The 67,121-nt window shown below is 35.1% G+C and overlaps 1 pseudogene; it reads right to left on the bottom strand.

Annotated features, from left to right (window-relative positions):
• Positions 1-11,037: 11,037 nt before the first annotated feature.
• LOC132524346 (platelet glycoprotein 4-like) lies at positions 11,038-58,459 on the bottom strand (annotated as a pseudogene).
• Positions 58,460-67,121: the final 8,662 nt, after the last annotated feature.

Raw genomic sequence — 67,121 nt, forward strand, 5'->3', positions numbered from 1 at the left:
TAATTATTGATAGATATGTACTTACTGTCACTTTGTAAATTGTTTTCTGACTATTTTGTAGTTTCTCTCTCTTTCTTCTCTTGTTCCCTTCCTTTTTGTTTTAATGACATTTTTAGTGGTAAGCTTAGCTTTTTTTCTCTTTCTCTTGTCCATCTATTATAGGTTTTTGCTTTGTGGTTCCCATGAGGCTTACATATAACAACTTATGTTTATACTGGTCTATTTTATCTTGATAACTACTTAAGTTTGAACACATCCTACAGGTCTACATTTTCACTCTCCCCCTAATATTTTGTTTTTGATGTCACATTTTACATGTTTTTATCTTATATATCCGTTAAGTAATTATTATAGTTATGGTTATTTTTACTACTTTAGACTTTTAAACTTCATACTAGCTTTACCATATATAATGTTTACCTTTGCCAGTGAGATTTATACTTTCATATGTTTACCTGTTACTAATTAGCACCCTTCTTTCATCTTAAAAGTTCCCTTTAACATTTCTTGTAAGGCTGGTTCAAAGGTAATTTCTTCCTTTAGCTTTTGCTTGCCTGGAAATTTTAAATCTCTCTTTCAATTCTGAATAATAACTTTGCCAGGTAGAGTATTCTTGTTTGGAAGATTTTTTGTTTTCTTTCTGCACTTTGAATATATTATGCCTCTCCCATCAGTACTACAAAGTTTCTGCTGAAAGTTCTGCTGATGGTCTTATGGGGATTCTGTTGTATGGAACAAGATGTTTCTCTCTTAATGCTTTTAAGATTCTCTCTTTGTCTTTTACTTTTGATGTTTTATAATGTGTGTTCGTGTGGGTCTGTTTGGGTTCATCTTATTTGGAACTCTGTGTGCTCCTGGATCTGGATGTCTCTTTCCTTCCCCTAGTTAAGAAAGTTTTCATCCACTATTTCTTCAAATAAAGTCTCTGCGCTTTTCTCTCTTCTCCTTCTGGGACCACTATAATGCAACTGTTAGTCCACTTGATATTGCTCCATAAGTCCCTTAAACTATCTTCAGTTTTTTCATTGTGTTTTCTTTTTGGTGTTCTGACTGGATGAGTTCCACTGCCCTGTCTTTGAGTTCATTGATTCTTTCTTCTGCTTCATTTACTATAATATTTAACACATCTAGTGTATTTTTCAGTTCAGTTATTGTATCCTGCAGCTCTGTGACTGCTATTTCATACTTTCTTACATTTTCTCTCTCTGTGTTGAAGTTCTCATTGTGTTCTCCTGAGTTCGGTGAGCATCTTTACAACCATTACCTTGAACTCTTTATCAGGTAAATTACTTATCTCCATTTCATTAAGGTTTTGTTTCCTGAGGTTTTATCTTGTTCTTCTTGTGAAACATATTCCTTTAATTCTTTATTTTGCTTGACTCTCTGTGCTGGTTTATGTGCATTAGATGAAATAGCCACCTCTTCCAGTCTTGGAGGAGTGATCTTGTGCAGGAAATGAACCATATCACTCATTCGTGCCCTAGCTCTTGTTTGTCTCTTACATATCTGTGATTGTCCAAGCAGCCTGTTTTATTTTTAATGGCTGCAAGTATTTGAGGGTGTACAAGACCTATAGTGTCCCAAAGAAGAGGAGTTCAGTGAGCACCTAGATTCAAGCTGACTGGAAGCCAGGCCTCAGGCTGCAGCTTTTAAAATATGCAAATTCATACTATCCTGTGGGACCACAATTGTAAGCACCATTGGCTACCAAAGACAGATATTCCAGAGGTGTTCCCCTGGGTGGCGGTTGCAAAAATCAGGGCTTCAGCCAAGTGAATAAGCTCCTTTCTGGGAGATACCAGTGAGCTGTGGTGAGACAAAGAGAGAGAACTGAGCTGGCATTCACCAGCCTATGTTCCATGAGAGTATTTCTGTAGGCCTCTAAATGTATGCCAGTCCTGAGGTCTGCCCCTCAGCAAAGCTCCAGGATAAACAAATAGGCCTCTGTCACAGAAAGAATGGGGGTGTTTCAGTCTGTTTTCTGTGCAGTGGCCTGGGGGTGGTAGTCAACCAAGAACTGTCTCTCCAATTTGTCACAGTCCCATGAGACTTGGGAACACAAAGCCATCTGGCCTCTAGAGTCAGGCAGTTAAGGGGTATCCCCTGGGAAGTAGCCTCCAAAATCACGGTACCACATATAAAAGCAGAATCACCAAATTCATGTAAATTTGCTCCCATCTCTGAGATACAGGTTCTCCTTAGCACTGCAGAGGGAGAATGTGAAATTGGCATCTGCTGGCTGGAGTGAGGCAGAGGGAGAGCATAAGCATGGTGTCCACGGTGGGGGTAGGGAACAAGGAAGAGGAAGAGTGTGAAGATGGTGTCACCAGCCCCTGTCCCCAGAAAGTATCCTAGAAGGCCCCTGTATGTGTGTTAAGTGAGATGCCTGCCCCTCAGTCTGACATTTTAAGGTTAGCAAATGATCTTCTTTCATATACAATCTGGGTGCCTCTTGTTCTGCTACTTTTGTACCTGCTCCTGGGGCAGGTGAACCTGAGCATGTGAGCCCTTTAAGAGTCATTTCTCAGTTCGTTATACCCTTGTGGGTCCCGTGGATGCAAGACGTGTTGGCTTAGAAAGCTGGATGTTCTGGGGGCTCATCTTTCAGGTGCAGATATTAAAAGCTAAGGTGCTCAATGTAGGGTTCAAACTCTTTGCTCCTCTGGGAAGAGATATGGGTTTTAAGTCTCCTGAATGTTGATTGCCATGCTGGGGGTGGGATTTTTGACAAGATTGTGTCTCAGCCTCTCCTGCCTGCTTTGATGTGGATTTTTATCACTTGCTCTATGTGCAGGAATTGCTCAGCTAGCGTTTAGTTTATTCAGAGAAAATTGTTTCTTACATAGTTGTAGATTTGAAGTGTCTGTGAGTTAAGGTGAGTTCAGGATCTTCCTATGTTGCCATCTTCAACTGGAACCAGAGCTAAATATTCAGTAATAACACAACAAATATAAATAATACAGAAAAATAACACATTTCAGCAAGAAATTATTTGTAGAATAAATTTCTGAATCCTAGTGACTCAACTGCCCATTCAGTTGGTTACTCCTCTGATATCCCTCCTTATACTTCTAGAAACATGCTACATGTGTGCTGGTGGCAGGCTTGGGTGGGAAGGGAATGGGGTGGGCAAAAGGAAGTGGCTGACTATCAATACAGATAATTCTCACAATCTTATAGGACCTTTAATTTTAAATGATTATTCAGATATCTATGGAAAAATGTGCAACATTAACATATGTTAATATTTCCAAAAAGTTTCAGAAATAAGAAAAGTTTTAGAATCCTGCTCCCTGGTCTCTATCAAAATCTGAAGGTATTTAATACTTTCTCACAATCCAGATTTCTATTTTAAGATGGTTCCTCAAAGTCTCCAATAACTAAATTCTCCTGTTTAATATTTAGGAGGTGGAGTTTATAAAACGACCCACCACTTATTTCCTATCCTTTCATGTAGACCCATCTTTTCATAATGACCGTGGTCCTCAACTATGTAGGCTGAGGGTAGGATTAGAGAAGAACAGTAGCTGTCAACTTGGCTCTTTGAGCCTAGATAGTTCTCTCCTCCACACTGGCCTTATTTATTCTTCTATAACTGTATAGATACTCATTCTTCTCTAGAAATAAGCCCTCATCTTTGTATGCTTCTCCTTTTCTCCCGCTCCTTATCCCACTCTAGACATCCTCCAAACTAGCAATCCCGCCCATTATCTTGCCCAGAGTAAAGCCCCATAGCTGTTAATATATTCCTTATAACTTATATAATATGTAAAACTCCTGGATGCTGAAGAGTCCCTTTATTCCAGTGGATAATTTCCATCTCAGATAAATTCTGGGGACTATCTCCAGTGTTAGGTCAGAGGCAGGTAAGAGATACTATCTCCTACTTTACATGCGGTCAGTATGAATGTTTGTCATAAATATTGTCAAGCAGATCAAATAACATATTCCAGAAAATTGAGACAATAAAGTTAGTAGCACTTCATCTTCTACCCTGCCATATAGATTAGCTCTAATACTATCTGAAAATACCATTTACAGGCTCAACAAGGCAAACGACAAAACAGTGGAATACGTATAGCAGATTTTCAAGTCTGATGGGTTTCCTTTTATCTCAGTAGGCTTATATAGCTTTGCTCTCTTAAGTCCTTGATAAATCAAAGTAATAGCAGCAACAAGTCAAATAAAACGGTTACATAGGTGGTCCAATTTCTGTATGACTTAAAATCAGGACTTTTCCAATTTTTTTTGTATATGTGAATCACTTGAGGATCCTATTAAACTACAGATTCTGATTCAGTAGGTCTGGGTTAGCATCTGAGATTCTGTTTTTAAAAAAGTTCTCAGGTGTTCTGAGGCTACTGACTCAGATTTCACAGAATTAAAGAAACAAAACTTTAAAACATTTATGTTTTCCTAGCTATGTCACAATTCCTCTTCATGAGTGTGTAGAACAGCGCATTTCTGAAATATGCACACATAAGCTTACTAGCATCTGAGAACAGTTGGGAAAAGGAAGTAGGAGTTAATATGTCAATAATTCATGCATAGACAAAAGCAGCTAATATAGAATTATAGTAGCAATATCAAACAACTTTGAAGTCAAACACATTCAAAAATTATAAAGGAAAAGTAAATCATTATTCTAATCATGGAAGTCTTTATGTTCACAAATATTTAAAAATGCAGCTACCTTTGAGTCAGGAAAGGAGAAAGCAGAGTATGCCTGTATGTATTTCATAACAGTATTCAACGCTAATTCATTTTTAGTTCATTAGCTCAGCTCACTGCAAATAACTCAGAAAAACAATCATAGGTAGTTCTGTTAGTGTACGCAGAAAAGGGTAAGGGACCGTGATCGTTTAAGTGGAGTGAGTGGAGTGGTTATTTAGAGTTGTAGACGGGCCAGAAGAGGCAGATGAAGAGAGAGCAGCCACAGTGTCTCTCATACATTGAACTTCAACCGGAAACACTGAACTGAGAGTTGTAACACACCTGCAACAAACTGAAGCTCCAAAGATAATTAATGTGTAGATCAGACATTGATAATGGGACAGATTATATCTAAACACAAATATCCAGCACCTTCACAAGTGTAAAATTTCAGTGATCGCTAGTTTGCCTATAGCTACATTTTTTACTGAAATGAAATCCTCTTTTTTTCTGAGAACTGAAAGCTGTGTACATTATTCTCTTTCTTCATGTACTTGTCAGCAAGAGTAAACATTAACCCATTTTAATATGCTATAGATTCTCTAATTTGTGTTAACGCCTTTGCAGATGCTATATTACACTTTCTGTAGGGCAAACTACAAGTCATACATTGAATGCATTCCCAAAAGTGCCTCATCCCATCTCAGTGCGTGCACACACACACACACACACACACACACACTCACTCACATGCACACACGTCCAAATATATTTTTCATTAAAAAATCTATCATTTTTTAAAGAAAGTATCATATTTTCTACTGGGTGTTTTTAATGTATTTCACTAATGTTTGTGTATGGATTTTCTTTCATCTTGTTCATAATTTATAGAGTTTAAAGAAAATATGGTGAGGAATGATGAAGATTAGAATATACATATATTTAGTTAAATAATACTAAAGACACATAAGTCAAAATCTTTTTCCCGATGTATAAATACTATGAGATTCATTTCTGTATGAAGATTTAAAAATCTGAGTCATTGATTGGTTATATGGTTCTACCATGAGGTGGATATGCAATTTCTCACTCCTTTTGAAGAGTTTCTACTTTACATCATTCAGCCCTACTTATTTTAAGAATTTAAAAAGTATCCTTTATATTCCTGCTAGATCAACATGTCCACAAATATCCTAATGCAAAGGGAGTAGACTTTCAAGTGTCAGAAGAGGATGTCTAGGATTTCACATGTCCATATCTTAGGAGGATACTTTTATTCCCCTCCCAATTAAATGAAAGGACATTATATCAGTATATTTTGAGTATCTTCAGATTTTCCAAAGATCCTTCGGAAATGGTGGTATCTTGGTTTGGGGTTTTCAGTATTTACTGTGGCACCTAATATGAGGAGACTGAATTATTCTTGATTTTAGTAGCCAAACAAATCAGTTACAAATACTTTGTCCTATAAATTTCTGTTTGTAAAACATAAGACAGAATGTGGTCCATCTTCCCTTTCTATGGGGAGCTTTTTAGGAGAACTCGTGCTCTCTGCCAAAAGTGAACCCCTGCTGAAGAAAGTAGGGTTATCCTTCACAGTCTAGAGCTTAAGTCCTGCTGCTGAAAAGGATGAAACCAAGGGATAAAAGATACTTGGTTGGTAAGCTGTAACCCAGTATCTTTTATTCCTTTTCCCCCAACTTGCTTTAAAAATTAGCTTAGTGGTCAAGATTGAATTAGTGGTCAAGAGTGAATTTAGAAAGAATGTTTCAGAAGAAAATGTTTCAGAAAAGAATATAGATGCATAAAGAAATAAAAGTTCAAATAGACTACTTCAGACATAAAATTAGACTGTTTTGTGACATAACAGGAATTAGGCAAAGCACAGGCATTTAAGAAAGGACATCTTTTAATGATTGAAACCAGTCTTTCTGCAGTTACTATGAAATATTACAACAAATAACTATGAATGCACATTCTACACTTTGTACTCTTCCACACAATAATTTCTTTATTATCATTTATATCTCTTAATACTAGCACAGCATTCTGAAGTTGCCAAGCATAAGTTGTATGCAACTGAATGAAAAGATCAAAATCTACTCAGTTTTCCAGAAGAGCTGCAGAACATGGAAAATGACAAAGTCCTTATACATGTCCATTTGCAGAATCATTGACAAAAATATAAGCCATATTCTTGTAAAGAGCATGGTTATAGTGCCTACTGATGCTGTACAAAGGATTCCATAGAGAAGGAAACTTAAGTAATGTATAATAAATGGTTCATAGGCCAAACATTTGGTTACCATTCTTAAATGTCTTTCAAAATAGTTGATGCTTGTGAAATGCAATGTCCTGACAGTCCTGGGTTCTGTGTGTTGCAGGGGCACTGATGAAGGTAATGGTATTTCCTCTTTGATGAGGAAGACAAGAGTTCAGGGTCCAGGATTTGTTTATATTGCCTACTCCTCTGCCAAATTTGCCAGCAGGGAATTAATTAGTGAATCAATACCAAGTAAGAATAATGGGATCATGAATAAGTGAAGTCTGTAGCAACTTAAATCAATTCGATTGTGTGTACCTGTTGAATTTTAAAAGGTACCTATTTTTGTTCAAAGTATGGACTTCACTGGCATCCTAATAATCCTTTAGAAATGTGCTGATGCTCAGTGCAAAAAAAAGTGCCCCCAGTTCTTCAACTATAAGATAAGGTGTGTTTTGCAAAAATAAAGCATACAAATCTTCATTTTGTAGGTCGATATTAAGAATGGTCCTGACGTATTTGGTGCGTGAAGGTAAAGACTCATTTGCTTCCTGGAAAGTAGAAGAGAGGTAAGTACTTAGTACTTATCAGAAAGTTGTGAAAAAATAAAACAGGTAATACTCAAATTCTATACATATATAAGATATCATATTTTCTATAAGTTAGCCCAGTTTCTCAAGCTACAGAGAAAAATTCTGATGAACTTCATGGATAAGGCAGTTATTTTCCCATTCCAGGATACATGGAAGGCTGCTTCCCAGATCTCAAGAGCTGCGCGTGGCCAGATAAGGAGGGGTAGCTCGTTAAATCTGCTCTGGATGAGCATTTCCACTCTTTGCTGTCCCTTCAGACCATCCTCCATTTAGCGGTGTATATACTGCTACTTTCGAAAGGACTATTGGCTTACTCTCTTTGTGATTCATTGAGTAAAAGCACACCTTAGCTCCACCATCTTTGCTTTATTCCCTCTTGTACACCCATTTCCTTATTTTTTCAATTGTGTGTAAGTCTGCCCAAAGGCACAATTATAACAATACTAAAACTGAGGCTTGTTTAAGGAAATCTATACCTGTGATTCTTCTAAATCTAGTAAATCATGTAATCTACAGAGAACAGTGTTCTTCTCTATCTGTAAAGAAAAAAAGAGACAAATCATTGTGTAAAGAGCAGTAACTTTTCCTTGTAACTGTCAAATGTTTAAGCCAAGTCAATATACTTGTTGACAAAGACACTCTAGAAAGTTTTCAATCTTTCACCTTAATTTAGCCACATAGAGACCCAAGATATTGGACATTCAGGGCTCATTAAGCACTGATGAAATAGATCATATAATTTTAGTAGAGAATAGTATCAGAAAAGTTTTACAACTACTATACTTCATTTTGAAAAACATATTTTCCCACTAGAACAAGGTTTTGTTGTAATTTGGCTTTTAAGTGGATAATCTTTTCTATCTATTATATAAACAGTCATATGAATTACTTTGTTTAATCATAACTTATCTGTTAATTGACTAATGACAGGTTTTAAAGGTGATGCAGTATTTCCTTCATTATAATGTGAATATATTAGATTAGCATTTTGAATATATTCTGTTCAAAGGATTGTAGGCAGAATTGTTCAGTCCTTTTTTTAGTGAATAAATATAGGCAGAAAGCATCAGAACAAAAGATTGAGTTGCCTTCCTAGGCCCGAGCTCTCAGTCTCACATACTCACAAATATTGTTCCAAATGTTCCACTTTATTTTTTTAATATTAGATTAGATTCACATTTTGAAAATGGACAGTTTTTCACTGTTAAAATTTTAAATTTTCTGGAATGTCTCAAATAGAATGGTTGCTGATGAATCCCTGGCTATTGGAAACATAAAATTTTATTAGAGATTAGTTGTGATAATTCATGTAAAACAGCATAATTTTGGTGCATAAAAGAAGGTCAGTAATTATCAGTGGCAGCTCCAGAATTTCTGTATAAGACAGCTTACAGTCAGTAATCTGATTGGAAGTAGGGTAAGACTTGTTTTTTTTTTTTTTTTTAACATCTTTATTGGGGTATAATTGCTTTACAATGGTGTGTTAGTTTCTGCTTTATAACAAAGTGAATCAGTTATACATATACATATGTTCCCATATCTCTTCCCTCTTGCGTCTCCCTCCCTCCCACCCTCCCTATCCCACCCCTCCAGGCTGTCACAAAGCACCGAGCCAATATCCCTGTGCCATGCGGCTGCTTCCCACTAGCTATCTACCTTACTACGTTTGTTAGTGTGTATATGTCCATGACTCTCTCTCGCCCCGTCACAGCTCACCCCTCCCCCTCCCCATAACCTCAAGTCCGTTCTCTAGGAGGTCTGCGTCTTTATTCCTGCGTTACCCCTAGGTTCTTCATGACATTTTTTTCCCTTAAATTCCATATATATGTGTTAGCATATGGTATTTGTCTTTTTCTTTCTGACTTACTTCACTGTGTATGACAGACTCTAGGTCTATCCACCTCATTACAAATAGCTCAATTTCGTTTCTTTTTATGGCTGAGTAATATTCCATTGTATATATGTGCCACATCTTCTTTATCTATTCATCCGATGATGGGCACTTAGGTTGTTTCTATCTCCGGGCTATTGAAAATAGAGCTGCAATGAACATTTTGGTACATGACTCTTTTTGAATTTTGGTTTTCTCAGGGTATATGCCCAGTAGTGGGATTGCTGGGTCATATGGTAGTTCTATTTGTAGTTTTTTAAGGAACCTCCATACTGTTCTCCATAGTGGCTGAACCAATTCACATTCCCACCAGCAGTGCAAGAGTGTTCCCTTTTCTCCACACCCTCTCCAGCATTTATTGTTTCTAGATTTTTTGATGATGGCCATTCTGACTGGTGTGAGATGATATCTCATTGTAGTTTTGATTTGCATTTCTCTAATGATTAATGATGTTGAGCATTCTTTCATGTGTTTGTTGGCAGTCTGTATATCTTCTTTGGAGAAATGTCTATTTAGGTCTTCTGCCCATTTTTGGATTGGGTGTAAGACTTGTTTTGAAGTTGTGATTTTCATACTAAGTATATTGCTTTTATTTTGATTGTATATATATATATATATTTTTTTTGTATATATTTTTTGAGGTTCCTAGGAAGGGAGGGAGGATGGAAACTATGGTTAAGTGGAAAATTACCCCCCGCAGGCCATACTTATTCCACGTATGTTTATTAAAGAAAGGCTTCCATTTAGGGGAGATAAGGTCAGACAGTCATTCCTCTATGTACAAGGGGCCACAGGCAGTAATGTCTAAAACACAGAGGCCTGAACCACCTCTACAGTTTTGCTAAAACTCCTACTGTCCACATTTACCTGATTTTTTCCTGTAAACTCTGAGTAATTCAGTTTTCCTGCGTTGAACATTGTTTTTCTTCAATTTTCTTGTACTGTTGTATTCAGTTTTAGTTCATGAATTGTAATCATTCATCAGGGCATCCACATTTAAACATATAGGTTGCACACCGTGATTTTGGACGGCATGTCTATATGCTACAATCCTGTTTCTGTATTAATATGTTATCTTCATTTTAAAATAGCATATTTATCCTATTTTATCTCTATCATTTACTGAGTTTTTATTTCTCATTAATTTCTAGGTTATTGAATTTTGCTTTTTATTTTCTTTTCTCTTGTAAATTTCAGTCTCCCGAAATATCTACCATTTTCATTTTTACATAACCTTTCCTAGTCAGTGACATAATAAATTGTTTGTGATTTCTAAAATAATTAGCTAGAAATAATCAAGAAATGAAAAGTTAGTACATATATAGCTTTTGTGCAACAGTCTAACTTTTCAAGGGAGACAATTTCATATTTTAGCCCATTCCTCCCAGAATAAACATGTAATATAGTGATATGCTTGATATTAATACGCCTTATTACTCATTCAGCCTTCATTTATATTTTAACTTACATTAAGCATCTCAAAACTTCAAGGATGTATTAAAAACATTAGTTGACCAGATATGTTCAGAAATATTTGCAGCCTCATTTATAACCTCTTTTTGATAAAATGAAAACAGCTAATATATAAACTACTGTTATTGAAGCTCTATATAATTTTTGTTATATACTTACTTATTTTACTTTGATCTTCATGCACAGTATGAAATCGTAAAAGCAGTAAACATCACCACACCAACACTCATTAAGATCATTTCTACCAGACCAAGGAGGTTTATTTTTCCAGTCACTTGATTTATGAACATTGCTCTCTTCTCATCACCAAATGGTGCCAGTCTGTAATCAAGTTAATAATTTTTAGCATTATTTGGGTAGTTTAGTGGAGCAAAATAGTCAAAACCCTCCACTTACGTATCAGTCTTTTTTCAAAACACTGCATACATTTTAGTCGTCTTTATCTGTAAGACAAACCAATGGAAGTCCTTTTGCATGTCAAACAAGGTAATAAATGCCAAGGTGGAATATTTAGAGAGAGAAATATAATCCTCTTCCCTTTAAACATGTTATATAGCAGTTTTCAATACACTGGCTTCACTGATCAATACAATGGTCTTACAGAAATATTTTCCAGTTTTCCAAATGATGTTTCCTAGTGACAGAGGGAAATGGCAAATATCAACAGTTTCCTTCCTCTAAAGGCTTATGAAATGCGTGTCCTAATTCTGTGCCTAATCAGTTCCATGATTCACACTAAAAATATCTTGTCAGGTAATAGATAAACTGCCTATACCTACTCAGACCTGCTCTTTATAAACTTGGTTGGCTTTTATTAGCAGTTCAGAATTCACATTGAGTTATTTGGAGTTTCACGTTTGCCTCTTTCCCATCACAGGCAGTATGACAAGAAATAGTGTTTAATAGATGCATTATGAAAATAATCTTAAGTGATGGGAAGTACTTTGTCGTTCTAAAATAAAAACACTGAAATCTAACATAATCCTGACATTTCTGTGTGTCTTGGTTCTCTCAAAATAATTAATTATATAATTAATAATGTATGAACTTGTCCATATGGGTAATGGAAACTCATACTTCAAATACTATACATACTTATTCAATTTTCAAACATCAAAAGCTTTTTCTATATACAAAGAAGTTTACTGCTTTTAGTGACTAATAGATTAAAAAATACTAACCTCGTTAAGCCAAAGAACAAGCATCCTATAGTCTGGGTCAGACCCTTTAATGCTCTGTTATACACACTGGAAATAATTATGAAAATTTATACTAATACATTACACATGTATAACAGAAATGTTAGTAATTACTAGTGTAAATGAATGTTCAGAAATTAGTTGCTTTTGCAACTAATTTTTGTTCCCTCTAATAAATCATTTACATTTTAATATGGATGTTTCTCAGACATCTTTCACTCTTATAAATCTTTCTAATACAGATTTCTAATTAAATTAACTTTTTCTAAGCATATATTTTCCCTTTCACAAATTATGCCAGGAAACTAAAATATGAATTCTAGAAACTATTGTCATGGAAATATTTGGACAGCTAGCAAAATGAGCAATGCCACCATATACTCATTCCAAAATGTGTTAAATACCATTTCAATAGAAAATATATATAATTCTAAATTACAAATTAAAGTTACAAGCATTTAATAATTATTTAATGACATTAAGCCAAAGAGAAGTTGACATTTTATGTTCTTTCCCCTTCCTTTCATAGATATACTCATATTCTTACCAGAAAATACTAAAAATCATAATGAAGCTCGTTCAAGAGACTCACTCAATTTTTCTTGCTGGCTTAACCAGTATATTGATCTGCAGCTGTTTTTCAAGTCATAAAGTAAATCCAGATACCTAAAAAGAGAACAGACTAAAATAATTACCCACTTCCTTTAAAAAAAAAGAAGTCTTTTATAAATCCAAAATTTATTTTTACTGTTATGTAGAACCTAAGGTGAAACTGTACTACTTGAAACTTATGAAATTTATTAAATAATTAATTGAACATATTAAATATCACATACATAACTCTCCATAATTAAATTTTATTTGTATATGCCTGTGCATATACAGATGTATATGCATATGCGTATACATGCACACACACAATTCCTTTTCCCAGCCTCGTGTCTAAACTTTAGTTAGATTTGTGATATTTTTCTGATCTGGTTTTGGAGGATCAATAACAACAACAACAATACTGATACCTAGAACTCATACAGTCAATTTAAATCCTGAGCTATGCATGTTCAACTATATATCAGCTAGAACCTGTGTATCATCAGTATAATTATAATACTACTTCTATCATTATTTAAACTGAAACATGCCTGCTAAAATTCTGGCATGTCATTTAAATTTTGAAAAGGAGAATATTAAAATAAATTAAAAGGTGAAACTGTTACACTATAGGAAATTTAATAGATTTTTTTCCTGACACTAAGTATAATAGATCTTGCCTCAAATGCACATATACCCATAAAATCTCTTTTAATCCTTTGTAATCTACAGTGTCAATTCATAAAAGCAATGCTTGTAGTTAAGTATAAAATGAGCATAAAATTGTAATTTATACCAAATTGTTTTAAGCCAGTTAGAATCATTCCATCATTGCTTTCCCTGACCTGTGAACAATTAAAAAGTCTATAAAATTCCACATGCTAAAAAACTAGGCTAGAATTACTGTGACATTTCATAAGCAACAATAGGAAGAGATCAATGTAATTTTCATTGAGGTAAAAGTAAGTAATTTATCAAGATTTTGATGTTATAAATATGATCAATAAATATGATTGAGAGAATGGAGATAATATAATTTTTCCCGCATTTTTAGAAAACAATATTAAACCAATCAGATCAATAATGTAGTTGCTTACAGGTTCAGCATCTAAGTACGTACTATGTTCTTCTTCATTTGGACTTAAGCCTTCAAAAGATTCTGTAATTTCAGGACTTGCATGTAAAAAATGAGGAAGTGAAATGTACACAGGTTTTCTTGAAAACAAGTTTTAACAGACAATCGGGATAAATCATTTTCCTCATTACACATACCTCTCAGAAAAGATTTCCTTGAAAATAAAGCTTTTTAAGTTAAAAAAGAAATGCAAATTTGGCTTTGAATACTAATTGGAGGGTCAGGGTAAGGGAAGATTATAACATCTAATCACTTTTGAACAAAAATAAAGTTTAAACTTCTCCTAGTAACCAGTCAATTGATGTCTGTTGTTCATCGCTTTGGTGTTTATTTTAAATATGCAAAGCTTAGCTGTTGAACACAAAGTTACAACCATATACCTCATGTTTCAGGCAGTAATATGTCTATGGAGTGAGAATTTATTGAAGAGGTTTTTCTCTCTTTACTCACACTAACTCCAACATGAAGTAGGTGAGCAAAATAAGATAGACTCCAAATTTCGTGTTTGAGTCAATTCTTCTTTCAGAGACATCCTAAAATATACTTATTTTTATTGACCATTTTCTAGGGTAGAAAAAGTTAGAAAAATGTCAGCTGGATAAATTGGGATGCAAAAAGTATTCTGGGAACTATTTTCATTTTACCCTAAATCTAAAAGGAGCACAGGGTTTCTGCACAGCAACGGAAACCATCAAAAATGAAAAGGCTACCTATGGGATGGGACAAAATATTTGCAAACCACATATCCCATTAGTGATTAACATCCAAAATATACAAGGCATTCACACAACTCAAAAAAATAAATAATCCAATTTAAAAATGCATGAAGGACCTAAAGTTATATTATCCAAAGTAGCACAGGGAAATATCAGTATGGTTTTACCTAACAGTAACTAAGTTTCGCAACACTGAAACAACTGGGAGCTTGAAAGCGGTACAAAAATCAGAACAAAAATATCCTACCATCACCCTAACTTTCTGCCCTTATTGCTTTCTCACTTTAAATTTCTAGTGGGAAGGAATCCCGGGTGAAGTTTACATTTTAAAGAATAATGCAAATTATGCCATGGATAGTGACCCTGAGAACTTGCACTCACCTTCTTTGCATTTGCTAACATCTAGCACACCATATAAGGTATAGTCTTTGGAGGTAATTGTTTCTGTGCAGAAACAATGGTTGCCTGGATTTTGAAGTGGAGATGCAAAAGCCCTGGATGGAAAAATGAATCTACACACAGGGATTCCTATCAGATTAATTTTGCCTTCAAACACAGCATAGAATGATCTAAACACAGACAAGAAAGAGCTTCATTCTGGGAAACTGAACTTCATTCTGGAGATCCATCTTTTCCTATTTTTAAATTTATATCATTGCTTTAACTTACAAAAATTAGATATAATCTTGTTAGAATTCATGCTTAAATCTTAGGGAAAAAAAATCTTGGGAAATTTTAAGGCTTAGCAGAACTGTACTTGAGTATGAGCTATTCTTATCTTTGTTTTCAAAAGCTTCTCAGATTATTTTTTGCTTATGAACTACCAGAGAGTATTTATATTGAAGACATTTCTCATAGTTAGTTTCCTCTATGGACTAAATATTTATATGACTCCCTCAAATCCTTTATTTTTGCCCAATTTAAATGAAATAAACATAAAGTTTCAATCTTCCAAAGCTTAATCCTGGAGAGAAAGGCTGCTCATTTGCTGGGGTCCATGCATGTGGGTGTTTATTGTATGTCTCCTACGCTCCATTGTTTACTACGTGTCCACCATAACCCCTAAGTTTGTTGTCTAAGCTGTGAGTCTGTTTCTGTTTTGTAAATAAATTCATTTGTATCATTTTTTTTTAGATTCTACATATAAGCAATATCACATGGTATTTGTCTTTATCTGTCTGGCTTATTTCACTTAGTATGATATCTCCAAGTCCATCCATGTTGCTGCAAATGTCATTATTTCATACTTTCTAATGGCCGAGTAATATTCCACTGTATATATGTACCACATCTTCTTTATCCATTCATCTGTCCATGGAAATTTAGGTTGCTTCCATGTCTTGGCTATTGTCAACAGCGCTGCAATGAATATTGAGGTTCATGTATCCTTTTGAACCACGTTTTTCTCCGGATATATGCCCAGGAGGGGGATTGCTGGATCATACGGTGGCTTTATTTTTAGTTTCTTAAGGAACCTCCATACTGTTCTCCATTGTGGCTGTACCAGTTTACATTCCAACCAAGAGTGTAGGAAGATTTCCTTTTCTCCACAACCTCCCCAGGCTTTATTTGTGGATTTTTTGATGATGGCCATTCCTATCAGTGTGAAGTGATATCTCATTGTAGTTTTGATTTGCATTTCTCTCATAGTTGATGATGTTGAGCATCTTTTGATGTGCCTCTTGGCCATCTGTTTGTCTTCTTTGGAGAAATGTCTATTTATATCTTCTGCCCAATTTTTGATTGGGTTGTTTGTTTTTTTGATATTTAATGATTTTTTTTTTTTCCGGTACGCGGGCCTCTCACTGTTGTGGCCTCTCCCGTTGCGGAGCACAGGCTCCGGACTCACAGGCTCAGCAGCCATGGCTCACGGGCCCAGCTGCTCCGTGGCATGTGGGATTTTCCCGGACCGGGGCACAAACCCATGTCCCCCGCATCGGCAGGTGGACTCTCAACCACTGCGCCACCAGGGAAGCGCAGCTGTTTTTTTGATACTGAGCTGCATGAGCTGTGGAAGATTTTGGACATTAATCCCTTGTTGGTTGCATTGTTTGCAAATATCTTCTCCCATTCTGTGAGTTGTCTTTTCGTTTTGTTTATGGTTTACTTTGCTGTGCAAAAGCTTCTGAGTTCAGTTAGGATTTATTTATTTTTCTTGTGATTTCCATTACTGTAGGAGATGGCTCAGAAAAGATATTGCTGTAATTTACATCAGAGAGTGTTCTGCCTATGTTTTCCTCTGAGAGTTTTATAGTATCCGGTCTTACATTTAGGTCTTTAATCCATTTTGAGTTTATTTTTGTCTATGGTGTTAAAGGATGCTCTAATTTCACTTTTTTTTAACATGTAGCTGTCCAGTTTTCCCAGCACTATTTATTGAAGATACTGTCTTTTCTCCATTGTGCAGTCTTGCTTCCTTTGTCATAGATTAATTGACCACAGGTCTGTGGGTTTATTTCTGGGCTTTCTAGCCGGTTCCATTGATCTATATTTCTGTTTTTGTGCCAGTACCATACTGCTTTGATGACTGTAGCTTTGTAGTATAGTCTGAAGTCAGGGAGCCTGATCCTCCAGCTTCGTTCTTCTTTCTCAATATTGCTTTAGCTACTCAGGGTCTTCTGTGTCTCCATACACATTTTGAAATTTTTGTCCTAGTTCTGTGAAAAATGCCATTGGTAATTTGATAGGGATTGCATTGAATCTGTAGATTGCCTTATGTAGTATAGTCATTTTGACAATATTCGTTCTTTGAATACAAGAACATGGTATATCTTTCCATCAGTTTGTGTCATCTTCAATTTCTTTCATCAGCATCTTATAGTTTCAGAGTATAGGTCTTTTGTCTCCTTCAGTAGGTTTATTCCTAGGTATTTTATTCTTTTTGATGAAATGGTAAATGGCGTTGTTTCCTTAATTTCTCTTTATGATCTTTCCTTGTTAGTGTATACAAATGCAAGAGATTTCTGTGTATTAATTTTGTATCTTGCAACTTTACCAGATTCATTGATGAGCTCTAGTAGTTTTCTGGTAGCATCTTTAGGATTTTTTATGTGTAGTGTCATGTCATCTGCAAACAGTGACAGTTTTACTTCTTCTTTTCCAATTTGGATTCCTTTTATTTATTTTTCTTCTCTGATTGCCATGACTAGGCCTTCCACAACTATGTTGAATAATAGTGGCAAGAGTGGACATCCTTGTCTTGTTCCTGATCTTAGAGGAAATGCATTCATCTTTTCACCATTGAGTACGATGTTAACTGTATTTTTGTCATATATAGCCTTTATTATGTTCAGATAGGTTACCTCTATAGCCACTTCCTGGAGAGTTTTTTTTTTTTTTTATCATAAGTGGATGTTGAATTTTGTCAAAAGCTTTTTCTGCATCTGTTGAGATGATCATATGGTTTTTATTCTTCAATTTGTTAACATGGTGTATCACACAGATTGATTTGCGGATATTGAAAAATCCTTGCATCCCTGGGATAAATCCCACTTTAGCATGTTGTGTTGTCCTTTTAATGTATTGTTGGATTTGGTTTGCTTGTATTTTGTTTAGGAATTTTGTGTCTATGTTCATCAGTGATATTGGCTTGTAATTTTCTTTTTTTGTGGTGTTTTTGTCTGGTTTTAGTATTAGGTTGATGGTATCCTCATAGAATGAGTTTGGGAGTATTCCTTCCTCTGCAACTTTCTGAATAGTTTGAGAAGGAGAGGTGTTAACTCTTCTCCAAATGTTTGATAGAATTTGCTTGTGAAGTCATCTGATCCCGGACTTTTGTTTCTTGCAAGTTTTTAATCAGTTTCAATTTCAGTACTTGTGATTGGTCTTTTCATATTGCTATTTCTTTTTGGTGCAGTCTTGGGAGACTGTACCCTTCTAAGAATTTGTCCATTTCTTCCAGATTGTCCAGTTAGTGACATATATTTGGTTGTAGTTGTCTCTTCTAATTCTTTGTATTTCTGTGGTGTTTGTTGTAAATTTTCTCCTTTTTCACTTCTAATCTTATTGATTTGAGCCCTCTCTCTTTTTTTACTTTATGAGTCTGGCTAAAGGTTTATCAATTTTGTTTACCTTTTCAAAGAACCAACTTTTAGTTTTATTGATCTTTTCTATTGTTTTCTTCATTTCTATTTCATTTATTTCTGCTCTGATTTTTATGATTTGTTTCCTTCTACTAACTTCAGGTTTTGTTTATTCTTCTTTCTCCAATTGCTTTAGGTGTAAGGTTAGGTTGTTTATTTGACATTTTTCTTGTTTCCTGAGGTAAGATTGTATTGCTATAAACTTCCCTCTTAGAACTGCTTTTGCTGCTTCCCATAGCTTTTGGATTGTCAGGTTTTCATTTTCATTTGTCTCTAGGTATTTTTTTAATTTCCTCTTTGATTTTTTCAGTGATCCATTGGTTGTTTAGTAGCATGTTGTTTAGCCTCAAACTGTGCTTTTTTACAGTTTTTTTTATTATAGTTAATTTCTAATCTCATTGTGGCTGGAAAAGATGCTTGATATAATACCAGTTTCCTTAAGCTTACCGAGGCTCATTTTGTGGCCCAGTGTGTGATCAATCCTGGAAAATGTTCCATGTGCACTTGGAACAGTATATTCTGCTGCTTTTGGATGGAATGCTCTCTAAATATCAATTAAGTCCATCTGGTCTAATTTGTGCTTTAAAGCCTGTGTTTCCTTTGGTCTTCTTTCTGGATGATCTGTCCATTGATGAATGTGGGGTATTAAAGTCCCCCACTATTATTGTGTTACTGTCAATTTCTCCTTTTATGGCTGTTAGTATTTGCCTTATATATTAGGGTGCTCCTATTTTGGGTGCATATATATTTACAATTGTTTTATCTTTTTGGATTGATCCCTTGATCATTATGTAGTGTCCTTCCTTGTCTCTTGTAACAGTCTTTAACGTCTATTTTGTCTGATATGAGTATTGCTACTCCAGCCTGAAGTGTGTCTCTTGTAGACAGCATATATATGGGTCTTGTTTTTGTATACATTCAGCAAGCCTGTGTCTTTTGGTTGGAGCATTTAATCCATTCACATTTAAGGTAATTATTGATATGTATGTTCCTATGACCATTTTCTTAATTGTTTTGGGTTTGTTTTTGTAGGTCCTTTTCTTCTCTTGTGTTTCCCACTTACAGAAGTTCCTTCAGCATTTGTTGCAAAGCTGGTCTGGTGATGCTGAATTCTCTTAGTTTTTGCTTGTCTGTAAAGCTTTTGATTTCTCTCTTGCATCTGAATGTGAGCCTTGCTGGGTAGAGTATTCTTCGTTGTAGGTTCTTCCCTTTTATCACTTTAAATATGTCATGCCACTCCTTTCTGGCCTGCAGAGAAAGCAGCTGAGAAATCAGCTGAATCAGTTTCTGCTGAGAAATCAGCTGATAATCTTATGGGAGTTACCTTGTATGTTATGTGTTGTTTTCCCCTTGCTGCTTTTAATATTTTTTCTTTGTCTTTAATTTTTGTCAATATGATTACTATGTGTCTCAGTGTGTTCCTCCTTGGGTTTATCCTGCCTTGGACTCTGTGCTTCCTGTACTTGGGTGACTGTTTCCTTTCCCATGTTAGGGAAGTTTCCAGCTATTATCTCTTCCAGTAATTTTTTGGGTCCTTTCTCTCTCTCTTCTCCTTCTGAGACCACTATAATGCGAACGTTGGTGTGTTTAATGGTGTCCCAGAGGTCTCTTAGACTGTCTTCATTTCTTTTCATTCTTTTTTCTTTATTCTGTTCTGCAGCAGTGATTTCCACCATTCCGGCTTTCAGCTCACTTACCTGTACTTCTCCCTCAGTTACTCTGCTATTCATTCCATCTAGTGTAGTTTTCACATCGGTTATTGTATTGTTCATCTCTGTTTGTTTGTTCTTTAGTTCTTCTAGTTCTTTGTTAAACATTTCTTGCATCTTCTTGATCTGTGCCTCCATTCTTTTTCCAAGATATTGGATCATGTTCACTGTCACTACTCTGAATTCTTTTTTGGGTAGATTGCCTATCTCCATTTCACTTAGTTGTTCTTCTGGGGTTTTATCTTGTCCCTTCATCTGGGACATACTTATCTGCCATTTCATTTGTCTAATTTTCTGTGCTTGCAATTTCCATTCTGCAGGATGCAGGATTGTAGTTCTTGCTTCTGCTCTCTGCCCCTTGGTGTATGAGGCTGTCAAAGCAGCTTATGCAGGCTTCCTGGTGGAAGGGTCTTGTTCCTGCCCACTGGTGGGTTGAGCTGGGATTTGTCCCTCTGGTGGGCAGGGCCATGCTCATGAAGACGTCAAGCAGCCTGTCTGCTGATGGTTGCAGCTGTGTTCCTGCCTTCTTCATTGTTTTGCTTGAGGCATCCCAGCACTGGAGCTTACAGACTGTTGGATCAGGTTAGGCCTTGGGGAGGAAATGGCAGCCTCCAGGAGGGTTCATGCCAATGAGTACTCACCAGAATTGCCACTGCCAGTGTCTTTGTTTCCACCATGAGCCACAGCTGCCCCCCACCTCAGCAGGAGGCCCTCCAATACTAACAGGTAGGTCTGGCCCAGAGTCATATGATGTCACTTTTCTGTAGGTCCTGCTTTTTTCTGTAGGTCCTGGTGTACCTGGGACCTTGTGTGTGCCCTCCAAGAGTGGAGCTTCTGTTTCCCCCAGTCCTGTGGAATTCCTGCAATCAAACACCATGGCCCTTCAAAGCCAGATTCTCTGGGGTCTCCTCCTCCCTTTGCCAGACCCCCAGGCTGGGAAGCCTGGCATGGGGCTCAGGACTTTCAATCCTGAGAGAGAACTTCTCTGGTGTTATTATTTTCCAGTTTGTGGGTTGCCCACCTGACAGGTATGGGATTCAGTTTTATAGCAGTTGTGCCCCTCCTACTGTCTTGTTGTGACTTCTTCTTTGTCTGTGGATGTAGGGTATCTTTTTTGGAAGTCTCTAGTGTTTTTTTTGTTTTTTTTTTTTGATGGTGGTTGTTCAGCAGTTAGTTGTGATTTGGGTGTTTTTGAAAGAAGGGGTGAGCTCACGTCCTTCTATCCTGCAATCTTACCAGCCAATCAACCCAGAAATTTGTACACATGTAATTTTTAAATCCTCCAGTAGCCACATTTAAAACTGATAAAAATATCAGTTATATTTTATTTAACCCAGTATATCCAAAATAATATCATTTAATGTATAATCAATATAAAAATTAACAAAATCTAAAGATCCAGTGTGTACTTTATACTTATAGCACATTTCAGTTTGTACCAGTCACATTTCAGGTACTTAATAGTGACAGGTTACTAGCTGCTACCATATTCAACAAGTCTGTATACTATACTATTCAATGGTATTCAATTTTGTATTCAATTTTCCCACTCCTTAAAAATAAATGAAAGTTTAAAAAAAAACAATGGCAAAATCACATGTTGTTAAAACTGTGATTGTGTTTTTCTATCCAATCAGTAGAGTGGCAATTTCCTTACCTTGAGCTTCCTTTACAAGTTCTTTTGGTAAATGTTCTTACTGTCGATTGTGATTCATTCACCTAACCTTATGCTGATTAATGCTTTTTAAATCATTTATTGAAGTTCTCTCACTAAACAGAATTTTATGCAAATAGTTTGAAAATGTATACATCAAAATAAAAAGGGCATTTTTCGAGTTTATTGAACCTCTACAATTGTTAAGATCCGTGGCACACACTGGATATAAGAAGAAATAACTAGATAATTCCTCCATTTACTCCACAAATGAATATCAGTAAAATGAGCCACCACTGAATGTGTTTGTTCAAAACAGTAAGATGGGCATTGTCTACAACTGCCTTCCAACACCTTAGCCATTAAAGGAAAATAATGCATCAAAAAGCCTTAAAAATCATCTGAAGTATTATCGAAGATTATGTCATAATGACACCATAAAGTATGTCATAATGACACCATAAAGGTCATGACCGTAAGATAGTGGATACTAGCAGGACTCTTTTTTTAAAAAAATACATTCAAATGTAAATCAATATTTTCATTTTATGTCTCTTTAAGCTTATTAAAGAAGGTATAGGAAGTACTTCTAAATCATGATAAAAATGTTGGAATTTTTCCATTTTATCAGTCTATTTTCCTAGTGCTATAACCAACAGTCTCTCTCACACAGATTCTGTCTGAGTCCCTGGCCTGTCCAAACTACCCCTGCTCCTTGTTTGTTTTACTTCTATTTTCCTCTTAGATACTTTTAACTTCATGCCTGATGCTCATATATTTATATTATGGTCATTAATGAATCCTCCAATTCCTGTTTTAAAACTTCACTACTTCTTAGTTTTGGACAAAGTTTTTAAATACATTTTTTAAACTCATAATAAATACTATTTAAAAGAAGCACAGTATATTTTTCTCTGTATCGAAGGATTGAAGTTTATTCTTAGGAAATTACTAAAGTTAGTGGTATTGGGACACCTTTATTGGTATTGGGACATTATTCACAGAAATGCATCACTTGGAAAGGAATTTCTTCACCCATCCCCATGGCTCAAAGCTCTGCAAATCAATCAATCAGTGGTTTTGCTGTTGTTGTTTTTTTCCTAGAAGAGTGTTAACAAAATTAAACATGCAAAACTCAGCAATACCTTTGTGAAAATGAACATTCCCTGTGTTTCCTTTTTATTCCCTACCTTTTACATAACTTTGTTTTAACATTTTTCATCTTCATTATATATTTTCCTATAAAGTATTGCCTCACCAGCTTTGTAAACATTATGCTCTGCTTCTGTTGATATTTCTTAGTAGCTGAAAGCTCGCCTCTGATTTTAATTACCTAATTTTGATTCCCCTTGCTTTTTAAACCTTAATTCTTAAACTAATAGGCATATGTGTACTTTGCTTTTCTTCAAGGAGAATAATAAGTTGGATCTAACTATACTTTAAATCTAATTTCATAGCACCTTCTTTCTTCCCAACTCTAATTCAGAATGTTCATTTGTGCATACATTTTTCATGGTTAGTACCTTGGTTAGTAAGTATGTAACCTTGTTTTTGTTGCTTCTGTTGTTCTTTTCTCTGTAATTCTGATCATCTTATTCAAAATAGATGGCTCTACTTGCAAATTCACTGATTCTTCTTCATATTGAAACCTCCCCTTGGATGTATGTTTACCTTTTGTAATTATATTGATTTTTAAATTCTTTCAGTTTTAAATTATTATCTATACAGTATATACAAAACATGTGAACAGTAACTACTACTCTAAGTTTTTCTAACCCCTTACTTCTGCGGCCAGGAAGGCAGTTAATTAAGTAAAGTTTTTACAAAGCAAACATTTCCCTAGGAATGCAGTAAAGGTTTATCCTCAGTGGTTAATCTTGAGAAATTCAGTCACATTAGACAGACATTTACTAAGCCTGTATAAGAACAGAGATTCTGAACTATGTTGTAGGGATATAAAGACAGGTAAATGCATACCCCTCCAGAACATTGTAGGTACGATGGTGGATTTATGGGAGAAAGGAGGTGATTTCACTGTGATTATTACCACAAAAGAAATGCCCTTACCTGTACCATTAATCATGTCACAATCGCTTGCCCACTAAGAGACATGCCTTAGGAATAAAAAAAAAAAGGAAATGAACATTGTCATTCCAAGAACACCATATCACATTATTTTGTCTATTATAATTCAGTACTTCTGCTAAAATAATAAATATTGATTAGACTAGATGTGACAAATGCTAAGTTTAAGAAATATTCTAAATCATTTGGTCTATGTTTTGTTTGACGTTTTCATCTTGTTGAGATAAATGAAGTGCCTGTTACCATTAAGTGGCCAGATTATACAATAAAAACTGCCAAATGTTGTTAGTTGGAAACAATTTGGAGCAGCCAGAGTTCTTCAAAAAAGGTTGAGAAATATTTATCAGAAATTTAGATCTCTTCTTAGGTTAAGTTTTTTTTGTTGCAATGGGAGAAGTGGATTGTATCATAGTATGTTTAGTGTTCAACTGAATAGGAGGAAAATATTAAGTGGATAACTGATGCAAACTCAGTATGAGGGAGAAGAGGGCAGTGTGGAGGAGGACAGAAAGAAGCAGATGTTTGATCAATAGCTATTGGAAACATGCAGATAATCAATTTGTACTTTTCCCCTCTTTTAACTCTTGCATGAACTGACATTAAAGTAGGACAAAGTTTATTAATTTATACTTTGGTGTCTACTTAAGATGTTTGTATTGTTTCCTGGTATATATACATATAACAGTAGAGATAGTTTGCCACTTTTTGATGATGGGAAACAGGTTTTTCAAACTCCTAACATACCATCCAGTAAGATGTCAAGGCAAGCTGTTGCTTCTTTTTTAAACAGAGTAAGCTATTAATCATGCTCAGTCTTGCCATGGTCAGTTAAATTAACCTTATCATAATCTTAAACTCATGTGAAATTCTTACTCCAATTAGGAGCATATAGTAACTCTCCTCAAAACCTCTCTGTGATATTGAAATGGAAGAAATGCTCACTTTCGTCAGTATACAAACACTATGTGATATCCCCTAAAATGAGCATTTAGAAGTGTTTGTTTTCCTCCATTAGACTTTTCTATAAAAAAAAAATGTGACTATGGACTCTGTAGAAGAAAAAGGGTTACATGAGTTAGTATTTAACTGTTTTATGCAAATTTTAGATAGGAACTCAGTGTGAGGTAATGGTTACTTAATAAAAAGATTTCATCTCTTTTGATTTTGATTACTTTATTCTTCGTCAAGAAGTCACTGATGTAAAACTCATTTTAACTTTGAGGAGAAAAGGCTTTTTCTTGATATTTATTGGGATTCTTCCTGTTTTAGATATATGAATAAGGTGTCTCCAGATAAACAGTCAGGAGCTAGGGAGAAGTAGGAAATCATGGCTATATGAACATATCTCATTCTACTGCTACTTCACAGGAGGCGTGCTGTCTATCAAGTTTAATATGTCAATGTTAGAGCAGGACATAGTAATTCCATTTTCATATTGATAAAGTTTTAAAAAGCTGAGTTATCAATATATAAAATTATTTCAAGAAAAATTTGAAGGGGAAAGCCATGAAAGCATTGGCATGGATTCATTTAGCTTTCATCTTTATGGACATATTTAGTCATGTCCCTGGAATGAACAATTTTTATATTTCATGCTCAGTAAAGAAATAAAACAACAGTAAGATATATTTTCCTACCTGTTGGATGATAAGTTGACATTTTGACTTTCTTCCTTTTCATTTGCAGTTATGTAATTGTATGAGTGCACAATAACGCTGGTTATGCAGCAGAGATGGAAGCAGTCCCTTTAGATTTCTTTATGTAAGAGACCCTGTGCATAAAGGTCAACCCTCAAGTGGGGCTGATACTCAGCACCTATGCACTAGTAGGACCGGTCGTCGCAACTAAAGGGTTAACGCCTGGCAGAACGGGAGTTTCTAGGACTGAGATACAGGCAGATCTGTTCCATAGGTTGGTGCCTGTGCCTTACCAGTTGTTAAACAAGTTTCTTGCCTGCCTTAGAGTATCCTAGTGACACACACACACTTTGTGTGAATACTTACTTTATGCCTTTAAATGTGTCAATTATGGCAATATGGCTTATGTAGTCTTTTCCATTGAAAACTTTATAAACTCCATCTGAAGTATTGTGTTCTGAAAAGATATGTACAAGAAAAAATTACTTCTAGAACAAGCCATATTTTCCAAGTTATAAAATATGTAATTAACTCACTTTTGCATTTCTCAAACACTGGTTGTTCATAATTATTTTATGTGATTTGAAATATATATGCAATAAAGTTTTTAAATTATTGGTCTTTCACATTTTAAAAAGACAGAATGTAAAAGGTGCCTAGAAATAGCTGTAGATGCTGAGACAAAGGTAGAAAATAAATATCAGAAACTGACGTGATCGAACTCCAGCACTCTTTGTTGTAATTAAGCCAGAAAGGCCATTGTGATCACTACTCCTATTATATTGAGATGAGGGGATAGTGAACAAAACCTACGAGAACAATGACAGATTTCTAGAAGTTTTCTCAATGTTATGATCTCTAATAAGTGGTTACTAAAGATTAGGTACATAGAATTAAAAACAGAATTAGCCAAGGAAAGAAGAGTATTTGAGTTAAATAATAGTAACTGAATTCATTATTCCTCAAGGCTTTCTATACTTATATTTAATTGATAAATAAGCTTGCAATCCTAAAAACCATCTAAAATATAATAACAGCAATGAATTAGAAAATATAACAAATATCTCATATAGTGACAAGTGAAATCATACTCAGTTTTTCAGTTCAGTAGTCATCTTGTTCTATTCGTGACTCATAATGTTAAGCTATAACTAAATACATCACCAAGTTCACATTTTAAAAAATCTCCTAACTGCCATTTCATGACATTTATAGATTACTAGGAGTTCATATCAACTAATTTTATGAACATATGACATTGCTGAGTTATCATTCTCATGTAAATTTTGAGTAACTTTTAAGTTTACATTAAAACAAATTTGTAAGAGGTCTAGAGAAGGAGGAATGATATGATAAATACATTTAACACAAATATATGGCATTAAGCTTGATTATTTATAGATAGGAAATCAAAGCCAAAACTGTATTCAAAGCCTTACCAGCTTACCATCTAATTTTAGACAATTTATGTATTTGTCAAAGAATGGAAACTTGATTAAATGTCAGCTTCTTAATTTTAATTGTTAAATTCAGATACGTAAATTTTCCCAACTAGCATAGCTGAGTTCATGTGAGATAGAGACTTTTAAGTAATTAGAATATGTATTCCCAGATCAGAAATACACACTAAATAATAAAATTATGAATTGCCAATGCAAACATATTTATCCAGTTAAAGTTTAACAATATCGACATTCATATTTGGTACTCACAGGATAAAACACACCAACTGTAGTAGTAATAGGGTGTGGAATCGAGCTCAAGAATGGATCCTTATAGCCCCACAATAGTTCTTTCAAACTTCTCTTTTGAAACATAGAAGAGCTTGATCTTTTGATAAGTAAATTGAGTACTCCTTGAATAAATACATTTGGATAGAGATGGGGTGCAGTCTCCAAAAATGAAATCACGGTTTAAGACACCAAGTGCAGTATCAGATTTTTAACAAATAAATGGAAAATACTAGAATTTAGCTTAATAAAAGAAAGGGCCATAATTCAAAATAATGCCGTAAGAACACATTGTCGTAAAAATGACAAAATAAATAATATCTAATGATAGCTCTAATCATGAGATTAATTACAGTGGATTCTAGAGATTTCAAAACCAATAATTTCGCTGTTTGTCTACTCACTGCTACAGCCAGATTGAGAACAGTGAAAGTGTCCTTCTCGGTTCCAACTGACAGTGAGGGTTCAAAGATGGTACCATTGGGCTGCCGAAAAGAGACTGTGTGGGTCTCGGAGTCCCACGTTATATTTTCCTTGGCTAGATAACAAACTCTGAAAAACAAAAGTAAATAAAATTCAAAATAATTGTTGCCAGTGAACGTTAAGTCTCAAATGCTGTTTATTCATGCAACAAATAATTTTTGAGTGCACAGACTATGTCAGAAATTAGGCTAAACAAGTAGGTTAAAATGATCAGTAGGCCAATGCTGAGCCTCTAGCAAAGTTGAGAAGAGGAATCTTAGATGTGCATAGCAGAGGAGAGGGAATACGTGTTATTATAGTGGGTTACACAGATTCTGTGGGAAAACACAGAACAGGAACAAACCAGGCTTGGGTTGGTTGTGGTGGGGATAATGGACAAGATAGGAGACTGGGATTGACATATATGCATTATTGATACTATGTATAAAATAGACAACTGATAGGAACTTACTGTACAGCACAAGGAACTCTACCTGATGCCCTGTGGTAACCTAAATGGGAGGGAAGTCCAAAAGGGAGGGTATCTGTATGTGTATGGCTGATTCATTTTGTTGTGCAGTGGAGGCTAACACAGCATTGTAAAGCAGCCATACTCCAATAAAAATTTTAAAAAAAAAGATACAATTCCACATAAGTGGTCTGAATGACAAAGAGAAGTTTAGTTGGGTAAAATAGCGTAGAAAATAGCATGTATTAGGTAAGAAGTAGGAACTAGGTGTAATTTTAGAAATGCAGATGTTTCAATATAGTTGGTTTAAGGAGTAAGGAGAGTGGTGGAAATAAAGCGACTGTAATAGGCAACATCTGGAACGTAAAAGGGTTGCATCCCATACTTAAATGTTTAGCTTTTATCCTGAGAGTCAGGAGGAGACAGCAGAGAGGTTTAAACAGGGGAACAGTAAGAGCACGTTTTCCTATATTAGAAAGACTGTTCAAAGTGCACAGACTTTCCTGTACTGGCTTTCCCATAATTTCCAGTATTTTAATGAGAATTAAAGATAGCTAATGGAATACAATTTCCACTTTGGAGATCAGTTCTTCTCCATCCCTGCCCCATATACTGTATACTCATTAGTTCTAAGCTCCTGGAAAATACCAACTACTTTTTAGGAATGAGGTGAAGGGTGATTATTATGGAAGAAAATCTTTTGCAAGTACAAGATATTTACTGAGATGAAATAGGGTATTGATTGCTCTATCATATATTTGAATGTCTGCTTTGTGAGGCTACGGTAGATATCTGTTGTTATCTAACTAAGGTAAAGACTGAAAAAACATGAAACTGAAGTGTAAAAACCAAAGCAAACCAAAGAAAACCTGACCTGATTTCAATCAGGTATAATAAAAAAGTAAATTCCTATAGGATAGGTATTATGTGTGTTTTGTATCCCCAAGCACTGTCTGGTATATGGTAAGTACTTGGTAAATATTTTTGAATAAATAAATAAATTAATTGTTCATATTCTTTAAAAAAGGAATTCACAAAAGATAGAAATATCTTATTTCTAATATAATTTCATCAAAGCTTTATTATTTACTATTCTTGGAGTACTGTAGACATACAAAGAATATAAAAATCTGAAACTGCCAGGACAGTCTATTAGTAGTCAGTTACTCTTTTCTCTTAGATAATTGTATTTTAAACTTAGGTTACATATTATTAACATTTAAAATTAAAATGCTGTAATTTTCAGGAAGATTGATATATATGTAGTAGTTGAAATAATAGCAAAAATAATTGTGACCCAAATTCTAGTTTACTTGGTTGTACTTACAACGCTATACCAGTAGATGGCACTCACTAAGGGAAAAATCCTTCAAACTGAGGCCTGTGCTTAGAATGTACTTTTAAAGAGAGAACATCATCACTCAATTTTTGGTTTAAAAATGAGAATATATACAGCTTTTAGAAAGTGTTGGTTAATAAGGTCAAGGGGAGGAATTTGCCTCAGATTTAGCCCAGTATTGCTTTCTATGTACGCCTGTCAAAGCAAAGTAACTTAAATTATTATTATTTTTTATGTTGGATCTGAGAATATTCTGAAGGAGGTACCAGGTCTTCACAGAAATGGTCTAGGTTGGAATATATATCATTACGATCTCAATCCAGGCAATTTTATGCTTTGACCCATGTCACATCTTGTCAATCAAAGTTTCATCAAGCTCACTTTAGCAGCCAAAAGCCAAATAAGCCTGTGGTTCTGTTTGAGGAGAGACATCCTCCTCCACTTAGAATTTCAACTGAGTTCAGGGTGTAACTGGTGGAGAGGCAGGATCACCTCAACACGCGGAAGACTCTCAAACTATTAACTTTTTCTGAAAAGTAAACAGTCGTTTTCCCATTATTTAAGGCATCCAAGCAGACTCTAAGGACTCTGTTTTGTTGACATCATGAGAGAAGATGACTCATAGTTGATCCTAATTTCCTTTAACATTGTCATGTAAATAGGAGTTTATTGGTTATGTACTTTAGCTGCAAATCCAACTTCTCTAACCCTCAGTTCATTGCTTCTCCAAGTAAATCATATATCTAACCCACCCTGCTTTCATCCCAGATAGAGATAGGTTAAATCCTCTAAGAATACAATTTATATAACCTATCAAGCAAGACTAGGACAGGATTCAATATTGTGTTTATGTTTTCCCATACTCCAATTAATATCCTTAAAGGTAAAATCATAACCCCTCCAAACAAACAAAAAATTAAACAAAAACTGTGATGAGTTCTCAAATTCTAGAAACTATTCTCTTTTCTTGCATGTGGTCAGTTCACAGAGTTGTGATTTTTAAACAGTTACGCCTAGATTCTTATTAGGTCATATGTGAATTCTAGATTTTCATAGGTACACATCGTAGCTACAACATTTTTTGAACAAGATATTCATATAGGCTTTTGATAATGACATAGAACTATAAGACCCTGAAAAAATAAAAATATTTTTGAAGGTAAGATTTTTTTCTGTAACAATGAAAACCAAGTCTTCTTTGACAGAGTTGTGAATAGTCGCAGACCTGTGCCTGAAGACGAGATGTGGGGATAATTACTAGAACAGAATAGGTACCAAGGTGCTCTGCAGCTTATATATCATGTGCTGCGGCAGCAGGCATCACCCTTCCAACTACTGTTATTTCATTATATTTGAGTGTGAGTTGTCAATCTAGAAACATATTAATGCATGGAGAGGAAAGAAATTATATAATTGTAGAATATCTGAAACAGATAAGAAAGTTAAACTATGAATTAGAAGAAACCATTATAAATAGGAAATTTTGTAATAATGCTTGATCATAGTGTATAACTAGTTGTAATTATTCTTGAGGAAAACATCACACATTTGTATAACAAATGATATAGCAGGATTTAACTCTGTTCCCATATGGGCACCATAAATGTATTCCTAATCCTTGGTTAGGTTTAGTGTTTTTAGCACCTCAATCTTTCCTTTCCTTACTTTGGTAGTTAGAAAAGACACATAGTCTAAAATTTAGATAGAAGAAAATGTACTCAACAGTCTAAGAGATCTCAGTCCTAAGTTTGTATGAATATGGTAAATCACTTCAAATCCCCTGGTATCAGTTTTTTAAATTTACAATTGAAAAGTTCTGGCTAATTATTTTCCCTTAGTTCTTATAGTTTAAGAATGAGTTCAAAAGTCTATTAAACTGTTAAGGCATGTAAGATAAAGGTATAGCTTATTTAGTCTCAGTACTGAAGAAAATATAAGAATGGAACTATTGAATAAATACAAATACCCTTAAGACCTGGAAAATAGTTTGAATAGAAGTCCTTAGCAGGTATTGTAGTTAGGTAGAATCAGTTTAATGCTGCGGTTCTCAGAACTGAGTGTGTATTGAAATCCCCCAGAGTATTTGTAAAACTCATTGCTGAGCTCCAAAGCAAGAGTCTCTGATTCATTTGGTCTAAGGTGGGGCCTGAGAATTTGCATTTCTACTTAGTTCCCAGGAGATGCTGATGTGGCTGGTTCAGGAGCCACCCTTGGAGAACCACTCATATAACCTACGCTTTCAGTTTTAGGATTTTAAAGTGCTCTCGTTTTAAAATTGTGATAGATTTTTTTCTATTTAGCATGCATATTTTAGACTTGTTGAGAATATATGCCACAAGTGTAAAACTCCTGTAACTTCCTAAATGTAGGGCAGTTAATTGATGCTGGTAAATTCATAATAAAATATATATTTCTTATCATCATTAAATCCTTAGATTAGGGTTTTATATAGGCAGAAACAAAAATTTCAGTGTATATTAATGGCAAGAAAAGAACAAGTATATTCTAATACAATGGCAGTTGTCAAGTGGAAGCTTTTTCAGAAATACATATGGTCAAGGAAAGAGTGCCACTTATTATGGGGACTCGTTCACCTGTACGTGTAAGGACCTCTTTGCTTAACTTTAATTTTGCTGCTGTTAACTGCCACTCCCTCTGGATTCTGCACATCGAAGATTCAGAACTGTCTGTAAACTTCTGTGCCTGTTTTAACCCAATTTTTAAAAGCAATTGTACCTTCATCAAGGACAGCTTCCTATGAAAAAGAAAACAAGTTTGGGTTATTTCTTTGTAGTAGGTACGGGCACTTGTTGGAGTTTAAAACCTTTAATTATTCAATAAAAGGACTAAGCTCAAGTATCTTGCTCATGAGAACCTTTGTAACCTGCCATATGTTTGCAACAGAAATGTTTTCAACAAATTATGATAGCAATCTCTTTTAGTTAATCTTATACAAAGAGAATCTGTGTGTAATATTGCAGACATGTTTGTTGATTGTAAGGCCAACCGTTGGCAAGCTTTAGAGTGACTTTATGTGAGAGTTCACAATTTACTAAGGAAATTTTATTAAACCTTTTCCAAAAAGTTCTTATCAGCTTGAACATTAACTTCTGCCCTCAGTGAGTTGGACTGAGAAGGCAAAACAGAAAAACAGAGAAAAATCTAGTGGTATTGGAAGCTTTTTCTCTTTTTTCAAAAGTTGGATACTTCAGGGAGAAGTCACTTAACATTTGTTAGATTAAGAAAAATACAAATTTGACTTTTCTCCTTCAAAATCCTGCTCAGTGTGGCTTCCCTAATTCTCAATATATTTACAGCAACCTGTTAGTACATGTTTCCAAAAATTACAACAGTCTAATTCAGTACAATTAAGTTACTACTTTTTAGATAAAAGGATGAAGGAAAATTTCCTTTTATTCTTTTGTGAAATCCATTAAAATAATTCATGCCCCTTGTATTAATGATAGACAAACAAAAAAATACCAATGACAGAATCAGAAAACCCTACATTAGAAATCTCTCCTGTGCTTCAGGAGCTGGGACTGAGTGGAAAGTCACCAAACCCCTTGGGTCATTTTCAGTATCTGTAAAACGAGGGAGTTATCATAGATGCTCTCCTGGATTCCTTGCAAGGCTTTCACTCTCTGGGCAGGAAGCCTCTGGAGCTCTAGTAGCTAACGCAGACAAAGGTGACTTTGTAGCAGGCAGTGTTTCCAAGTAAGTACCTTGGGAGGGATGCCCAGGTATAAAGTTCCAACTTACCTTAGTGCTAGAAGAAGAGGGAGGAAAGTATTTCACACAAAATGAACCTAATCAGACCCATGAACACAGGGACAATCTGATTTCTTTGTTTCCTTCACCTGCAAGCATCAATTCATAGAATGATGGATCAGGAAATGATGGATCAGGAAAGGACATTGAACATTAGCACATTTTCTAGGAGAGCGTGCTAAGGCTCTGAGAAACCAGGTGTCTGGCCCAAGGTAACCAGGCAAATACCTAGAAGTAGAATCATGATGAGGATCCTAGTCTCTGACCCTTAGGCTGGTCCTCTTTTACACCGTGTTTTTACTAATTTTTTTGTTTCTGTCATCTCTGCACTTAGTTGGTAGAACTCAAATTGAGTTAGCTGTCTTCAGGATACTTTACTTATTGCTTAATTTAGAAAATAAGGGGAATCCTTAGAGAAGAACAGGGCATTGGGTATAATGCCTTTACAAAACCCTGTGCTGTTGCGATCCTTTTACACTGGGTACATTGGAGCTGCTAAAGCAATGTGAGACCTTCTTAATTTTTACAAGCAATTGTCCTTGGAAATCTTTTTATTTGCTCCTAAAATGTCTTATTTCCATAGCAAGCCCAAAATTAAGACAGAATTGCACATAGATAAAGTATTATTGCTATTCCTCTAAATGTAAAGATGTTTACCCTAAATGATCAGAGTGTTATAGCTGAAATCTATATGGAAGCTGAAAGCTATGTTAATTTACCCATTTCAAGAGACTTTATGAGGGGAAAACACACATGAGCATACACACATACACATGATTACTCTCACACTATAGAATCTTAAGGACTAATACAATATTAAGTGTTTATCATGTACCTCTGAAGGTACATATTTATTTCAGTTTTTAATGAGAGGAACACAGTATATGTTTATATTGAAAAGGCACTGTGATAGAATGTACTTGGCAGGACAGAAAACTCCCTAACTATCATGCTTGTGCATTTAATATCAAAAGGCATCATAAGTGTATCATGCTTTTTCTTCTAAATGTCATGAATCATTTTGCCTTGTTTGTTCATCTGGAGACATAGATAGATAGATAGATATTTTTTTTTTAATGGGAAATTTGAGACACAAAGAGTTGAAATCAGTGCATGAATTATCAGCTGTTAGAGATAGGGTCATCTAACCCCATCCATTTTTTTTACAGATTGAAGTGGGTCCTAGAGAAACAGATGTCTGATTCAGTGTTGTATGATAATTTAGTAGTAGGTAATGGAGAATCAGGCCTTTTACTCCAATCTTGTGTAGTTTCCATAATACCATGATTTGTTCAGAGACAAAGAAAAAAATATTGAAGCAGTCAGAACAGAAATAAATTTCTTCTGATCGTAACACTACCGTATGTATTAGAAAATTGTATTGGCCTACTTGAGTACTAAGACTAATTTTATCTCCAGTTCCTTTAGTTTTAAAAGGAGGAAAAGTTTTTATGTCCTTTGTGAATTTAAGAGGCCTTGATTTTAAATTGACCTTGGGCTATCTGGTCTATTTTGCACATCTTTCACTAAATTTGAAGTACAAAGGTGATAAATATGTGTACAGAAAAAGTAATATAATTTAAGATCCTCTCACTTGCCTGAGAAGTGCATCAGTATGTGTCTCTGACTTTAAATGTTCAGATTATCCAGCCCTAGTAATAACTGGATTCCAGCCTGATGACTCTTATGTGGCATGGTCTGCAGCTGCATTGAAAGCCATTTACCTTGAAACTTCTCTTTGCTACATTAATTTGAAAGCAGATGTTTGGGAGAATAGTATCTTCTATCTAGTCACATGGTCACTTCATTATTGCTGTTACAGGAAAACAGTACTCATCAACATGATGGTCAACTTTAGTGTAACTATTTAATATCTTCTTATGCGTGAAGTGTATAGAATACATTTGTAAAAATATATATATATCCCATTTCTCAAGGCTCTTATAGAGTTCCAAGAAACAGAATCATACACAGCAGATTTTAATCTTTGAGTAGATTTCCTTGTCCTAGTCCCAGCCGGATCAAATACATTGGCTTCTTTACTCAAAGCCTAGAGTGAAGTGGTTAACAATGAAACTAGTTGCTATGAGTTTGATCCCCAATTTGGTCACATGCTGACCATTTAAACTTGGGCAGGTTATTTAATTTCTTGGTACCTCTGTTTCCTTATCTGTACAATGGGTATAATAAAAATATTAATATTAGGTTGAACTGTATAAAATTAGTATTTTTGAAAGTCAAAATAAGCAGAATATGGAGTAATTAAATATTTATCCTCATAGGTTGTTATAAGAATTAATAAATGTGAGCACTGAGAATAGTGTTAACATATAATAAGCATTCAATAAACATTGGCTACTATTATTATACAAATTCTATCCACCCTTTCTAGGGAGAACTCTCATCTCATTTACTTCCCAGATTGCTTTCACTACTTTGTTCTTAACATTACTGTCTAAACCAGTCCTGTGGAAATAGCTCATGTAAAATCTTATGACACTTCTTTTTCTGTCATTTAATCATTTTAATATTTACTCCCCATCTAGTGAAATCAAAACTTCCTTTAAAAAGTAGAAACATACTGAAAACAGTATTCATCCTCTCCTCTCACTACTAAAATTTGTTCTGATTTGGACCAATTACAAGCAGTTTTCCCATGTTCAAAAAATTTTCTCGTGTGTGTGTATGTCTGTGCATGTTGAGAGAAAGAAATCTTTAATTCCCTTCTTTGTCCTTTTTCTGAAGTCCTTTGGTAGTTTCTACTTTCCACATTCGTGATAGCTCATACCATTGACTTTTAGTTTATCTAGCAAGATTGCAAAAACCTGCTGGGTCCATACAAATCTAGTAGGAATCATAGTCTAAAATACTGGTAAAGAAATTTTCACATACAATGCATAAAAATCACGAAGTCCCTAAAAAAACATTCCTTGGAAATAAGGAGTAAAGAAATACATATATATATGAAGTAAAATATATGAAGTAAAATATATGGACCATTTTAGGCTATCCCAACTGCCAGTGTCAAGGTGCCATCTTTTAGAATGAGAGGGCATCATAGAGTCCCAACTCTATACTTTAAAAATTAGATAACAACATGAGATGATTTTCTGATCTTTTAAAATTAAGCAATTTAATTCTTCTTTTTTAATGGCACATTTATACAGGTAATAACGTTCTCAGTTTGGTATTAGTCCATAAAATGAAGCAAGTAATCTGCAATGATTTCAGTGGTAAACAAAATCTGCTCAGTACTGAAACTTGTATACATTTGTAAAAATAACAGCAGTAACCTAAGTGCTGCTGAGGCAGGGGTAAGACACTTTGTTCTCTGGGATTACACATAACTCAGAGATGTGTGCTAATTTCTCAGTCCTTTGTCTCTACATTCAAACTCTTTAGAAAGCAAATCTACTGTTTAGTTTTATCTGTAATCTCTATAGTAAAGATTAAATCTGAGCTCTGATCTTTGATGTATACACTGATGTTCATATCAAATCACTTATAAAACCTCTCTCTATTTCTCCTAAGGTATACAGTTCTATCAGTAACTCAGTTGGACATTTTGCAGTTTGTTCTTTTTACTCCTCTCTCTCCCTGTTTAGTCCCTCTATCCCACTGCATCCTATCACCCATCAGTTCTATGTACTCCATCACACTAGACCAGAGTGCCTTTTTGTTATGTGAAGACTGTGCAAAGATCTTTCTAAAGGGAGTCTTAAATTCTCCTTGAAAGTGGTCATGTCCTATATTGGTGTTTCCCGTTTTCGGTCTCCTCACTTTCCAACACTTTCTATTGTAGAATTACAGAGTACAAAGCTGTGTAAATCAGCAAGTCCCTCCTTTCATATTGCTTAGGTTTGGAAACTGACTCGTCCTCTTTTTGGCTAGGTGAGTTGGCAAGTTGATTTAAGGTCTTGTGACTGTAAAATAATAGTACCTTCTCATAGATACTTGTGAAGATTAAATGAATTAGTATATATGCAGCTCTTAGTAACACTAAATAACACTAAATTAATTATTTAGTATATAGTATATTAGTATATAGCATATTTGATATCAATCTCTAAATGCAGATTTTGTTATATCTAACCCCTACCAGAAAACATACACCAACTACTATTGTCTATCATGTCATTAATTAAAGTCTTCTGCGTAATGTTCAAAACTACCTAAATCTTACCACATGATGTCTTTCTAATCATCTCTCTTGTTAATCCTGTATTTCTGGCACATTTTCTACATTGTTCCTTCCCTCATCACATTTAGTTGCATTTCTACAACTTTATCCATCGTATTAACCAGTTCTTTGACACTTTTACTGCAGTCTACTTTGGACACTCAAAGTTTTATTCTTCAAAATGCAACTCAAGTCTCTCCTTCTTCCTGAAGTTATTGAGTACTCTGAGAAAGTTCTCTTTCTAAATAACATTTATTTTTCCATATTCTATACTTTAGAATTCAATTATAGAGTTTCATAGGTCTCTATATGTTTTTACAATTTGCTTTTCCCCAGTTAAAACTTATATTTATTGAGATAAATATTTATTTTATTCTCTCTTAGCCTCTATACAAAAGCAACTTTCTGATGTCTGAAAACTCTTATTTCCTCAGGATTAGCCATTGTGAATTTAGAGATAAGTATTAAACAATTAAAATAGATGGTAGCACCTCTCCTGCCATCTAACAGAATCTATATGTATAATATTGTTTAATAATAAAAAAATAGTTGTTCACTATTCAGCTATTGATCATCAATTATGTATCAGAAAAAAATAGTCTTAATGTAAAATGCTATGCACTGGAAGATTGTTGTGACTTTTCTATTCTGAAAACTTTTCCATAATATAAGTTATAGTCTGTGTGTTAGAACTGACCCTGTTCTCTCTACACAGAAAATTCAGAAGGGAAGCACAGTTTATAGAATAAGAAGTGTGTTGAGCAATGACAATTCTCTGTCACACCATTAGATAACCATCACCTCACCATCACCTGTATGTCTCTGTTGAACTGTATAAAAAATGGTATCAAGAAATCTGGCAATTCCAAGGAAGGAGATGGCATTCAACTTATAATATTTTTTTCAATTAAATGTATGCAGTTGAAGATAGGCAATCTGTTAGTAACAGAAAAGATAGAAATTACTATATCATTACTAAGCCAATATAGCAGGCAAGTATAGAAAGTGTACCTTAAAATGTCCTATTTTTCTGTCTTTTATACTGAGACAATGTAATGTTTTGTAATGGTACAATGAGACAATTTATTTAAACTGTAAAACATAAGCATTTTAGCTAAGCAACAAAAACAAAGGATTGGAAAATAATAACTTCTTGTCCTAAGAAACTTGATTTGAAATTAAATCTACATATTTATTTGTCAAACATGGATGAGACAGATAATGGTCTTGGCAGGAACAGAAATTGCAGTGTGAGTTGGTAGTCTAGCCCATTTTATGAACCAGTTCTTGTTCTCCAGTGTGCACTGTGCTTACTAACATCTAGACCATTGACATCTGAACCACGCTGAGAGCTGAGGCAAGCACTCAGATATGTTTTATTTGGCCAGCATTAGGTTTAGAAAATGAACACACATGCCTTTAGGCAGGGCACACACTTTTAAATTCCAGTAGTCCCTCTCTTCACTTTATCTTATTCTTGGCATTTTCAAAATTTTTTGTTAAGTTTGTCTTCAAACCCTTGAAGCCACTTGAAATTTGAATTTTCCATCCCTGGTTTAGGACTTCAGCAGATCTGCTACTCCTTATCCTAGTTTTCTGTCTCTTTATCAATTAAAGTTGGTGAGTGTGAAGCTGAATTAGAAAGAACTAGGATTGAGATAAATTTTGGCTTGTTGTGCAAAGTCTATATACCAAGTCATTTTATTTTTAGTTAAAACTATAGTCAACTTATTATGCATATACTGGGGTATGTCCTATATATCATTTCTGAAAATATTTTTAAGAGTCAAGTATAAAACTTCATCAATAGGAAATATCAATATTTATAAGACAATCACATATTATTACACATTTTAAAAAGCAGTTTAGCAAACAAAAAATTATTTTTTACCAGTTTTGCCAAATATTCCTGTATCAGTATTAAACACAATTATGTTTAAGTTATGTATAAGAAATATCATTTTACTTTTCTGAATATTAACCAGAGTGCAACTACTTTTATAAATATACTCCCACAAAATACAGTTACTTATTTCTTATTCAAAAGCATATCAATATACAGTTTGGACATAATTAAAAGCAATTAATAATAAGCAGTTAAGGAATACAAAAAGTAACTAGATTAAAATATAATATCAAAAAGTCATCATGAGAGGAGGAGGGTACAAATGCAGGTTTTTAAAAATGCATTTGAAATTGAGATCAACAACTTAAAACAATCATGCATGTATATATAGACTGCTATACAAAAACCACATGGTAACCACAAATCAAAAGTGTATAATATATATACACACAAAAAAGAAAATGGAATAAATCATAACACTAAAGATAGCCATCAAATTACAAGAGAACAAAAGAGGAAGGGAAAAAAAAAGACCTACAAAAACAAATCCAAAAATATAAATAAAATGGCAATAAGAACATAAATATCAATATAAATAAATATCAGTAATGACATGGAATGTAAATGGACTAAATGCTCAAACCAAAAGACAGAATGGCTGAATGGATACAAAAGCAGACCCATAAATATGCTGTGAACAAGAGACTCACTTCAGATCTAAAGACACAGACTGAAAGTGAGGGGTGGAAAAAGGTATTCCATGCAAATGGAATTCAAAAGAAAGCCAGAGTAGCAATACTTATATAAGACAAAATAGATTTTAAAATAAAGACAGTTATAAGAGATGGAGAAAGACACTCCATAATGATCAAGGGATCAAACCAAGAAGAAGATATAATCCTTGTAAATATATATGCACCCAAAATAGGAGCACCTAAACATATAAGGTGCATAATAATGGACATAAAAGGAGAAATTGACAATAACATAATAATAGTAGAGGATTTTTAACACCCCTCTTACATCATATAAATCATCCACATATAAAATCAGTAAGGAAACACTGGCCTTAAGTGACACATTAGGCCAAATGGACTTAATTGATTATATGGAACATTCCACTTGAGAGCAGCAGAATACACATTCATTCCAAGTGCACCTGGAACATTCTCCAGGACAGATCACATGCTAGGCCACAAAAGAAGCCTTGGTAAACTTAAGAAAATTGAAATTATATTAAGCACCTTTTCTGACCACAGTGCAATGAGACTTGAAATAAACTGCAAGAAAAAAACTGCAACAAAACAAAACAAAACACGTGGAGGCTAAACAATATGTTACTAAACAACCAATGGATCACTAAAGAAATCAAAGAGGAAATCAAAAATTACCTAGAGAGAAATGAAAATGAAACATGATGATCCAAAACCAGTGCTTTGCAGCAAAGGCAGTTCTAAGAGAGAAGTTTCCTATAATACAAGTTTACCTCAGGAAACAAGAAAAATCTCAGTAAAACAATCTTAACTTACACCTAAAGGAACTAGAGAAAGAAGAACAAAAGGAAACCTGCAGTTAGTAGAAAGAAAGAAATCATAAACATCAGAGCAGACAAAAATGAAATAGAAACTAAAAAAAAATCAATAAAACTAAAAGCTGGTTCTTTGAAAAGATAAACAAACTTGATAAAGCTTTAGCCAGACTCATCAAGAAAAAAAAGAAATAACCCAAATCAGTAAAATCAGAAATGAAAAAGCAGAAGTTATAACTGACACCACAGATGTACAAAAGATCATAAGAGACTACTATGAATAACTGTGTGCCAGTAAAATGGACAAGCTAGACTAAGAAATGGACAAGTTCTAAGATACAGTCTCCCAAGACTGAACCAGGAAGAAATAGAAAATATGAACAGACCAATTATGAGTAATGAAATTCCATCAGTAATTTTAAAACTCCGAATAAATAAAAGTACAGGATCAGATGGTTTTACAGGTGAATTCTACTAAATATTTAGAGAATAACTGACACCTATCCTTCTGAAACTATTCCAAAAAATTGCAAAGGAAGGAATACTTTCGAACTCATTCTACGAGGCCAGTGTCATCCTGATACCAAAATCAGACATAGTACAGAAAAAGAAAACTAAAAGCCAATATCACTGATGAACATAGATGCAAAAATTCTTAACAATATGTTAGCAAACCAAATCCAACAATATGTTAAAAGGATCATACATCATGATCAAGTGGGATTTATTCCAGGGATGGAAGGATTTTTCAGTATCTGCAAATCAAACAGTGTGATACACCACATTAACAAAATGAAGAATAAAAACCATATGATCATCTTAATAGATGCAGAAAAAGCTTTTGATAAAACTCAACATCCATTTATGATAAAAATTCTCCAGGAGGTGGGCACAGAGGTAACCTACCTCAGCATAATGAAGGCCATGCATAACAAACCACAGCTAACATCATACTCAATGGTGAGAAGCTGAAAGTATTTCCTCTAAGATAAGGAACAAGACAAGGATGTACACTCTTTCCACTTTTCTTCAACATGGTTTTGGAAGTCCTAGCCTCACCAATCAGAGAAGAAAAAGAAATAAAAGGAATCTAAATTGGAAAGGAAGAAGTAAAACTGTCACTGTTTGCAAATTACATATATTATACATAGAAAATCCTAAATATGCCACCAGAAAACTACTAAAGTTCATCAATGAATACAGTAAACTTGCAGGATACAAAACTTGCAGGATACAAAATTAATATAGACATCTGTTGCATTTCTATACACTAACAATGAACTATCAGAAAGAGAAATTAAGGAAACAATCCCATTTACCACTGAGTCAAAAAGAATGTAGTACCTAGAAATAAACCTACCTAAGGAGGTAACAGACCTGTACTTGGAAAACTATACGACACTGATGAAAGAAATTAAAGACAACACAAACAGATGCAAAGATATACTGTGTTCATGGATTGGATGAATTAATATTATTAAAATGAGAATACCACCTAAGGCAAACTAGAGATTTGGTGCAATCCCTATCAAAATACCAATGGCATTTTCCACAAACTAGAATAAATAATTTTAAAATCTCTATGGAAACACAAAAGACACCAAATAACCAAAACAATCTTGAGAAAAAAAAAATGGAGCTAGAGGAATCAAGCTTCCTGACTTCAGAGAATTATACAAAGTTACAGTAATCAAAACAGTATTGTATTAGCACAAAAACAGATACATAGATCAATGGAGCAGAATAGGGAGCCCAGAAATAAACCCATACCTATGATCAATTAAACTTCAACAAAGGAGACAAGAACATACAATGGAGAAAAGACATTCTCTTCAGCAAGTTGTGTTGCAAAAGCTGGACAACCTCATGAGAATCAATGAAACTAAACACTCCCTCATACCATATACAAAAATACACTCAAAATGGATTAAAGACCTAAATTTAAAACTGGATATCATAAAACTCCTAGAGGAAAACAGGCAGAACGCTCTGTGACATAAATCGCAGCAATATTTTTTTAGCTCTGTCTCAAAAAGCAAAGGAAATAGAAGCAAAAATAAACAAATGGGACCTAATGAAACTTAGAAGCTTTTGCAGAACAAAGGAAAGATTGACAACACAAAAAGACAACTTACTGAATGGAAGAAAATATTTGTAAATGCTATGACCATGGATAAGAGGTTAATATCAAAAATATATAAACATCTCATACAACTCAACATCAAAAGAAAACCCAAACCTAACAACCTATTTTAAAAATGGGCAGAAGAACTTACTAGACATTTTTAAAAGAGGATATCAGATGGCCAATGGGCACATGACAAGATATATAACATTGCTAATCATTAGGAAAATACAAATCAAAACCACAATGAGATATCACTCACACTTGTCAGAATGGCTATAATTAAAAACATGGCAAATAAGAAATGTTGGCGAGGATGTGGAGAAAAGGGAACCCTGATTCATTGTTGGTAGTAATGTAAATTGGTGCAGCCACTGTGGAAAATAGTGTGGAGGTTTCGCAAAAAAACTGAAAATAGAACTACCATATGACTCAGAAATTCCACTCCTGGCTATATATGTGAAAAAAACAAAAACACTAATGTGAAAAGATACGTGCATCCTAGTATTCATAGCTGCATTGTTTTCAGTTGCCAAGATACGGAAGCATCTTCAGTGTCCATCAACAGATGAATGGATAAAGAAGTGGTATATTTTCACAAAGGAATAAATACACAGCCATGAGAATTTTTTTAGCTATTTGCAGTGATATAGATGGACTTGGAGGGCATTGTGTTAAGTGAAATAAGACAGATGGAAAAGGCAAATACTGTATGATATCACTTATATGTGGAATCTAAAATATACAACAAAGTAGTGAAAACAAAAAAGCAGCAGGCTCATAGATATAGACAACAAACTAGTGGTTACCTGTGAGGAGAGGAGAGGAGGGAGGGACAATATAGGCCTAGGGGATAAATGGTGAAGAAAATATTTAAGGTAGTGGATGCCTAGTTTCTGTGATAGGCCTTGTTTTCTTACTAATCTCAAATATATATATTTTAACATATTCTAGTGCAGTATTGTTCACTTTGTCATGGACAACTGATTAATGACAATTCTGTTAAAATCAACCAGATGGTGTCAGTATGTATTTCACCTAGTCAATCTTATCTTTGGTATCTTTATATGATATATGCTTATTTCACAAAGATGGCAAGAAAACTTTTAATGGAATGAGTAGATCCTATTGTAACAAAGAATTTATTATTCTAATATTTGAAAATATACTCATTTGAGCTATTTTGGTTGCAACAGGATTTTTTTAAAATGGAGTTGACCTGACATTGATAAGCAGATTGTGCTTTGTAGCTTTTAATCAAATATTCCCTACTTCAAAATGCCCCTGGCCAGGAGAAACAAAAATGCCAACAGAATGGAGGCTATAGACAAAAAAGAGGCACACATAATATTTTTGTCAACCTTGTAAATATAGTAATAAAAATTATATTTTGTTATGGTCTCAGATTTTCCCTCCATAGCTTTGTTGTGGTAGAAACACCACTCTTATGAATTTATTAGTATTTCTTTCCACTTTAGGAACCACTTAGTTTTTCAGAATTATTACCAGCATAGCTAAGAAAATAAGGGAAATTAGATTTTCCCCAAAATGCAGAAAGACAAATGTTATAAAAATTTTCATGGCAATTTATTAATATTTTACTCTTTTTATCTATTAGGATTTCCCTTTACCTGTTTCACTGTAAGTCAGGATAAACAAACTGATTCACACTGAGGTCCTGGTGGCTAAGAACCTTGAATAGTCATGAGTGTCACATGTTTTTTTTTTTTCCATTGTAAGTGAAAAACTCACAAGCCTAAACAAGTGACTTATTTTTCCTGTGGAATTTTATGTGTCACTGAGCAAGTAGGGTGGGCTTTTTATTAATTGCTTGGGGGTGGAGGGTGAAGAATAACAGGCTACCTCCTATGGCTTTGGCCAGGGTTGTCATAATGCGATGGAACAAGTTATGTAAACCTGATAATAATGACTAGATATTCTCAGGTAGATAATTGTACAGCACCTGAAAATTTTCGTGGAACATAATCTTTTAAACGATCATTGTAATTGCTAAGTAGAGAATGTCACCCAGGTGTCCTGTACTGTATACAAGTGATCATATTCAGGGGAGCTTATCAAGTAATATTTTACTGAATGCCCATTTCATAGAACATTCCCCAGTTTTCACCTGCAAGTTGTACCTAAGGTGGTCATTAAAATAAAGGGATCCAACCTGGTGTAATTGAGACTGGTAGACTGAAGATGAAACCAAAGCCTGATATGCTACCACTTAATGGCTCTATACCTCAAATTCCTCATGTGTAACACAAGATGCTAAGATGAGATCTGTAGTTTTTAATTTAAGCAGCTGAACTGGCTCTTCACTCAAATTCTTACACGGAAGACCAAGCAGAGTGACTATGATTACAACAGTGGTGGCAACCCTGAGACCCCGATGTCCTTTGCAGTTCTGACAGATGGAATATAAAATGATTTAAAAATTATAATTTGGTTGTTGCTAAAATGGATATACGTGTGTATATTTGCTACTTTTCGGATTCTATGCCATCACCTAGTTGACAATCTATCTGACCTTTACCAGAATCATTCTCCTTTATTCAAGCATCCCCATGGACTATAGGGAAGAGTCCCAAGGGGCAAAGAGTCCCAAGAAAGTCCACTGGAGAACCCAGGGGGCAACACGTTCTTCAGTGCCTCCCTCTTTAAACCTGAAAACTCATTATTATGACTTCTAAGAACCCTGAGCTGAGAGACATCAAATCATGGGCAGACCTGCGTACTGCCTAGACTCTGTCTGCTTTAAAGTTAAAACTAAAGTGACATAGTGTACACAGCCCACTGCTGTTGAGTCAAGTTCATCAGAAAACAGAAGTGTCAATAATTTATTGTGTTGAATCGCATGGTTAGGCAGTTCCTAGTCTAACTCTGGATGATGCATAAGCAATGATACAAGAGTTACTCTAACATTCCTGCACATGTGTACTGATATTTTCAACAGAAAAAGATTGAGTTTATCTACTTTTTCAAGTTTTTAACTGCATGACTCACTTTTGTTACCTTGATGTAAGTTTCCATGTTTTTCCCTCTAAGAATAAGGAACATATTTCACATGAGTGTAGTCCTGCTTTATCAGCAGCTTTGCTTTCTGTGGTTTCAGTTACCCACAGTCACATAAGGTCAACTGAGGGCAACTAAAACTGTCCAAAGCAAAATCTTAAATAAGGGGTACTGCTTAGGGTTTGGTGCTATCCATGGTTTCAGGGCCATGCTGAAAGTCTTGGAAGGTACCCCATGACACCCATGGATAAGGGAGTGATTACCGTACTTGGGTACATTTATTATGCTTCAGTGCCTTGTCACCATGAATAAGTATTGCTATCATAATCATACTTTAACCTTATGCTTCATACTACAAAATTATAAATACAGTTGACCCTTGAAAAGCACAGAGGGGTTATAGGCACGGACCCTGTACACAGTGGAAAAACCACATTATGACTATATAGTCAGCCTTCCTTATCTGTGGTTCTGCATGGATTCAACCAACCACCCATTGTGGATTGGGCAGTACTGTAGTTTTTATTGAAAAAATCTGCATAAAAATGGACTCTTGAAGTTTCAACCTGTTTTGTTCAAGGGTCACCTGTAGTTTTATTCACCTGAAGCAAAAGAGGGACAAACACATTATGTAAGGCATGTACTGAGTACATAAGAAGAAAGTTCAGATTACTCAGCACATCCTATTCAACAGCTTTTCCATTTATGTTTATCTTCAAACAAAAAAAACCAAAACATGTCGTTTGTCCCCACTTTTCTCTCAAATGCAGTTATTTATAGCAAGTAAAATTTTTTCTTGCTTACTTGGTTTTCTTAACAATGCAGCCTCTTACATATTAAAATTTATTTTATTTGCTAATTTTAGATTAAACTTTTTTCTTTATTGTTTCTTCTTCATAGAAATAGACAAGATATTGATGTCTGTAGTAATTTACTGCTTGTTTAAAGTACTTAAATTTAGAAAACAAAGGTGCTGGAAAGAAAATTAATTATTAAGACATGTCAAGTAGAGAAAGTAAAAAGTATGTTTTAAGATATCACTAATCACATACTTTTCTTGAGTCTTTAGGGATATCAGCTGTATCCTATCAGTTCATAGATCATAAATTCTATTTCTTTTGTAGAATTCGTGAGTATATCTACATGTGGGCTTTCTTTGAAAGAAGGAAGAATAGAATTTTTCTGTTTCTTTTTTTGTTGTCATATCTACATAGTGTTTCTAGAATGAGCAGTATGCCTTTGCACTATGTTGCACTGGTGGTAGGAACTGAGGCTGAGCTCTAAAAAACATCTCCAATACATAGTTCAGAACAACAGAGAAAGTTCCCAGGGAATCTGTAATTATTCCCATGTGTGGATAGTGCTGTGTTCCCTGGGAAACTCCACCTAGAAAAGGCATCACCCAGGGACTTCCCTGATGGCTCTTTGGTTAAGAATCTGCCTGCCAATGCAGGGGACATGGGTTCGATCCCTGGTCCGGGAAGATCGCACATGCCATGGAGCAGCTAAGCCCATGCGCTACAACTACTGAGCCTGCGTGCCACAGCTACTGAAGCCCGCGCACATAGAGCCCATGCTCCACAACAAGAGAAGCCACCGCAATGAGAAGCCTGTGCACCGCAATGAAAAGTAGCCCCCGCTCGCTGCAACTAGAGAAACCCGCATGCAGCAATGAAGACCCAAAACAGCCAAAAATAAACTAGTTAAAAAAAATTAAAAAAAATAAAAGCCATCACCCAGAGGTAAAATTTCCTGGGATGTGAACTACGAAACTTTAAAACAGTTTCAGATTACAAGAATACATACTTGTACCATAAATGAATGCCAAGACCTGGATGACATTTTCTAACTCATGAGTGAGTATCACAAATTTCCTATTCTATCCATAAGTCTTCTTTCCATTTTTCCTTAGAATAGGGAACCAGATCAGACACCTCTGTTTTCCACTAGCCACACACTATTATTCTTTTGAAACTCAATCTTCCTCACCTAATAAATACAGTATCTGCCCATAAAACTCAGTTTTAGAGTTTTGAGTGTAATTAACACAACAACAGGTTGAATATGAGTGGTGAAATTTAGCTTTCAAAATTAATTAAGTTCCTTTTCACACTCTTACTTTACACGATATCTAGGTGTGTTTATAAAGCCATGATTCCCTAGACATGAGTAAAATGCAGATACACATCCAAGCTAGTTAAATCAGTCATTTAAATCTGGTTGTGCTTCATCATGTGGAAACAGAAGGTCATTAGACTAGTACGTATTTTACATGTGATCCCAATATGTAAAGATAGTTAAAAGAACAGCTATTGTGGTCAAAGTGGGAACTATGGCCCATTCCCCTTCCAGTCACATCTCATTTGGGCCCTGAGTCATCCCCACAGAACCCAAGGGCTCTGTGGAAAATGTTTAAATAACTAGATTAGGAGATCTCCAACACATTTTTTTTCTTGAACTTACCATAATCCTTTTAATATACTTGTGCGTTTCCAACCTATCAGAATATATGGAGGTAAAAATATGTAATAGAAAAAAGTTTATAGATATCTATAATATAAAACAATAATATACATCACTAAATTAAGTTTTTCAAATATAACAACTTAAAACTTGTTTTGGATGGGCCCTGAACCAAGATGGCGGAGTAGAAGGATGTGCTCTCACTCCCTCTTGTGAGAACACCAGAATCACAACTAGCTGCTGGATAGTAATCGACAGGAAGACACTGGAACTCACCGAAAAAGATACCCCACAGCCAAAGACAAAGGAGAAGCCACAATGAGATGGTAGGAGGGGTGCAATCACAGTAAATCAAATCCCATAACTGCTGGGTGGGTGACTCACAGACTGGAGAACACTTATACCACAGAAGTCCACCCACTGGAGTGAAGGTTCTGAGCCCCACATCAGGCTTCCCAACCTAGGGATCTGGCAACTGGAGGAGGAATTCCTAGAGAATCAGACTTTGAAGGCTAGTGGGATTTGATTGCAGGACTTTGACAGGACTGGGGGAGACAAAGTCTACTCTTGGAGGGCACACACAAAGTGTGCGCATCGGGATCCATTGGAAGGAGCAGTGACCCCAGGGGAGAATGAATGAGACCTATCTATCTGTATTGGATAGATAGATAGTATTGGAGGGTCTCCTGCAGAGGCAGGAGGTGGCTGTGGCTCACCGTGGGGACAAGGACACTGGCAGCAGAAGTTCTGGCAAGTACTCCTTGGCATGAGCCCTCCCAGAGTCTGTCATTATACCCAACAAAGAGCCCAGGTAGACTCCAGTGTTGGGTTGCCTCAGGCCAAACAACCAACAGGGAGGGAACCCAGCCCCATCTATCAGCAGACAAGTGGATTAAAGTTTAACTGAGCTCTGCCCACCAGAGCAAGAGTCAGCTCTACCCACCACCAGTCCCTCCCATCAGGAAACTTGCACAAACCTCTTAGATAGCCTCATCCACCAGAGGGCAGACAGCAGAAGCAAGAAGAATGACAATCCTGCAGCCTGTGGAACAAAAACCACATTCACAGAAAGATAGACAATATGAAAAGGCAGAGGGCTATGTACCAGATGAAGGAACAAGATAAAACCCCAGAAAAACAACTAAATGAAGGGGATATAGGCAACCTTCCAGAAAAAGAATTCAGAATAATGATAGTGAAGATGATCCAGGACCTCAAAAAAAGAATGGAGGCAAAGATCGAGAAGATGCAAGAAATGTTTTAACAAATACCCAGAAGAATTAAGTAACAAACAAACAGAGATGTACAATACAATAACTGAAATTAAAACTATACTAGAAGAAATCAATAGCAGAATACCTGAGGCAGAAGAACGGCTAAGTGACCTGGAAGACAGAATGGTGGAACTCACTGCTGCGGAACAGAATAAAGAAAAAAGCATGAAAAGAAATGAAGACAGCCTAAGAAACTTCTGGGACAATATTAAACACAACAACATTCTCATTATAGGGGTCCCAGAAGGAGAATAGACAGAGAAAGGAACAGAGAAAATATATGAAGAGATTATAGTCAGAAACTTCCCTAACATGGGAAAGGAAATAGCCAACCAAGTTCAGGAAGCACAGCAAGTCCCATACAGGGTAAACACAAGTAGAAACATGCTGAGACACATAGTAATCAAATTGGCAAAAATTAAAGACAAAGAAAAATTATTGAAAGCAGCAAGGGAAGAATGACAAATAACATACAAGGAAACTCCCATAACAGCTGATTTGTCAGCAGAAACGCTACAAGCCAGAAGGGAGTGACATGATACACTTAAAGTGATGAAAGGGAAGGATCTACAACCAAGAGTACTCTACCCCAGCAAGGATCCCATTCAGATTCAAGGGATCAAAAGCTTTACAGACAAAAGCTAAAGAAAAGCTAAAAGAATTCAGCACCACTAAACCAGCTCTACAACAAATGCTAAAGGAACTTCTCTAGGCAAGAAACACAAGAGAAGAAAAGGACCTACAAAAACAAACCCAAAACAATTAAGAAAATGGTCATAGGAAGATACATATTGATAATTACCTTAAACGTGAATGGATTAAATGCTCCAACCAAAAGACACAGGCTTGCTGAATGGACACAAAAAGAAGACCCATATATATGCTGTCTACAAGAGACCCACTTCAGACCTAGGGACACATACAAACTGAAAGTGAGGGTATGGAAAAAGATATTCCATGCAAATAGAAATCAAAAGAAAGCTGGAGTAGCAATACTCATATCAGATAAAATAGACTTTAAAATAAAGAATGTTACAAGAGACAAGGAAGGACATGACACAATGATCAAGGGATCAATCCAAGAAGAAGATACAACAATTATAAATGTATATGTACCCAAAATAGGAGCACCTCAATACATAAGGCAACTGCAAACAGCTGTAAAAGAGGAAATCAACAGTAACACAGTAATAGTGGGGGACTTTACACCTCACTTACACCAATGGACAGATCATCCAAAATGAACATAAATAAGGAAACAGAAGCTCTGAATGACACAATAGACCAGATAGATTGAATAGATATTTCTGAATTTATTTGAATTGATATTTCTGTATTTATTCTGACCAGCTGAATAAATACCTCTAAGTCAGCCTTGAAAGACAACCTAACAGTAACAGGCAGAAATACATTTAGTTCATTAGGTCATATTTAAACCAGTCCTCATTGGATTGCTTGTGCTGTCCCTTCTGGGCATGTGTTGGATCCTCATTTGCTAGCTGTGCAATTTGCTAGCTGTGCAGTACAACTGGAAAGGAATCCAAAGCACTCTTCTTCCTCAAGCATTGCATTATTTTTCCAGAGTATTTTGAATGACACATTTATTGTAAAATTAATAAGTTATAAAAAAAATTTTAGGTATATTGAGATTCTTTTTTCCAATGTCAGACCACTTAATTATGATAAAGTAGAAATGACCTGTGTAATCTCATTATGCTTTTCATTTAAGAAGAGTAACTTATGGACATTTTAGGTAATCTAAAAAGATGATTTCCTTATATCTGTGACCTTTTATCTTTGTTGTATTAGTAAAAAAGGTAGTATAAAGGCTAATTTAATAATTATTTTGATTAAGAATGTCTATTTTATTGTATTTAATCTGCTTTGATACATTTCCTTCTCAGCCTTAATTCTCACAAATACACATATGCAGACCCTCCAGTGTGACAATTCAGAAACAGCCCACCAACACAGGAGTTCAGATGCCATTTTAAACAGCATATCTTAAACATATTGAAAGGATAGTTAAATGATAATGAAAATATGAAGACTATTAGAGAAAGGTGATTCAGAAGAAAATGCATGTAAAATAGATGCATAAGTTGACACTGAATTTACTTGGATCACTATTTAATCAATGGCCTAATGCCATCCAGTCCTCTGTCTCTGAAGAGGAAAATGTCACACCCTCCCGTGAGCAGCCCAAAGAATCAAATTTACATTCCCAAAGGCAGCTGTTAAGTGTTCAGTCCCATAGACAACAGTTCCTTAGTAGCTTAGCACACAAGACCCGGAAAATGCAGAGCTATGTATAGTCTGCAACCATATATTTACATTTTGAGCAAAACATTCAGCTTGAGCAATAAGGCAGAAAAATGCTGTACCCATTTCTAATGTATGTTGGGGTTTCCACTTTAAAAAGATTGTGTATGTGCAATATTTTGAAAGGATATTTTTTATGAGGGTATACCTTGCCTTATGTAAATCCACTAGAGCACTAGACAAATTCAGTGGAGTGAAAGCTAAAACTGTCAACGTGCTAAAGTCAGCTTAGGCACAGTGCTTTGGGAGCTCTTCTTTTTTTTCTGAAAGACCACTTAGAATTTGGAAACAGACAGACATAAGTGACTCCTGATGTTACCAACACTAGTTACATTGATTGGGGATTAGGAGTTAAATAACTACTTATTCATATTTTCTTAATCAGAAAATGGAGAAAACTAAATAAGAGAATCATAATAGGAATTAATTGAGGTGAGCTATGTGCAACACTTGACAGGGGCCTGATTATGAGGCAACAAAGTGCTTCCCTTTCCATAGGTCCCTTTCCCCTTTTCTCTCTTTGCTATAGCTCCTGGAGATTATGTCTCTCTATCAGACATATATTTGACCTATTTTTTTTGTCCTGTCTCTGCATCTACTAGAATGTTGGCTTCATGGGAGGGGAGATAGTTTTATCTGTTTAGAGGTATAAAATGAGAAGTCTTGTTCAACCACCAGTTCTGTTCCTCAGAAGTGACTGATGTCAGATGTGTCCTCATACCCTCCATTAATTTTAAGAATTTTAAACTTATATACATATGTGTATGGACTATTACATACACTGAATCATACTTTCTGCAACTTGCCTCTTTTAATATCAAGTACCTTGGAGATATTCTCATATCATTGATAGTGTTAACTCTCTTTTTTTCCATTATTAAAAAATAGTCCATAATAAATGTAGTAGTCTTTTAAATGACCAGTATCATTTTTAATGAAACTTTTGATTTTTCTAGTTCTCTGATCTTACAAAAACAATGCTAAAAATTCATGCCTGTATAGTTTTGTTTATGTGCTTGGGCACTAGTAAGCAGAAAGTGAAATTTCTGGGTTGAAAGTATGTACTTTTTTTTGATAGGGAGAGTTTTACCAAATTTCAGTTCATACAGGTAAACAACAATGTGTGAAAATGCCTCTCTCCATCCATCACTCACACTGGTTTATACTGCACTTTAAGTTTTTAGCATTTATTGGTAAATATTTAATTAAGTGAAGTTTAACGTATTTTCTTAATTATATTGGCATTTACATTTTAAAATATTAATGATAATATCTTTTTTCCCCTTGTGGGTTTATCCTTTCCTTATTAATTAGTAAAGAAGTAGCTAGCCTTCTTACAGTTGACAAGTAAAAAATTTTTTGACTATTTCAGAGTTTATTTTTATTGTATTTTTATAAATTACTGAAATTTTCAAGTTTTATGCCATTAATTTTCACAGTAATTCCTTTTAAGTATTGTGTCATGTTTTGAAAGGCTTTCTCCAAGAATATGAAAAATAGTGAACAAACTTTCGTCTAGCATTTGTATGGTTTCAGAAAATCCTTTATAACATTATTTCTAGATAAGCTGATTCATGGAATTTAACACTTGTGAAGTAAAGGAGGTAAAAGAGTAAGTTGAGTAATTGTAAATATCCCAACATATTTGAGTAGCAGATGACAGATACATAATAAGAGTTCTAGAAGAAGAATCACATGGCCCAAGTTCTGACCACAGCTTTATTAATAATAATGGGTTTTGTGAACTGGGCAGCACACAGTCATCATATTCCTGATTTCCTCTTTTGTCAAAGAGAATAACTACAAGCGTTAAGCTGAAAACCAAGTCATATGGTAGATTTAAATTTTAAAACGTAAAGCTCTATGTATTGGGTTGGCCCAAAAGTTCGTTCGGGTTTTTCCGTAACATCTTTTTTTTTTTTAAACATCTTTATTGGAGTGTAATTGCTTTACAATGATGTGTTAGTTTCTGCTTTATAACAAAGTGAATCAGTTATACATATATATATGTTCCCATATCTCTTCCCTCTTGCGTCTCCCTCCCTCCCACCCTCGCTATCCCACCCCTCTAGGTGGTCACAAAGCACCGAGCTGATCTCCCTGTGCTATGCGGCTGCTTCCCATTAGCTATCTATTTTAGGTTTGGTAGTGTATATAAGTCCATGCCACTCTCTCACTTTGTCCCAGCGTACCCTTCCCCCTTCCCATATCCTCAAGTCCATTCTCTAGTAGGTCTGTGTCTTTATTCCCATCTTGCCCCTACGTTCTTCATGACCATTTTTTTTTTTGGATTCTATATATATGTGTTAGCATACGGTATTTATTTTTCTCTTTCTGACTTACTTCACTCTGTATGACAGACTCTAGGTCCATCCACATCACTACAAATAACTCTATTTCGTTTCTTTTTATTGCTGAGTAATATTCCATTGTATATATGTGCCACATCTTCTTTATCCATTCATCTGATGATGGACACTTAGGTTGCTTCCATGTCCTGGCTATTGTAAATAGAGCTGCAATGAACATTGTGGTACATGACTCTTTTTGAATTTTGGTTTTCTCAGGGTATATGCCCAGGAGTGGGATTGCTGGGTCGTATGGTAGTTCTATTTTTAGTTTTTTAAGGAACCTCCATACTGTTCTCCATAGTGGCTGTATCAATTTACATTCCCACCAACAGTGCAAAACGGTTCCCTTTTCTCCACACCCTCTCCAGCATTTATTGTTTCTAGATTTTTTGATGATGGCCATTCTGACCAGTGTGAGATGATATCTCATTGTAGATATGATTTGTATTTCTCTAATGATTACTGATGTTGAGCATTCTTCCATGTGTTTGTTGGCAATCTGTATATCTTCTTTGGAGAAATGTCTATTTAGGTCTTCTGCCCATTTTTGGGTTGGATTGCTTGTTTTTTTGATATTGAGCTGCATGAGCTGCTTGTAAATTTTGGAGATTAATCCTTTGTCAGTTGCTTCATTTGCAAATATTTTCTCCCTTTCTGAGGGTTGTCTTTTGGTCTTGTTTATGGTTTCCTTTGCTGTGCAAAAGCTTTTAAGTTTCATTAGGTCCCATTTTTTAAATTTTTCTTTTTATTTCCATTTCTCTAGGAGGTGGGTCAAAAAGGATCTTGCTGTGATTTATGTCATAGTGTGCTCTGTTTGTTTTTTTCCATACATCTTGCAGAGAAACCCGAATGAACTTTTGGGCCAACCCAATAGATTCTATGTAGTAGATAAAGTCTATAAAGAGATTCATTTCTTTTTTTACAGTCCAGCAAATGAAAAGAATTTTAATATTATATGCATTGCAATTCTAACAAAGACCTATGAATTACATGGGTAAGCAAAGACCTATAAATTACAGTGATGATACAGTAACAGAGTGAATATGTATTGGGACCTTACTATCTGCCATTTGTCCAAATAAGTGTTTCATATATGTTATCTCATTGACCTATCATACCACTTACTATGTTCTTTAGAGAACTAGTTGAGGTCACACAGCTAATATTTGCAAAAGGACTGAAACCCAGATAGACTGACTGAGGAACCTATACTCTATTCTAAAAGAAAAAATGTATATATATATAAACGAGTTCTTGATCAATACCAACTTTACATATTGTTTTCAAGACATTTGTACACATTGAATAACAATTTTAAATAACCTGATATTAGAAAAGAAAATGATATCTATATACAACAAAGAAGGAATGAACAATGACAGCATTCTGTAAGTGGCAAGTAATAGAATTATTTTGAGATTAAATAAAACAAATAAAATTCATTCTAAAGACCTGTAACACATACCCTGTACACATACACTGTAAAGTATCTCAAAACATTAGTTACCAGTGTAAAACCATAAGGTAAAATATGTTTCATCACTTTAATCCTTTGGGTAACTAAACATAGAGATTTACACACAGGTATTTATGCACATACATAATACACATGATTGTGTGTCTGTGTGCATATATACATAAGCAAACATATTTCTTCAATCGCTGCTTTGTTCATTAATAGAAATATTACACCAATGGGAGGTTATACCTGCTTTGTATCGTGAGCAGGGTCTTCACATGCAAGGGTAAAAATAAAAACATATGTACATAATTTAAGAAGAGAATATTGAATGCACAAGACATAGCAGGGTATGGTAATGCCAGTGAAAGCTTGAGTGATTAAAATGGAGGTTACTGATATCACCTTTAAAAGAAAATTTAAAGGACACCATTAAAGATGAAATGTAGACTATCAGGGTCATTAAAATTTAGACTTAAACGATGTAGTTTAATGAATCAAACCACAGAATGAAAGTAAACCTACTGCATTAAAGATATAAAATAAACTTATCCACATGTTTTATAGAAGCCGCAGTAGGAGCTGTGTGTAAAAGACAGATTAAAGAGAGAGCACTTTTGTATATATGGATAGCTCTCATGTGGGCAGGGCCAGATTAATATGTAAATTTCATGGGCCTGCTGAAAATGTTGGCAGACCTAATCTTGACTTGAACTTTTGCAAAGCTGACTTAACTCTCTACAAGAAGGGGGAAGAAGTCATTTTTATGATCTTATCTATATACACATACCTATGTAAACTCACACTCATATGTATCCATGTATGTACATATGCACGTGTATTCATGCACATGTGTGTTTTTGTGTGTTGCACCTTGTACTTCCCTTTGCTCACCTGCTTCAAAATTTTATATGTAACAGGAAATTTTTGTCATGACTAGGAAGTTAAGGTTCAGGTGCCTTAGGCACTCCCACAAATAATCTATTCTAGTTTGGAACTTGACTGCTGCCAGCAGAAGTTGAGGGTTGTCCTCATTAATTTCCATCCAAGCATTTTCTTAGGGAGTAAAGAGGGTTCTTTTTTGAGCCAACATGTATCTTCTTTATCTTCCTTATATTGTACCCATTTATCTGGAGCTCCTGAAATATATGAAAGATGCATAGTCCCTCTATCACTTAGCAGCCCTGTTGAAAAGAAGTACTAAACATTTCCTCATGCTGGCTTTTCCAAACTGGAATTCTGTAAGTTACCACCCCAAATATTTTTTTTAGTATTTTAAGTTTTTTGATAAGAATTAAACATTTCACATTTACGTACAGTTAAAATCACTTTTTTGGTATACAGTTTGATGAATTTTTACACATGCATAGACTAGGTTCTTACAGTCTCGTGCACAGACAGCATGCAGAAAATTTCCAGCACCCGTGTAATTTCTTTGTGCCCCCCACCCCCCCAGCCCGCCCCAGTGCTAACCCGGTGAACCCAGATCTGTTCGCTATGCTTGTATTTTTTGCTCTTCTAGGATGTCATGCAAGTGGATGTTGTTATACAGTATGTGGCCTCTTGAGAATGGCTTCTTTCACTTAGCGTAACACATCTGAAGTTTACCCATATTGTTGGGTGTATCAGCACTTTTTTCCTTTCTGTGGCTGAGTGCTCTTTCATGGTGTGGATAGACCACAGTTGGTTTATCCATTTCCCAGGGGAGGAACACTTGGTTGTTTCCAGTGTTTGGTGGTTACAGAAGAAAAAAGCTGTTATAAACATTACATTCAGGTTTCTGTGTGAATATAGATTTTATTTCACTTGGATACCCCAAATTTTTAATAGAAAACACTGTCTTCCATGCTTACATTTAGAAAATTGGATTAAAGAAATATTGGTGTCTTGGAACATATATTATGCTTATATGTTTAGTGACTCTTCAAGGGGGCTATTTAGTTTGCAGTATTTCCCAAATATTTCTCCAGCAGACCAATTTTTTACATATAGTATCTATTATACCCAAGAATTAGTGTTCTAAGGGACACCATTTAGTAAACGTTACTACAGGATATCTTAATTCTCAATAACAAGCACCTTCAAGGTTTCCAAATTTATTAACACAAGGAGTAATTAGGCTGTTGGTGGCTTTAAAAATTTCTAGCTTTGGGGGGGGCCTTTTATTATTCAAAACTGGTTTTCTTTTCATGATAATATAACTTAACAAAATCTCCATGGCTTAACACAAAAACAGTTGATTTCTTTCTCATAACACATGCCTCACACTTGAGAGCTGGTGGGGCTGTGCTCTACACGGTCACCCAGGAAGTCAAGCTGATGGGAACCCACCATCTCGTCTGCACGTGGTCAGGTGTAGCAGCAGCTGATAAGAACCTGAGTGCTCTGCAGTGCTTCTGAGGCACTTCCTGTGCTTCAGAAGTATTTGGTGGCACTTCCATCCATGGACAATCAGCCAGAATTTATTGCATGACTGCTCCTAATTGTAGGGGTCTGACAGATGAAGGGGAGTGGACAAAATACTTGGGGCTACCACTGTTTCTGCCACAGCTAATAACACTCCTTAACTTCTTCTTATGAGCAAAATTGCCATGATGTTAACCGATTGATGTCTCCTGAATGTCATGATAGAGTAATATAAATATTGTACAATGGTGAATAGAGTTTGCCACAGAATGAGGTTGTATTGAATGTAAAGGAAAAATAATCATTAGTAAGATATCCCACATGTAAGAGCAAGAGAAGAATTTCAGAAAGTTGCAGCAGGGAATTAAAAGAATGTTTAGCATTCACTTAAAAATGGTAGCTGTGTAGTCCAGGAATGTGTTATATGGTACAAAAAGTTAATAATACAGTTACTACCATGATCAGATGATTAAGGTTAGCATGTCAGTGAAAGCCACAGAATAGGAAAGGCAACTATTTCAAATACTGAGCACTTTACATGTACCTCTTTCTGCCTTAGGTACTTTATTTTATAAGTTTTGTTTTCCCTTTTTAATTTTATAATTTTTATTGAAATATAGTTGATTTACAATGCTGTGTTAGTTTCAGGTGTACAGCAAAGTGATTTAGTTATATATATGCATATATATGTTCTTTTTAAGATTCTTATCCATTATATGTTCTTAGAAGATATTGCATATAGTTCCTGTGCTATACAGTAGGTCCTTGTTGGTTATCTATTTTATATATAGGAGTGTGTATATTTTAATCCGAAACTCCTAATTTCTCCCTTCCCCCACTTTCCCCTTTGGTAACCATAAGTTTGTTTTCTGTGTAAGTCTATTTCTGTTTTGTAAATAAGTTCATTTGTATCAATTTTTTATATTCCACATACAAGTGATGTCATGTGATATTTGTCTTTCTCTGTCTGACTGGCTTCACTTAGTATGATAATCTCTATGTCCATCCATGTTACTGCAGATGGCATGATTTAATTCTTTTTTATGGCTGAGTAATATTCCATTGTGTGTTCATACCACATCTTCTTTATCCATTCATCTGTTGATGGACACTTAGGCTGCTTCCATGTCTTGGCTGTTGTAAACAGTGCTGCTAAGAACATTGAGGTACTTGGTGTCTTTTGAAATTATAGTTTTCTCTGGGTGTAAGCCCAGCAGTGGGATCTCTGGATCATGTGGCAATTCTATTTTTACTTTTTTTAAAAAACTTCCATTCTGTTTTCCATAATTGCTGCACCAATTTACATTCCCACCAACAGTGGAAGAGGGGTTCCCTTTTCTCCACACCCTCTCCAGCATTTATTAGTTGTAGACTTTTTCATGGTGGTCATTCTGAACTGTGTGAGGTGACCCCTCACTGCAGTTTTGATCTTCTTTTCTCTAATAATTAGCAATATTGAGTATCTTTTCATGTGCCTGTTGGCCATCTGTATGTCCTCTTTAGAAAAATGTCTGTTTAGATCTTCTGCACATTTTTTGATTGGGTGGTTGTTGTTGTTTGTTTTGTGTGTTTTTTTTTTTTGATATTGAACTGTGTGAGCTGTTTGTATATTTGGAAATTAATCCCTTGTCGGTTGCATTGTTTGCAAATATTTTCTCCCATTCTGTAGGCTGTATTTTTGTTTTGTTTATGGTTTCCTTTGCTGTGCAAATGCTTTTAACTTTAATTAAGTCCCATTTGTTTATTTTTGTTTTTATTTCCATTACTCTAGGAGGTGGATCCCAAAAGGTACTGCTGTGATTTATGTAAAAGAGTGTTCTGCCTATGTTTTCGTCTAGGAGTTTTATAGTATCCAGTCCTACATTTAAGTCTTTAATCCATTTTGAGTTTATTTTTGTGTTTGGTGTTAAGGAGTGTTCTAATTTCATTCTTTTACATGTAGCTGTCCAGTTTTCCCAGTACCACTTGTTATGGAGAGTGCCTTTTCTTCATTGTATATTCTTGCCTCCTTTTTTGTAGATTAATTGAGCATAGGTGGGTGGGTTTATTTCTGAGCTTTCTGTCCTGTTCTATTGATCTAAGTGTCTGTTTTTGTGCCAGTACCATACTGTTTTGATGACTGTAGCTTTGTAGTATAGTCTGAAGTCAGGGCGCCTGATTCTTCCAGCTCTATTCTTCTTTCTCAAGGTTGCTTTGGCTATTTGGGGTCTTTTGTGTTTCCACAGAAATTTTAAAAAAGTTTTTTTACTATTTCTGTGAAAAATGCCATTGATAATTTGATAGGGATTACACTGAATCTCTAGACTGCCTTGGGTAGTTTGGTCTTTTTAACAATATTAATTCTTCCAATCCAAGAACAAGGTATATCTTTCCAACTGTTTGTTTCATCTTCAAGTTCTTTCATCAGAGTCTTATAGTTTTCCAAGTACAGGTCTTTTGCCTTCTTAACTAGGTTTATTCATAGGTGTTTATTCTTTCTGATGTTATGGTAAACAGGATTATTTCCTGTATTTTTCTATCTGTTATTTTGTTGTTAGTGTATAGAAATGCAACAAATTTCTTTATATTAATTTTGTAACTGTAACTTTACCAAATTAATTGATGCAGATGACAGGATATTATTCATAGAAAATCTTAAGGATGTCACCAGAAAACTACTAGACCTTGGCACTGTATATTCATGAACAGATTAAGTGTATTACAGTGATTTTTCTTAAAAGATCAGGAAATAGTGAGAAGCAAGCAGAATAGCAAACAGCAACAGTACTTTTGAAAAACGCACTTGGTATTTGTAAGTAATTCTTCTTAAGTAAAAGAAACCCACGGTCATAAAAGTTTGGGAAACACTGAACAGTAAATTTTTCTTTTTGGAGATTTATAGCACATTAAGAGCTTGAAAACATTGCAAGAAGAAATCAGTTTAAAGTTATTAAACCCAAGTTTACCAAGCTGTTTATCATAGAGCTAAAAAGAGTAAAAAAAAAATTAACGTATCACACACTGCTGGGCCTGGTGTACAAATGAAAGAAATAGTTGTTGGGCTTATTGTTTTCCTACATGTCTTGCTGGGTGTGCCAAGAAAGACAGGACCTAACTGCTCATTATGTGGGCCTTTCCTTGGGCTTATGTTTTCAGTGGTGAACCTGGAGGGATGATATAATGCCTCACTCCTGCCCTCCAAACCATAAGAGGCCTTGCTTACTGCTTGCTGTGCAAGTGGTAGATCCCCGAAACTCAGTCTTCCTGATCTGCAGTACAATCCCACTATGTGCACAACAACCATTTGACCTTGTTGCACCTCCCATGTGAGACTTGAGGTCCAAGGGAAGTGAAAGCAAATAGGCTGATATTCAAGCTTTTTACTGAGCTATAAGAGAATTTTTGTCTCTCGCCCAGGAGTGTCATGTCTCTTCTGCCAACATCCATGTACATTTTAAGGTAGCTTACTAGCTTATAACTAGGGTAAATTCAAATGCAGGATATAATAGTATAATGTAGTAATAATAAACTTTCAGCTTTTTCCATAAGTTGATTAATTTGAGTAATTTTTCCAGGGCTACCAATTTTGACAGAGGAGAAATATGAGTTACTGGACAATCAATTCATAGATGCTATGATCTACCACAGTTACAAGGTCTTAATTAGCATTTGAGTGCTTACTCTTTCATTTACTGTGGAAAGCACTTGACATGAATTAACTTGTTTAGTCTTCAAAGCCGCTCCATGATTTAGGTACCAGTGTCTTCATTTTACAGATAAGGGCACTAAGACATAGAGGGGTTAATTAATTTTCCTAAGGTCAAACAGTAAGCAGTGGGCTTGGAATTCAAACTCCAGGCACCACAACCAAATTTCTATCCATCACATTTAGAGAAAGGAGATTTGGAGTTTTAAATTTATTCACAATAGAAACAAGAAAAAAAATAATAAAATACTTTATTGAAGAACAATTTTTTGAAATATTAAAAGCCTGAATTTGCAAATGTCTACCCATAAAGAGAAAAGCAGATCAAAATCTTATTGTCAAACAAGTATAAAGAATATATGAGAAGAGAGCAAATGAGTTTTGAACTAGGAGAGCCCCACCAATTCACGATATGGTTAACACTCCTTATTTAATCATTCAGATTGTATCAAGCAGAGCAGCCCTGTTCAGATGGTAACACTGGTCCCTAATCCTGAAAGTCAAGAGTTCCTTTGTTGGTGTGGCAAAGCAATTCAGTCAGTTGAAAAGTATCTATTTCATGTAGCCCCAATTCTTCATGACATATACTTTACATAGCTATGATAGGTTAGTACAACTGTAGTGTTATAGGAAACTTTGGGGCTAACCAAGCCATGCAAAATGATTATTCACGATATGAAGATTTACAAACTTTAAGCACCTTCTGGTATAGGGATCAACAAACTGTGGCAGGTGGGCCAATTCTAGTCCACCCTCTGTTTTATAAATAGATGTTTCTTAGAACACAGTCACACCCATTTGTTTGGTATTGTCTATGACTGCTTTGTGCTGCAATGACAGAGATGAGTAGGGCAACTGCCACTGAGGCCATATGACCTACAAAGCCTTCAATATTTCCTATCTTGTCCTTTACAGAAAAAGTTGGCTGATACCTGTTTTAGTACCTTATGCACATTTTCATCAATAATAAATATTTTATTCAGTGTGTATATAAAAGTGAGTCAAACACGGAGCTTTAATGTTTAGAAATGAACCCTACTATCAGTATACGCTGAACTTCGATAGTTTTTGTTTGTAAATATTTCTACAGTGTGACAGTGAATTAAACTAGTTGACCATAAATTTTTATTCCACTTAATGATGTTAATGGTTAAAGCCACACATCATCTTGCCCATTTCATAGTTACCTTTAGCGGTTTTTCCTTCCCCAAGGGATCCATGAATTTTCTTACTTAACATTTCTCATGATAGACCTTGCTAACTGTTCACAGCCTTTGATCTGCATAGATCTTGGAGACTGTATCTATCTCAACAAGTTTAAATCATTCTCATCCAAATGATTTCCGGCAATTACTATCAAATGGTTGTTGAAAGAAATTATTTGCCATCTGGGCCTTAGACTGAATATACTGTTTGTAACTTTTTGTTTACGTAACAAGTCTGTTGAATATTTTCTTCATATTTTGCATGATAAATTATTCTATTGATAAATAAATAGAAACTTGTTTTTGATCCTGAAATAGGAACTACAGAGCTGTGTAGGAAATTACCTTGATGCAAACAGTGTCTTCCAAGTACACTTCCAATCACTATCCCAGTGGTCTTAGAACAAAAAAATCTCAGAGCTTTAGATGATTAAATACCATAATTTTAAACTGAAATTTAAAATACACAGTGATAAGTTAGGTGAGAAATGTGGGGTAGGTTTACAAATTTAGGACAGGGTGCAAGCAGGGTGAAAGCCCTATTATACCTTAATCCTGAAGTACATGATTCAGGAACAAGGGAGCCAAAAATACAGAAGGTGCTTGGTGTCAAAATCTTCTCTCGTTGTATTGGAGAGACACAGCGGCAAGTATCGCCAGAGCTGTAGACAACCAGTGACTTGATGGAGAGCATGGATTTTGTTTTTGTTTTTTCAGTGTGATACTGACGGCACAAATGTGGTACCTCTATACCTCCTATAAATGTAACACTTTACACATACTGCCTCATGTATACTTGATATTTCCATCCCTTCCTATTTTTGACAAATGCTCTACTTTAATTAGTCACATTAGCTTCTACACTTAGTTTCATCTGTCCTTGTTATTTGTTCTCTGATTAGCAGCACTAAATACACTTTTTATGTAAATGGTGTAATTGACACACAGTTGTCTCTCCATATCCATGGGTTCCCCATCCACAGATTCAACCAAACTTGGAGTTCAGTCTGTGGTTGGTTGAATCGGAAGATACGAATGGTGGACATGGAAGACCAATGGCCCTATGCCAGTTTATATAATGGACTTGAGCATCCCTGGGGAATTGGTATCCATCGAGGTCCTGGACCAATCCCCTGCAGATACCTAGGGATGACATTATAACATTACCTTAGTTTCAGGTGTACAACATAAAGATTTGATGTTATTATACACTGTGAAATGATCACCACAATAAGTCTAGTTAACAACTATCACTGTAAATAGTTATAATTCTTTATTCTTGTGATAAACACTTTTAAGATTTACTATCTTAGCAGCTTTCTAATGTGCAATACAGTATTATTTACTAGAATCATCATGTACAATACATCCCCAGGATTTATGTACTTTATTATTGGAAGTTTGTACCTTCTGACACACTTTACTGATTTCGTCTACCCCCACCCCTTGCCTCTGGAAACCACCAGTTTGTTTTCTGTATTTATGAGCTTTTTTTTTTTTTCCTTTTGGATTCTGCATGTAAATGAGATCATCCTCTGTTTGTCTTCATCTGTTTGACTTACTTCACTTAGCATAATGTGCTTAAGGTCCATCCATGGTATCACAAATGGAAATATTTCAGTTTTTATGGCTGAATAATAGTCCATTCCATATATAGATAGATAGATAGATGATAGATAGATACATATATCTATCTATATGTATATTTCTATCACAATTTCTTTTTGTATTCATTCATTAATGAACACTTAGGCTGTTTCCTGATCTTGGCTATTGTCAGTAATACTGCAACAATATGGGAAATGTATATATCTTTCAAAATTAGTGGTTTTGTTTTCTTCAGATAAATACCCAGAAGTTGAATTGCTGGATCTTATGGCATTTTTATTTTTAATTTTTGGAAAAACCTCCAACTGGTTTTCCATAGTGGGTGCTTCAATTTACATTTCCAACAACAGTGCACAATGGTTTCCTTTCCTTCATATCCTTGCCAAAACGTGTTATTTCTTGTCTTTTTGATGACAGCCATTCTAATAGGTGTGTGGCAAGATCTCATTGTGGTTTTGATTTGCATTTCCCTGATGATCAGTGATGTTGAGCATCTTTGCATGTACCTGTTAGGCCATTTGTATCTCTTTTGAAAAATGTCTATTCAGATCTTCTGCCACTTTTTTAACAAGATTGGTTTTTGTTTTTTGCTATTCAGTGTTACAAGTTCTTTATTCTTTATGTATTTTGCATATTTACCCCTTATCACACATACGATTTGCAAATATTTTCTGTTATTCCATAGTTTGCCCTTTTATTTTATTGGTTTCCTTTGCTCTGAAGGAACTTTTGAGTTTGATGTAGTTCTACTCTTTTGTTTTCGCTTTTGTTGTAAAATTCGAAAAATTATCACCAAGATTGACATCAAAGAGTTTATTGCATATGTTTTCTTCCAAGAGTTTTATGGTTTAAGGCCTAATATTCAAGTCTTTAATGCATGTTGCGTAAATTTTTGTGTATGGTGTCAGGCAGTGGTCTAGTTTCATTCATTTGCATGTTGCTGTCCAGTTTTTACAGCAACATTTGTTGAAGAGACTATTCTTTCCCAATTGTATATTCTGAGCTACTTTGTTATAAATTAATTGATCATATATGCATAGGTTTATTGCTGTACTCTCTATTCTGTTCCATTAATAATGTGTCTGTTTTTATGCTAATGATGTACTGTTTTGCTTACTATAACTTTGTGGTATAGTTTGAAATCAGGGTGTATGGTGCCTCCAGCCTTGTTCTTCTTTCTCAAAATTGCTTCGGCTATTCGGGGTCTTTTATGGTTCAGTAGAAATTTTAGGATGACTTGCTCTATTTCTGTGAAAAATGCCATTGGAATTTTGTTAGGGATTGCATTGAATCTATAATTTGCTGAGTAGTATAAACAGTTTAACAATATTAATTCTTCCAATTAATGAGCATGGAAGATCTTTCTTTGTGACGTCTTCAATTTATTTCATCAGTGTCTCATATTTTTCAGTGTACAGGTCTCTCACCTCCTTGGTTAAGTTATCCCTATGTAGGAATTGAAGCAATATGAAGCAATTGCAAATGGGATTGTTTTCTTAATTTCTCTTTCTGAGAGTTTGTTATTAGTGTATAGAAATGAACAGGTTTTTTTGTTTGTTTGTTTTTTGTGGTACGCGGGCCTCTCACTGTTGTGGCCTCTCCCGTTGCGGAGCACAGGCTCCGGACGCGCAGGCTCAGCGGCCATGGCTCACGGGCCTAGCCGCTCTGCGGCATGTGGGATCTTCCCGGACCGGGGCACGAACCCGTGTCCCCTGCATCGGCAGGTGGACTCTCAACCACTGCGCCACCAGGGGAGCCCAAGAAATGAACAGTTTTGATATTGATTTTGTATCATGCAACTTTACTGAATTTGTTTACTAGTTCTAACAGATTTTTGTAGGGTCTTTAGGACTTGATATTATGTAATATCAAGTCATCTGCAAACAGTGACAGTTTTACTTCTTCCTTTCCAACTTAGGTATCTTTCATTTCTTTTTCTTTGTGATTGCTATGGATAGGACTTCCAACACTATGTTGAATAAAAGTTGTGTGAGTGGGCACTCTTGTCGTGTTACTGATCTTAGAGGAAAGTCTTTTAGCTTTTCACCATGGGGTATGATGTTAGCTGTGTGTTTGTCATAAATGGCCTTTATTATGTTGGAGGTGTATTTACTCTAACCTTGTTAAGGGTTTTTATCATAAATAAATGTTGAATTTTGTCAAATGCTTTTTCTGTATCTATTGAGATAATCATGATTT

This window comes from Lagenorhynchus albirostris, chromosome 8, assembly GCF_949774975.1.
Source record: "Lagenorhynchus albirostris chromosome 8, mLagAlb1.1, whole genome shotgun sequence".
Lineage (NCBI taxonomy): Eukaryota > Metazoa > Chordata > Mammalia > Artiodactyla > Delphinidae > Lagenorhynchus > Lagenorhynchus albirostris.